This window comes from Dendrobium catenatum, unplaced genomic scaffold, assembly GCF_001605985.2.
Source record: "Dendrobium catenatum unplaced genomic scaffold, ASM160598v2 fragScaff_scaffold_1638, whole genome shotgun sequence".
In the NCBI taxonomy this organism is placed as follows: domain Eukaryota; kingdom Viridiplantae; phylum Streptophyta; class Magnoliopsida; order Asparagales; family Orchidaceae; genus Dendrobium; species Dendrobium catenatum.
Genome location: NW_021320100.1, coordinates 666,103 through 738,191, shown reverse-complemented (window position 1 = coordinate 738,191; position 72,089 = coordinate 666,103). Strand labels below are relative to the sequence as shown.

The 72,089-nt window shown below is 33.2% G+C and overlaps 1 protein-coding gene across 3 annotated transcripts; it reads right to left on the bottom strand.

The window, feature by feature from the left end:
- Positions 1-19,533: 19,533 nt before the first annotated feature.
- Positions 19,534-47,739, bottom strand: LOC110112015 (cell division protein FtsY homolog, chloroplastic). 3 transcript variants are annotated; one of them, XR_003703160.1, is made up of 12 exons: positions 47,361-47,739; positions 47,189-47,293; positions 47,026-47,099; positions 46,899-46,957; positions 46,139-46,176; positions 45,751-45,871; positions 45,564-45,632; positions 45,393-45,475; positions 30,888-30,956; positions 29,559-29,621; positions 21,048-21,301; positions 19,534-20,073 (listed from the first exon to the last, which is right to left on the bottom strand). XR_003703160.1 is itself a non-coding variant. In XM_020844091.2 (11 exons), the coding sequence occupies exons 1-11, from the start codon at positions 47,685-47,687 to the stop codon at positions 19,960-19,962; spliced, it is 1,122 nt and encodes a 373-aa protein (XP_020699750.1). In that variant the 5' UTR covers positions 47,688-47,736; the 3' UTR covers positions 19,534-19,959. The 3 variants fall into 3 exon arrangements, 2 of the variants coding, with proteins under 2 accessions (XP_020699750.1, XP_020699755.1); XM_020844091.2 differs by lacking the exon at positions 21,048-21,301 and having other exon boundaries at positions 47,361-47,736; XM_020844096.2 differs by lacking the exons at positions 21,048-21,301; positions 29,559-29,621 and having other exon boundaries at positions 47,361-47,737.
- Between the last annotated feature and the right edge of the window lie 24,350 nt (positions 47,740-72,089).

Genomic DNA, 72,089 nt, shown 5'->3' with positions numbered 1-72,089 from the left:
CTTTCTTTTATCTTTTAATAATGACAATAACCTACATAGTTTTCTATTCCAAAAATTATATATAATATCTAGGAGTCATATAAATACAACACCTGTCTTTCTGCTCTTGAGTGCAAAAGAATATATAAATAAGATAATAAAAAAAAAAACTTGGAGAATCCTATAACTTATCAGTCTCAAACTCTCGATCCTCTTTCCAGAGTTGAAATCATTTAAAATACATATTATGAGTTAAAAAACCAAACAAGTCACTAAATCCTACAATTGAACTCAAAGCATTATAAAGAAACAGTATGCATCTCGTTAGTCCATGAATTTGTGCAAAAATAGTAAATCATATACAGTATTAGTAAAATTATTAAAGCAATGGAACAATATAATACGGAGGCCAATAAAATAGTACATAACATAAATAGTGAAATTTATAAATCAGTAAACCAATAAATTTGTACATATGTCAAATCATAAAGCTGTTGTCGTAGCAATACTATCAAATTAATAAAAAAAAAAAGTTAAATAAATTAATAGAACTAAAATATCTATAAAGACTATCAAAATCTATAAAAATATAGTACACATAATATTCAATTATTTTATATCAGTATCAATTAATGTCTTATATCATGTGCTCAATAACAATGAATCAATCGTAGTAATATGCTAACAATAATAATGAATCAATAGTAGTATTAATAAAAACATCATAATCATCAGTAACAATATCAATATCCATAAAATTTGTGATAGTAATAGTAAATTGGTATAGTAATAATATCAGTATCATTAGTAATAATAGTAGTATCCATAAAATCGATGATAATAATAGTAAAATAGTATAATAATAAAAAATAGTAATAACTATAACATTAAAATAGTAAAGTAATAATAATGCAATAATAGTAAATCAGTACAGTAACATGCATTCTTGTAGTCATATTAAATAAGTAAGGAGTTCTTGTTATTATTGTATTTTTCTGGTAGTTAGTAAGTTAGTAACTGTTAGCTCAGTAAACAGAGTCTCCACTCTTTTCACATTAACACAGTAATTAACTTTTTATAACTTACAATCAGTGAATCATGTGAATTAATATATGATAACACCAAACCATAGTATTTAAAAAAAGTGCATCAGCCCACCATCCTGTACATGTCAGTCAGTCTCCAGCCAACGTCAGTAAAAATCAACATTTACTTGTCATCACACATACTATTATCAAAATATTATAACAGTAATAATAACTAACTACTATCCCTTCACATACTCATATTCATTCATAATGTTTGTATTACCAATATCCTTATATTAAAATACCATAATTAATATTCTATACAAATCATATAAACACGATAATTTCATTTTATTGTATAAAATTATGAAATCAACTAATTAAAATTTTAGAATAATCATTACTATAATATACAAATAGTTACATGGTGGAAGTTCACTAAATATGGAGAAAATGCAATAAAGTTACTAGGAAAGAAATCAAACAGCCGAAATAAAAATCTTTGAAAATAGGAATATGATAAAATTTGCATACCATTTTCTATGCAATTTTCATAAAAGTAGTGAAATGAATTGGAGATCAAAACTTAGATTTTATGTTCCTCTCAATACAAGAGAAGTGTCAATTACCAGCAGTAATTTTTGGCGATATAGATATTTTTTTTTATGTTTGTAAAATTTCTGGCAGTTTAAAAATCGGTGGAATAAACTACATAAGAAAGAAAAATTGACAACCATTTTTTAGCGGCAAACTTTTATGGTGGTTTTCTTATGGTGAAAATATTCGAAAATTAGCCAACCCAAAACCACAGGTTTTTGCGTCGGTAAATTCCGATGCAAAAATTGCTGGTGACTGCCAGTTTGTTACCGGTGGCTTAATGGCTGTAGAATTTGCTAGTATATCTGGAGGCCAAGTTGCTGGTTAGCCATTGGTAATAACAGATAGCTAAATAAAAAAAATTGACAACTAAAAGTAGTCGTCTGGTGTCGAAGTTTCTGGCGGCTAAACCGCCGATTAGTCACCAGAAACCTATAACATTTGTAAAAAATTTTGACAACCCCCTCTATTTATACAAATTTCCACAATACCTGCACAAAATATAAAACATTTATAAAACATAAAATTTAAGGGCAGCAACCCACAAAAATAGAGTCTAAAATCAATAAAATAGTTCATATAAAATAACAAAACATAATCAATAGATATATTTGCACAATCCATAATAAGTAGAAATAGTTCTTCAAAAATCAACATAATATATAAAATCCACAGTCAGATGTTCCAAATACACCAAAAAATTCTTCAAATAAATAATAACACTAATCATCCTCCATGTCCTCGGTGCCTTATGATTCAGGTGTAGACTCTTGCTTTTTCTTCTGATTTTCATCTCAATATGATCATAACTTTGTTTGTATCTTATTTTGAATCTTTCTCATCTCCTATATCTTTCTTATTAGGGCAGCAACCCTCTAGCTAATAGTTTTTTCAACTCAACTAATATTATAAAATATTGAAGTAGATATACTGTCCTCATAAGTATATCCTTATGTAAGCCATAAACCCTCCTCCTCTGCCTTCCTCTAATAATATCTGACTAAACGTCATACTCAGAATACTAAGTCGCTCCTAAAGAAGATCCCTCACTAATAGACTACTGACTTTCCTGAACTCATATAAAATCATACTGTAAGAATAAATCCATAAAATAAATTTCTATTTATTTATATTAATAGACAATATAAATAATATTAATACAAATAAAATCAAATATTTTAAGCAATGTCAAATAAATGTACCTAAAATTTTCTAAATCACATATCCCTAACTTTCTTTGGGATCTTCTTCCATGATAAGTAAGGAGCATCATATTTGCTCTGTATGATGCCACGAATCTTGTGGGTAGGCTGCCTTGAGGGATTGAAGCTGCAGGTTAAAATTTTTGTCAATAATACATAATAAATCAAATTATTATAACTTTATAAAATAAACTAAACTTATGTATCGCCCTTAGGCTAGATGTATATATGCTTATCTACTGTTACTACAAGATCCCTAGTACCAACCTCTACTTGTGTTGATGGCCCACTCTGTTCTAGTTGTACAAAAGATGGGTAAAAATAGAGGTAGGGTAAGGAGGGTAAGAGTAAGTGGATGGAGCTATTTTTTATATTAGTGGGGGATAATATGGATAAAATGGATCTGAATGTATTTGATCTAAAAAGGGAAATTGAGGACTCATAAACATTAGAGGAGGAAAGTATCCATAAAGGGGTGGTACTCCAACCACAATTACATCTGACTGTCCCTAACCTTGCTCAGTGGTGGACTACTGCTGACTCCCAGGTGGTGGTGGTGATGATATCACTGGTGGAATTAATCTCTGCCCCTGACCTTCATCGCCCTATCTAGACATACTTGGTTTAGTGCTCAAATATTTCTTACAAAAAAAACCTTGAAGTGAATGATCTATGAGGAGGATCAGCATCTGAAGCCATCTATGGTAAAATAAGTAATTAGTAAATTATTGTAACTTATAAAAAGTTAAGTTATAATAATTGTGAAGATTTGCATAAGTAAAAATAAAAAAATAGAATATAGAATATTTAGTTGTATCAAACATGAAAAATCACATAATGTATAATTATTTATATACAAATAGGATTTAATAAGAGGCATTTACCAAGATTTATTTACTAACTTAATTTCTAAAATTATAATATAATAAGTAAATTACAACAAATTTTGTCACTTAAATTATAAGAATTATTCAAAATTGGAAATATTTTTATTGCTCTCCAATATATCTTCAATTTCTTCCTAGTTCTCACTTGAAGAGGTTATCAAACTATTCACATATTCTAATTACATTTGAACATTATGTGATGTAGTTGACATCTCATTAATTTCAACAAACATATAATTTGACATCTCATTTTTTTATGTGCAGTTTATGCGATATATTATTAGTTAATTATCCCCCTGTGCTTTTATTTTTATGACAGCTAGCCAATCTTATTTATATCTATGGAGGCGGAAATATTTGCTGAAATAAACTTGGATAGCTTGATTTTCTAATATAAATGGATCAAACTTTCCATATCTTATATTATGTTTTACTTCTATTAAACTATATGCAAGATGAACCCTTATGCCTCTATTTAGTATTAGAACATATCATTAATAGTTGAATAAAGATTCAAGATTCTCATATTTTCCTAGATACTATAGCTCAAGAACCTTAATCAGAATATCATAATAATTACACTCATCTTCTTCATGAGTATTCCCTCTAACACAAACTCCATAATTTTCAGTTTTTCTTCATTTAATCTGCGGCTTAGAATGAAATATGAACCCATTAACTATATATATTGCCTAGGTATTTACATTTACATTGGGTCACATGCTAGTGCTTGTAGACATTTATCAAAAACCTTATTACCAAGGTTATGTACCTAAGAAAATTTTTAAATATTAATACTTCTAGTATTAAATAAAATATAAATCAATAAAAATTTTGAAATTTAAGGGCTCACAAAAGATTTAAACCAAGGTAAGAATTCATTTGCAATAAGTTTCTCAATATCTATAGTATCTGTTAGAGGAAATTACTTATAAAATACCTGGTGATAAATCATTCAAATAAGACTGCAGTAATTAAAATTATCATGATTCATTTTATTCATTATTAGAAAAACTTACTCTAAGAATGGTTGAACTTCTTAACAATTCAATAATATATACAAAGTCGTTATTTTGATTTCCAAATTATTGAGGAATTTTTCAACACAATTATTACTGGGCTTTCATGACTTCTAAAATAATAGTGTATATTTTAATTATTCTTCTATATTACTAATCTTTATTCATGTACTCCTTACATGGGGCTCAAAGTAGTGGGAGTAAAAGTGAGTGATTTTTTAAGACAAATATGCTTCACATATTAATCATTCTAGTCATACTTTATTCTTAACCTATTTTTTCAACTTGTTTAAATATTTGTTAAATGATTCGAATTATCAATTACAATTAAAAATATTTAAGATAATATATTAAAAATATCTTTCACCTCTCAAAAGGGTACATCCAATGATATTATACAAGCCCACCAACTCTAGCTTCATAAGGTAAATGGACCAGAAAATATTCCATAGAATCAAAGAATCCTATGGGAAAAAAATTTCTAACTTATATAGGATGATTGGTATATTCTCCTTGCTCCTCCGTAAAGCATCTCGCTTAGTTTAGATGAGCATAAGTCTTTGAAGAATATGCCAAGCTATATCAATAGATTCGATATATAATCTAGTAATAAACGTACTATAATTATAAGGAGAACCTCCATAATTATGTAGCAATTATGAATTTTTAGTCCAAATAGTCTCATAGATTTAAGGTCTACACAACGGCTTATGTTTGATCCATAGCCATCAAATATTTTTAAACATTTAAATTATTGACATATTGATCTTTTTTGCTCTAACATGAAAAAGTAAGGTACTTTGGACTTCATTATTTTTTCATTAATAGTTATTACTAACTCTAGATTTCTTTATGGGAAATACTCTTTAATGTCCATTCTAGCTTTGACATTATCCTTGCTCTTGTTAAATCTTTATTAGGTTGTTAAACCTAAGTTAATGTCCCAAGGCAAACCAAGAGGGGGGTGAATTGATAATTTTAAAAATTACTCTTTGATTTAAAAATTAAAATCCTTTAAAGATTCATAGCAAGTTAATTGATAATATTTAAAAACAAATTTTTCAATCACAGAATAAAAACTTATAGAAATTTGAATGACACAAAGATTTATAGTGGTTTGGTTAAATACGACCTATATCCAGTCCCTGAAGACTCTCTCTTCAGGTATTGCGCTATTACCAAAAGTGTCTCTCCTTTTGCTCCCACAGCAAGGCGGACAAGACTTTACAAAACTCTCTTTCACCAATCCCTGGTGCCGCAGAGAACTATCATCCTTTCACACTCTCCAAGTGTCGACAGAGAACCATCGACTATTCACACTCTCTAAGTGTCGACAGAGAAATGTCATCCTTTCACACCCTCCAAGTGTCGGTAGAGAACCAAATCTTCTTCAAAGATCTTCTCACGAGCAATCTAGAAAGATAAGAGGAAGAGTGAAAAATATAAATCACACAAAGATCCTTACCTTTGAGTAACCTTGTAAATCCTTCACACTCCACTAGTAAAAAATCTCTCTCACACACTCTCTCTTTCAATTTCCCTTGAAAAATCATGAAAACAACACTTTTTCACATTAATTTTAGTGGACTTTTTATACTCAAGACATAAAAAATCATCCAAAAAATTGAAATTTTTAATTTTGAACGTACATGATCATACAGTACGTTTGTATTTTGTATGTACAAATAGTTCAAAAATGTTGCGTACGAACCTGTTAAGAACCAATACAAAACCAATTTGTACACGATCATCATCCGGTACAAACCAAGTTCATCTAGGACGAATAGTTAGAAAATTTTTCATCTTCATCTAGATGAAGAGAGACCCCATAATTTTGTACTCTGATTGGTGTACCTACTATGACGACATCGTCTAGTACGACAAGTTATGAAAAATATCAAGTTTGTAGGGACGAAAGGTCAGGATGCATGAAAATGGACCTCATAATTTTGTACTCTATAATATATGTACGAACTATGTTCATACAATACGATCCATAGTTAGGAAAATTCTTTTTATGATACTTGGAACCCGTCTATTTCATATTCTGGAATGCATGTACGAACTATGTCATATAGTACGATCCATACTTCAAAAACTTCTTTTTACACAATCTGGAACCCATCTATTTCATACTCTATAATGCATCTACGGACTATATTTATACAATATGATCCATACTTAGAAAAAATTTTATTTCTGTTCATTTTACTGCTCGATGGAAAAAATAATTGAACAAATTGTCCCGTACGAAGTGAATTCATACAGAACAATTAGCTTTAAAATTTCAAGTTTTAATCTCTCCCATTGTGTGTGTGTGTGTACAGTTACTCAATTACAACCACACTTCTCAGACTCAATAAAATGAAAAATTATATACTTTGTTTATAATAGTCGCTAAATTGATCTGATTTGAAATCTTCAATAATCCAGAGTATGATTTTCGTGAAATGTTAGTACACACAAACAATAAAGTAATGCATCTAAAATATGTTAGGTGAAATAATAATTAAAATAATAATATTTGGAATCATTAAAAATAAATATGTTGCAAGAATATCAATAATAAAGAATTAAATTGCAACAATCTCAAACAGCTCTTACCTTTAACATCCATATTGGTATTAAAATTGTTATCTATAAAGTTCTTTTAAATGTACATAGCATTCAAATTATGTCTTATCAAATTTATTCTTCAATATGATAATATCCAAAAAATACTTGTTTTAATCTAATTATGTTGAACACCATATCCCAGAAATTTACACTCTGATAATGTTAGAAAATTAATAATTGATGAAAAGCTAGAAAGCCTCTACAGTATGTCATCACCACTTAATCTAGATGAAGGAGGTGACCTCTCAACTCTATCTTTAATAAATTCTTCTTTATTTCTCCTAAATGGATGATCAACATGTAGGAATATATAATGACAATCAAATCAAATATTTTTTTCCTCCATGTTTTAGTGTAAAGATTTAGAACTCTTCATGTAGTAAGGATAAGCTAATTTTTCTATTATATTCCAACTAGATAACATTCCATAAGCTAAAAAATTGCTAATGGTCCAAAGCAATGCAGCTTTAAGGAGAAAATTTTGTTTGATAGTGATGTCATATATGAGGACGCCTTCATCCCATAAGAACTTAAGATCATCAATTAATGATTTCAAAAAAAAAAATTTTAATTTGTCTTTTAGATTATGTGGTTTAGGTATTATAAGTGTTAAGAATATGTACGGTGTATTCATACAAATCTCTGGTGGAAGGTTGTATAGTGTTAGTATAACTACCAACAAGAGTACGATGAAACTACATGACTGTATAGAGTAAAATCATCATTACATAATCTTAATCTTATGTTATGTGGCTCAGCAGTAAATGAAGCATGTGTTTAATCAAAATAATTCTCCTTAAAATTATGCTTCAATATCTGATGGATGAGAAAGAACATTACTATTAGCTAATTTCTCATTATGTCATCTCATATGGCCTGCTGAACTCATTGATGTGTAGAGCCACTAAATTTTTTAAATAATTGATAAATAAAATAAACAGAAATATGAAACATCTTTTTTTTTAATGATGTTATTTTCTTGAGTTTGGTTTAAAACAAGGCACATTGTAGGTGCGATAATAAATATATATCGCATCATCCTTATAGTATAGAAAACATCCAACAATAAAATAATTAATTTTTATAGTAGTGAGACCCAACTTGAATACTAATTTCTTCATTCAATAAAAATCTATAGGGATTAAATTATTTTCTAAATTTATTTTTTTTTAGAAGACCAATGAAGTCATTGAAGCAATCATAAGAAATATTATATTCAATTTTGATACTTAGCATCCTCATAGTAATTGATAATTCTAAATGAGTTTTGTACCATCCCAAAATAATTTTTTGTACAACATGTAGTAATTCAAAGAATTTTTTGATTTCTGCATTTGGTGGCTCTTCACACTATCCCTTAAATTAGGATTTATTATATTAAAAATAAGTTCTTCATATAGTCTACTCATTTGATCTTCATCAACTATTTCAAAAGCTATGGATGGACTAGCATGTGTATCTCTGTATGGCACATACTCGCCATGTGAGGTCCAAATCTAGTAGTCTGGAATAAATTCCCTACGATAAAAATCAACCTTTACATCATTGGGCTTAAGGAATTCTTGATTTTTGTGCTTCAAACATGGACATCTAAACATTCCATCGAACTTAAACTAAGCAAGTTGAGATATAACTTCAATAGAAGTCTCAACTCCATTCATAAATTCATCTATCAATCCTCTTTGACTCGGTAACAATATATTATACATTCAATATCACTCTTCTTAGATTTTCATTTGGATGTTAAAGCAAATAATCCCTACATAAATGAATTATTAGAAAAGGTGCAGACTTAAATCATATTTAAATCTAATAAAGTAATATCATTTTTGAGATTTTTTTTTAGCCAGGTCTTCTTAGGTCTGCCTCTATTTTTCTTAATATAAGTAAAATCTTATACCTCTACTTTCTTAATCAAGTCATTTGAAGGCTTCCATTTTAATCGACCAAACCATGTAAGGTGACTTATCTCTGCAAAACTTAACTTAGTATTATGCTTCTCATTTAATAAAGCATTACAGGTCTCACAACCATCATATAAAATTTTCCTTAAGTTTGGGAGGGACTTTTCTATCACATAAAAACCCTAATGCATTCCTCCACTTCAACCATCCAACTTGATTTCTGTTGATAATATCTCCATTTTTTTCACCTTCACTCTGAACAAGAGATCCAATATATCTAAAATGTGTACTCTTAAAAATAATCTGATTACCAAAATTCATAACACCCTCACTAAGTGTATTACTACTAAAATTACACTCCATATATTCATGTTTTAGACCAACTCAAGCAAAAACCTTTACACTCTAAGGTATACATCCATAATTCAAGTTTACCTTCAACTCCCTGTCTAATCTTATCAACAAGAATAATATCATAAGCAAAAAAAAAAATATTAGGGTATAACCTCTTGCAAATGTCTATTAAGAACAACCACAAAAAAAGCAAAATGATATAGGCTTAAGGCTTTCTCAAAATCAACCTTTAGATTCAAAGGTTGATCTTCATAATTCAAGTTTACCTTCAACTCCCTCTCTAGACTTATCAATAAGAAGATTATTAACAATAAAAATAAAAATTAATCAAGGTAAGGTACATCCTGTTACAAATGTCGACTGAGAACATCCATGGCTAAAGAAAAAAAAAAGGAAATATATGGAGGAGATCACCTTCAAGGTGTTCGCAGGCCGAAGTGAGAGCGTAGTGGCCAGAGTCCTACAGGCACAGGTTAGAGGCAAGGCACTATAGCATTCGACGGCTGGAGTCTTACGGATGCACTTCAGCGAGGGTGAGAGCAAGGCTACGGGCGTCTAGACAAAAATGAATAAAATAAAGAAATGAGGAGGAATGGCTGAGGTGGCTAATTTTAAGGCCATTCCCGGTGGTCTAAACCATCGGAAAAAAATCACTTAAAATCGATGGTCAAACTGCCGATAACAGTTGACGCCTAAGAACAAATTAGCAGTATTTTTGGTGGTTTTATATTAAATAATGGTGGTTAAACTGCCAGTTAATAGTAGTGGTCAAACTGCCAGTTAATAGTGGAGATCAAACCGCCAGTAAACATCAAATTTCATGTAATGTCTCTCCTCCTTCCTTCCCCTTTCTCTTTCTTCCTTCCATGACAAGTCATGGTACTAGTAGAGTGAGTGGAGATAAATGGATATATATATATATATATATATATATATATATATTTGTGTGTGTGTATTTTAGTGTGTAACGTCACAGCACCACTACCTAACAACTCTATGTTGCAAGCTGAATTCAAAATTATTATAGAGCAAAGCCTTCAATGTCACGATAGTAACTTTTTGAGTTGTTGTGCTCACAGGTTCAATGCCACAAAATTCATAATCTCTGTGCCGCAATGCTTCTGTTCAAACAGAAATTTAAAATTTTTCATTTTAAATTTATTTTCAAAATATTACATTGTTACAAAAGGGATCAAATTTTGGGAACCAATTTAGCCTTATATCGGATAGATAATTTAACCTGTTCCCACTAGATCTTGGATTTTAAGGATGGAGAATTGAAAATTATAGAATACTATAATGAGAAAATAATAGTCATATGGGAAGAGTTGGGTGGCAACAGTCAGACAATGACAATTAGACAATAGTGATGGTGGGCGGTAATGCAACAGAGACTTCAAAGTTTATGATTTTGATAATAACAAATATTTTTTTATTACCACTTTATTTCTCATGGTATTTGTAGTGTATATTTATTTATGTGCTGACTAATATTTTAGGTACACCATATATTATTCTTTGAAGATTCAGGGCTCAAGATTAGGTGCAATAGGTTATGTTAAATGAGTTTATAGTTTTCATTTATTTGTTATTTTTTTTAATTTATTGAGTCAAGTCCCATGAAGAAGTATGTTAGCTTGGTGATCGTGCACATACATATAGGGAGCAAAAATGATTTTAAATATTTTAATTTTTATGTACATCATACTTTAAGATACGGTGTTATAGAAATTAGTTAAAATATTTTATTTTCTTGATAAAAATATTTTTGAGATATAATTAATCATACAGTATAAACATCACATTGTACTAGATGATATATTATAATTAGAAAGCCCGCCGACCATTAAATTAGGCAAAATTTTAAATTTGAAAAGTTGTTATAATCGTACTGTATGAATCTTATCATTATTATGATATTTAAAACTTTATCTAATTTAATCTTATGATTAGTCAATTTAAACTACTTAATTTTAATATTCTGATCATACTATACGATCAATAGAGATAATTTTTGTCGTCCCATATTTTATCCTAAATGAACTGCATTTTGATTGAACTTTTTTTACTCTACTAACTTGTGATTTTATAGTATAAACAGACAAATTAAATGATTCATACAGTACTAACTAGTGATTATACAGTACTAATAGGTCAAATTATGCACATTATGTTGGATTATCCTGCAATCATATTGTATAATATTTGATAGCTGAATTGATTTTTTAGGATTTTTTTGAAGCCCTCTATTTAAGTTTTCTCATAAGACTTTCTAAGAGTCTTTGGCAGCAATTATGTATTCGTTCTTTTAAAGAAAACTTGAAAAGAGAACTTGAAAGGGAGATAGAAAAGGGTGGAGTTTAAGAGAAAGAAGATCCTTGGAGGGAATTTTAAGGGAGTGTACGTGGAGGAGATTTTAAATGGTTGCTCCAGTGAGCTTGCACCTTAGTACCATCAGATTCTAGGTTTATCTTGAGAGAATTTTTGGGAAGAAGAAGATCTCTTGGTGTCAAAGGACCCGTCTCCTCCGCCGCACAGGGGAAGGTGAAAGAGATTTTATAATGACTTCTCCGTCTAGTTGTGGGGGCTAAAGGAGAGTCACTAAAATTTTAGTGCAATATTCGGAGGGTGCCTTTGGGAAGTGGACGTAGGTCAAGTTTGACCGAACAACTATAACTCTGGTATATTCTTTCATTTATAATTTTTGCACTTTATGTCCATATTTATTTTTGTTTTGATTAACTATGTTGATGAAATTAATAATTTATCTTTTTATTATAAATATAATTAATTTGCTTATGCAACAAGTAATAAAAAGATTTTTCTTTTCGTTAAAAAAGTTTTTAAATATCAAATTCACCCCACTTTTGGTGCATCTCATACTTTCAAGTAGTATCATAGCGGGATTAAAAATAGTGTTTTAGAAAACCTTGAAATGATCATGGTATAATTTAGAAATTATAATATTGTGAAAGGCTATTCAATCATGCAATCACCTATATTTAAAAATATTTCTTTTAATTTTTTAAAAATTTATATGTGTACTTTCTTATAATTAATTGATTGTCGAATGTGGCATATGATTTAAATTGGTTATTATGTATCATCACATATTATAGATTGAGCTAAAATTAATATTCATTTTACTGAATGGAGAAGAATATATTAAATAAATGCTCAATTGAATGTTAAATGCTTGAATTAATTTTTTGTGGTTTAAATTCTGAAGATTACATGAGAATCTCCACATATACTATTGACAAAGAAATTTGAGATAGATTATGCACTACATACGAAGGTACTAGCAAAGTCAAGCAATCTAAGTTGAATATTTTTTAATGCATAATTATAAACTTTTTAGCATGAAATCTTATGAGACGATCTTAGGCATGTATATTATGATTACTTAGATTATGATGTTATTTCATGCTTTAGGTAGAGAACTTTCAAACTTTAAAAAGGTTAAAAAAAATTTATATTCTCTACTTGATAAATTTGATGCAAAAGTCATGGCTATATGTGAATCAAAATATTTGAATATTTATTCTATAGACAATTTAATAGGCTCATTCATTTCTTACGAGCAAAGTGTGAGTCAAAGATTTTTAGATGCAGGTGATGAAAAGACTATAGTGATAAAAGCTAAAGACACTGATGAATGTAGCTTAGTAGATGATAAGAGTAAGGAGATAGCATTGATAATAAATAAATTTGAAAGTCTATTAAAGCACAAGCATAAGTATCAACAAAAGTGGAGAAATAGTAAAAATGGTAAAAATATTAAGCTTTCTTATGACGTTATTTTCTTCATATGTAAGAAATCCAAATATCTGAAATTTGAATACTTCAACTTAAGAACTCTTGCTGTAAGAGAAAAGAGTAAAAATTGTTAAGAGAGTTGCTAATTGCATGTTTTAAATTCTTACAACTTGTATTATTTTGATGATTTCAAATATTATTATTTTATGTATAGATATCTCCTAACACTTTTTGGAAGATTTATTTTTGCTCTAGTGTGTACTAATATTTCAGGAAAATCAACTCCAAACTATGAAGACTTCAAATCAAATTCAGCATTGAATCATTTATAAATTAAAAGCTTTAAAAATGTTTTTGAATTGAGAGGGAGTGATTGTAATTGAGTGAATATTCACAACACACACATATGGGGGAATTACTTTTGTGAACTGATCATACGGGACGAACATAGTTCGTGCGGGACGATCATGTCAATTAACCCCTCGGAAGAGTAATGGATCGAACAGGTAGTGAGAAAATTTTTCTAAGTCCTATTCGTCCTGACGAATTTAATATTCATCCTAGGACGAACGCCTTTGAATTCTCACTTTGTACTGTTCATCCAGACAAAATACATAGTTCATCCCTGGACGAAACTCTCTGTTTAAAATCGTACATGACGAAATTACTCTTCATCCCTGGACAAAACTCTCAGTTTAAAACCATACAGGATGAAATTACTCTTCGTCCCTGGATGAAACTCTCTGTTTAAAATCGTCCAGGATGAAACTTGTTCGTCCCAGGATGAACCGAACCGACTTACCTCGGTTGGTTACGTCCTGCAGGGATTTGGAAACCGACCTATGGAATAACAGTTTCGTACCGGATGAACCTAGTTCGTACGGGACCATGATCGTGTACGAACATAGTTTGTACCAATATATATTAGGATCGTTTCTGACACTTTAATTAAAATCATCCGGGACGATCCACTGCGTATAGAATTGAAAATTTACGGTTTTTGGGCAGTTTTTTTTTGTCTTTCCTATATATAGTCCAAATTAGACTACCACCAAATCTTTTTTGTCATTGATCTTCGTGCCTATTGAAAGAAGACTCATGGAGAGAGTGAGAGAGAGCATTCAAAGAAGGATTTCTTTCACTGGAGCGTGAAGGCTTTACTTTGTGTTCAAAGGTAAGATTTCTTATACTTGTGATTTGAGATTACTTCACTCTTTTCTTTCTTCTTTCTAGATTTCTTGTGAGGAGATCTATCAAGGAGATCGGGTTCTCTACCCACACTAGGAGAGTGTGAAAGGACGAAGGGTTCTCTACCCACACTAGGAGAGTGTGAAAGGACGAAGGGTTCTCTGCCCACACTAGGAGAGTGTGAAAGGACGAAGGGTTCTCTACCCACACTAGAAGAGTGTGAAAGGACTGACGGTTCTCTGCCAACACTGGGGATAGTGTAAAAGGACGACGGTTCTCTGCCGCACCGGGTAGTGATGAAAAGAGTGTTTGTAAAGGCTTCTCTGCCTTGCTATGGGTGCAAAAGGAGAGACATTATTGGTATTAGTGCAATACTCAGAGGGTGCCTCTTAAGGTTTGTTTGTGTGTTTTATTTATATGTTTTGTGTGTTTGTTTATTTATTTTGTGTGTTTGATTTTTATTATATTTTAAGCATAATGTCATATTTTCATATCTATATTATGTTGTTATTTTCTTTTATATGTATTTTAATTTTAGGTGATATTGTATCTCTTCTTTTTTAATAATATCAAAGGAGAAGAATATATTATAGTTTATTGTATTTATATTATATTTTTATTTTTTAAATTTTATTTTATGTAGCTTTAAAAATTTATGTCTTAAAAAATGATTTCTCCTATTTTTAATGTTATTCTTTTAGTGAGAGGGAATTTTGAAAAAATATTTCTAGTTTAAAAATTCAACCAATATTATTTATCATTATAAAAAATGGAGAGATTATTGTAACTCAGGCTTCTGTGTTTATGATTTTGATGATAACAAATATTATTGATTACCTCTTCGTTTCTCCTAGTATTTGCAGTACATATTAATTTGTGTATTGAGTAATATTTCAGGTATACCATGCACCGTTCTTTAAAGATTCAGGGCTTAAGATTGGGTAGAATAGGTTATGTTAAATGAGTTTATAATTTCATTTATTTATTTATTTTAATTTCTTGAGTCAAGTCTTGTAATGATGTATGTTATCTTAGTGACCGTGCACACACAAGGGGAGCAAAAATTATTTTAAATATTTTAATTTTTTTATATATCATACTATACGATATAGGTCATACTGTATGATCTGGTATTATAGAAATTAATTAAAAAATTTTATTTCATGAAAAAAATATTTTTGAAAAATAAATAATCGTACAGTATGAACACCACATCGCACTGAACGATTTGTTATAATTAGAAAGCCATATCCATTAAATTAGGAAAAATTTTGAATTTAAAAAGTTCTTATAATCATATTGTATGATTTTTATCATATTGTATGATATTTAAAACTTTGCCTATTTTAATCTTGTGATTAGTTAATCGAAACTATTTTATTTTGATATTCTAATCGTACTGTATAAACTGGATCATACAATCAATAGAGACAATTTTGGTCATCCCATGTTTCGTCCTGGACAAACTATGTTTCAATTGAATTGTTCGTACTGCACTAACTGGTGATCATACAATACAAACAGGTAAATTGAACTATTCATACAGTACGAACTAGTGATCGTATAATACTAACAGGTTAAATTCTACAAATCATACTGGATGATCATGCGATCGTACTGTCCAATCTTTGATAGCTGAAGTTTTTTTTTTTTTTTTTTTTTGAAGCCCTATATTTAAGCTATCCAATAAACCTTTGTAAGAGTCTTTGGAAGCTATTATGTCTTCATTCTTCTAGAGCAAACTTGATGAGAGAACTTGAAAGGGAGAGAGTAAATGGTGGAGTTTGAGAGGGAGAAGATCTTTAAAGGAGATTTCAAGGGAGTGTTGTGGGGATTTCATATGGTTGCTCCGGTGAGCTTGCACTTTAGTACCATCAGATTCAATATTCATCTTAAGGGAACTTTTGGGAAGAAGAAGATCTCTTTTGGTGTCAAAGGACCCAGCTTCTCCACCGCACCAAGAAAGTTAGAAGTTATTTTATAAAGGCTTCTCCACCTAGCTGTGGGGGTTAAATGAGAGTCACTAAAGGTTTAGTGCAATACTCGGAGGGTGCCTCCGATGAGTGGACGTAGGTTAAGGTTTGATCAAACCACTATAAATCTGGTGTGTTCTTTCAGTTATTATTTCTGCACTTTATTTCAGCATTTATTTTTGTTGTGATTAACCACATTGATGAAATTGATTATTTACATTTTTTTGTGAATGTAATTAGCTTCTCATCATGTTATATAGATTTTTATTTTAAATATCCAATTAACCCCCCCCCCCCTCCCTTTTGGCGCATCTCGTACTTTCATGCCGTGATAATCAACATCAAAAGTTGAGTAAAACTTTGAAGTTCTTTAGATCACTAAGGTCTCTCCAAACTTGAGTCTAAGCCCCTTCACGTGGATGATAGGGGTTTATTTATTTATTTGGAGTGATATTTTGATAAACTCAATCAAAGTTTTACAAAATTCCATTGAATGGCCTATATTGAATAATTTAATCATATAAAGTTTATTCACCATTGAAAATTTTACAAACCTCATAATTAAATAATCATGGGCTCTTTGGATTCATCTAATCATGCCACTCACTTTGACCATAAACATACAAAATTTGAAATCATTTGGTCCATCAATCAATGTCATGAAGTTTTCGAATATGTTTAAAATGTTTAATTTGAGTTTATTTGGATTCATGTCGGATCACCTTTGGTGTTATTGGGTTTGTCTTATGTAGATGTTTTGTTTGACTATAAATTTGTCTAGATCAGAGTTTGGATCGATGATCATGAATTTAATTTTTCAAAAAAAAAATTAATATAAATGAAGGCATTGAATTGTGCTAATTAAATAAAATTTCAACTTCCGAGCTTCTAATCTGAAATGATCAAAATGTTCAATAAGCACCAGATTCAATGAATGTAATGTAATAGAAATGAAGAACAAACTCATTAAATATAGTATAATTAACACATAACAAATTTAATGAAATGATTTAAACATTTGGAATCGAATAAATTTGCTAAGATGAATAAGATTAATTAAGATGTTCTGACCAACTTAACAGTTAGCAATTTTCCTAATTAAAGAATATTACAACTAATATAATTAAGCATAATTAGCAAATTTAATGAATATAATATAAAACTAAAGTCCAATTAAAATGTGCCAAAATATAAGCGAGCAATATCATAAGTATGACTAATTTTTATGCTCATGATCATTAAAAATAAAATAAAATAATTAATAATAAACAAAATCATTAATCAAATCAACAGAAAATAATATTAAATAAGTATTTAAAAACAAGGAAATATATTTTTGGAATGTTTAAAAGATATTATGAATAAAATAACTAAATTTAAATTTTCATTTAATTTATTTTACAATCATTAGTAAATCTAATTTAATTAGTTTTCATTGAAGTAATCTTGATGGCTAGTTGAAATGTCTGAGAAAAACTATTGACTAAATAATTAAATGATAATATAAAATGTATTATCATTAAATCAAACATAAATAACATGCTCATAAGATCAGAGAGAGTAAGAGAGACGCAGCCCATATTAACTTATTGATTATGAGTTTAAGGCTTAGTATGAGGCAACTTTCTCATTACTTTTTAAAATAATTTTTTAATACAAAATTTTATAATTCAAAAAAAAATTAACTAAAATGCTATTTTAAAAAGCATTAAGAAAGCTGTTCTAAACAAAACCTAAATTTTCAATCAAGAGTTTTCAAATTTGGTACCTTTGTTATTTTATTTACAATTGAATTCTCCTAAGATGAGATGAGAGAGAGAGAGAGAGAGAGAGAGAGAGAGTCAAGTCGACTCGTAAACCAACTTGGGCTTGGCTCAATAAATGGCTCGTGAGCCAAGCTTGAGTTAGCCCTGACTAGACTCGTAAAGCTCGTGAGCCAGCATGTTTAAAAAATACTAATATAAAATATATTTAAATTTTATATCACAATTTTTTATGTTAAGTAACTCTTAATTATTATGTTTCTTATAATATCATTCTTTTTATCATTTTATTATTGTCATTGTTTAAATCATAATAACTTTCTATTTTTAGTAACAAACAAGCAGGCTCATAAGCTAGATTGAACTTATAGAATAAAGCTCAAGCTCAAGCTCGAACTCGTTTACACCTTATGCACAAGAAATGTAGTGATAAGAGAATAAGCGCATTAGGCTTGAAAAAAATCCTAAAATCTTTAAACTGCCACTCATATTCTGTTTTAACTAATTCTCAGCCACCAACTAGTTTACAATTTTCTATTCAAAATTTTCAAAATATATAAGAATTTTCAATTTTAAAATGATAGATCCCAGTTGCAGTCGCTTTTTTTTCATAAAATAAAATGCTGACAGGCTATTAAAAGGAACCTGAAATGAAAAAGTAATAGAGAATCGAAATTCATGTAATAATAATAATAATAAAATAGAAGAAAAAGAATATGAGAATAATAAAAAAAAAAATATTTATTCAGTAATTAAATTTCTCAAAGACATTCTATAAGTAGTTAACATTCTGACATTCAGCATCAATTTGTTGCATTACAAGCAAGTTAATTTTTAGATTCCAATTTTAATTTAAAACATTTATATATCACATTTGTAAACAAATGTAATATAATCACTTCCAAACACATTTATAATAAAATTTTATTTGAAAGAATTTAAATTTTCCTATGTTTATTTTTTTTTAAAAAAAAAGCAAATTTCTAAACTATAGTTTCAAGAAAAAAATTTAAAAATATTTTCTTTAAGTCAAAATTTTAAAATAACAGCAAAAAAACTTTTTAAAATATACTATTTTCCATACCATGAAAACAGTCGGAAAAAAAAATGCTCCAAATAAATCCTAATAAAACAAATTAAGCCCTACATTGAGAAATTATTAGGTGCATGACAGGTGCACTGCACAAGGATATATATATCACCCGGGTACAAATCACCTAATTGTACCCAAATTAGGTGTGTAAAAATGCATATTTTTTGGGCATTTAGATCAATTAAGATAAACTCACACACATCACATACATCAGACTCAGACCCAACGCCTTTTGATTGATAGCTAAAGCTCCCAACCGACAGATCAAACTGAGCTCCATTACAAATGCATATTTAGTGTAAAATGTATGCCTCAAATACACAAAATGAATGCATAATACACAATAATATCCCTTACAAGACAGGCATGTCCTGATCCTGCGAACTGAAGCAGATGGAAGTACGTACTTGCAGACTAAACATTAGCAGACCAGCAGAATTTCATTCAAAAATAATCCCGCTCAGATCCACAAAGCCCTGAGGAACATCCAGATTGCAGTTGGATGAAATGGATATGATGAAGAACAGACAGCAATCAAAAACAGATTGACATTGCAGGTGGCAGAAATGCAAGTCTGATGGTTTTGTTTTCTCTCGCTCATGAGAAGATGGCATTGACAAATGCCTCCGCATCGAATGGTTGAAGATCATCAACGCCTTCGCCAACCCCGATAAATTTGACGGGGATTCCGAGCTCATCAACTACGCTGACCTGCAAATTGAAGAGTTCGTGTCGGTAAATTAGAAGGAGAAATAAGCTCAAGCGGGCTGACCAAGTATTCTGCTATGTATGGTTCAGTAAAATAAAGATTAAAAAAATAATGCTCTCTATAGATTAAAGAGACCAACTCCGTATTATTAATTTAGATCATGTTTGGCTTGTTTTGCATAAATCTGCTTTCCGTTATATTATATTTCCTTTTATTCTTATTTGCACCACTGAATATAGAAATTATCTATATTTAACATAAAATAATATTTTCTCCATTATTACTCTCGATATGACTTCAGAAAATCCACTTGATCAATATAAATCTCGAGATTATATTTAAATTGAAAACTTCTAAAATTAAATTCAATATCATCTAAACTCTAATTTCAACAAGCTTGGTCAAATTTATCAAAGCATCCTCTCTCAAAAAAAATTATAAATTATTTTCTACATGAAGGGTTTTGGGAGCTATTTCTTCAATGATCATCATTGACCACCATCAATAATCGTCACCACCATTATCTAACTTTAATCATCTAAATATTGTCGCTTAACTACTAACCTCTAACACCGTTATTACACTCCAACTATCAACCTGTGAACACCTGACTCAGTAATCCCTACAACTATTCTAAGTTGTGTAATATTATCTTCTTCAAAAAGAGCAAATTTTTGCATCTATAGCTATATATTGTACTATTGTAATTGACTTTGGATTTTCACATAAAAAGTTTCTCTTGTACCTTTTATCTGAATAAATATAGAATAGTTTTTTTTTTTTTTTTTAATATAGAATAGTTGTATAACCTAAAATATCAAATATTCTATGGCTAAAAATTTTCAAATATGTAACAATTTGATGTCATCTGTGAGAATCTTTCTTACCATATTACAAGCCCTTCTCCATTGACTAACAACCAATCTCTAAATCAAAAATACCATAATATAGTTGATGAAGGTTACCCATACTTAACTTTGATGGATTGCATATGCAGGACGAAGGAACTTCAAGCCAATATTCAACTTTTAGAGGTGGCGAGACAACAATTAGCACTATCACAACAAAATGGAGTTCTCCAACCATAAAATCAGGAGTGCCTACTCATCACCATGCTATAGCTCAACAATAACCATATCCTTCCCGTGCTGCTCAACTATAGGAAACACTTCTATATCCCAATTATTTCCTATCAATCTTCAGAAAACAGCGAGAGTTCTCCACAAAAATCTGCAGAAAATCACAAAAACAGTAGATAATTTGTATTTTTTATGAAAGGGAAATGGGAAATAGCAAGATACAATTGATCCTCTCTATTCGAGAGGATAAATCTCTCCCAAATCTCTAGACAGCACTACAGCCCAAAGAAAACCTAAATCTAAGAGATCTCAAATTTCAGCCAAATTCAAGATGTCCTAAACCTAGGAAAACAAAGTATTAATTGCATATAAATCAAAAGGAAATTCCTAAACAGTCCCTACATTCAAATTTCCCTCTTAATTCTCCCAAAAATCTTTCCTATTCGGCTCCCGCAAAGCTTGCAGTTCGTGCGGCTAGAGCAGGAGGAAGAGATGTTATGCCTCGTTCACGCCTGTGTCAGTCCCGCGTGGACCGACTAGACCGGTCCAATTGACGGGTCTCATAATACCCCCCTCCCAAAGATCCACCTTGTCCTCAAGGTGGAGATATGCTTATGTTCCCACAGAGGTGGTCATCCTTAAGGTGACTGAAAATCCTTACCAAATTGCTGAATCAAGGGTGGTTGTACTGAAAAAGAAACATCCCCTCCTTCCACCATCCTGCATCCTGATCACATCCAACTTGTGCAGTCCCACCATATAATCTTCCCTCACCTCTTGTAGGCTCCTAAATGGTCTTAAGTGATACCATGGCTTTGGATAGTCCTACATCTCCCCTTATAACCACCTTTCTCCCATCAACCATTAATTTCATCATGAGTGCTCCCCAATTGTCCTTAGTTTACCCCAAGGTTTGCAACCACTTCATCCCCAGGATGACATCAATACTTTCTAACTCTAGTGGGAGAAAATCCTCCCTTACCTGAATCCCCTGGATGGTCAACACCACTCTACAAATCTCCTGACCTTTCTCCACCTTCCTTGTACCCATCATCACCCCATAATAATCGGTGTCCACCAATTTCACTCTCAGTTGGTTGATGACCTGAGTGGAAATGAAATTATAGGTAGCCTCACTGTCAATCAATACAACCACCTCCATGCCTGCCATTTCCCCCTTCACCTTCATCGTATAATTCAAAGTGAATTGTACTACTGAATTCAGTGAGATCTCCGCCACATCCAGATGCAACTTATCATCCATCTCTCTCTCTCACCTACCTCCTCAGTTTCCTCATCATCACAGATAGTGAGAAGCTGAAGAGTTCAATCACTACACGTGCCCTGGAATATACTTCTCATCACACCGAAAACATAATCCTTTTGCCCTCTTCTCCTGCGTCTCCTTCTCTGTGAACCTCTTAAAATTTTCTCCACTTCCTCCTACTGGCTTCTCCTGGTGGTCTCATTAATGTTTCTTGATGCAGGCCCCTTGGGTGCTAGAAGAGTGGTCGTCATCCTATAAGAGCCTCCTGAGCTGCTTCTCCTGGCTCCCTTCTCTAGATTCTTCTAATTTTCCACCATATGTGCCAACTTCATGGCATCCCCCAAATCACGAGGCATCAGAACCTTCATTGTTGCTCGGATCTCATTCTTCAACCCCTTCATGAAATTTTCCGCCAGTACAGTATCTGATGATCGCTCCGCCCTACTGGCCAGGTGCTCAAACCGCTCCCGATAGTCTGCTACTGATCCCTCCTGTGTCAGAGCAAAGAACTGCTCATAAAAATCTCCTCCTCGATAGGTTTGGAAATGTTCTATTATGCAGTCCTTGAATTCCCTCCAGTTCCTGATAGGCCTCCTCTGGTCTCTCCACTAGTGCCATGACAAAGTCTTCCCTTCCAAGCACAAGCCTATTGTTGTCAGCTTCTACTCCTTCGTCTGCTCATTCCACCTAATAAATCCACCCATAAGCATCCTCCCCTTCAAAAATGGACATCTTCAACTTTCTCACCTTCTGATCTCCATCATTCCCCCTTTTTCTTCCATAACTTCCCCTCTCTCAAATGCTCGGCCCTCCCCACGTCTCCCAGTCTTCCCTTGCCCTGACATAACCCGAACCCCCTTTGAATTCTCCCCTTCTTTCTTCAAAATCAGCATCTCGATGGCCATAGTATCCCTCTTGGTATTCCACATATCCGCATCTTCTTTCTTCATTCTGGACAGGCTCCAGATGGGGCCTTCTTCTTTCTCCTTCCATGATTTCCATCTCATCTTCCTCCCTACAGATTTCAGAATTCATGCTTTTCCCTTCCACCCCTTTTGCCACGGAAGTCGTCGTTTGGTTGCGGATTTCCAACATTTTCTTCATCATGTCCCGGAGATCGGCTTATTCTTCCAAGGAGGAAATCCTTTCCTCCACCGTCATCTTGTTTTGATTCATCTCCCCTTCAAGTCTTTCTTCAAACACATCTACTTTCTTGACCACTATCTTGATCCGGATTTTGTAGATCAAAAAATTTTTTATTTGGATTATAAAAACAACAACTTTCTCCTTTCACGGCCAAAAATCAGTCGACGGAATTGGCCCAAATCAGCCCCCAAACGGTCCCAAGACTTGCACTAATACCAATTTGATAAGAAACACTTATAGATCTCAAGTATTTCCTATCAATCTTCGGAAAACAGCGAGAATTCTCCACAAAAATCCACGCAAAATCACAAAAATAGTAGATAATTTGTATCTTTTTAATGAAAGGGAAACGGAAAATAGCAAGATGTAATTGATCCTCTATTCGATAGGAGGATCGATCTCTCCCAAATCTCTAGACGTCACTAGAGCCCAAAGAAAACCTAAATCTAAGAGATCTCAAATTTCAGCCAAATTCAAAATGTCCTAACCCTAAGAAAACAAAGTATTTAATGCATACAAATTAAAGGGAAATCTCTAAACAGTCCCTACATTCAAATTTCCCTCTTAATTCCCCAAAAATCTTTCCTATTTGGCTCCCGCAAAGCTTGCAGTTCGCGCGGCTAGAGCAGGAGGCAGAGATGTTCTGCCTCGTTTGCGCCTAGGTCGGTCCCGCGTGGACCAGTTGGACAGATCTAACACTCAACTGACTAGTAATCTTCCGATAGCCTTAAAGGACTTAAATTGAATCTCGCCATATTTACGCCTCTCATGATTTTATAAAAGATGAGTTTCAATGTCATGTTCAAAAGTATCTTATTTTGAGAGAAAAAAAAAATTAAATCCTCACATCTCTACAGAGTTTTCACCACTGACTAAAACAATTCTCCTACATCATATTCAAATATAGTTTAAGTTGCTTGTAATTAATCCATACGATGAAACTTCTAACTCCTAGGAGCATATTGATCACTATAAAATCATCATGCATATTCAACAAACCTTTATCATAATCTTCTATTAGGTCTTTCTCACAACTCTTAAGAATAAACTCACATCTAATTCTATTCTCTTCCTAATAGAATTATTCATACTTTTAATGATCTAGTCAAATATTTCATCAAATAATTTATGTTCAATCAAAAAACCATTGACTCCTATAATATTTTAGAAATTTGTCAAAATGAGAGTGAGATCCTTAAAAAATATTTTAAATGCTTTTTTCCAAAGCTCATCAATTTTGAAGAATAAATATATAATTACTGCGAGATGTCTTTCTTAGAGGTCTTTACTCTAAACCATTCTACTCATTGATGCGAGAGATAATCCGCTCTTACATTGATCTTCTTCATCAAATAGAATCACGAATAACTTGACTTCTTAAAATTTATAAATAACTTATATCTGAACTCTAGGAAATAGAGATATATCCTACAAGTAAAAATTTATTTAAATATCAATTAAATCTTTCTTTTTTTTTAAGAACAATACTTCTAACAAAAACCACTACAAGGCATACTTATGAGGCAACTTTGATGGAAAGTTAATAGTGGACAGGGTCATCACTAAAAGACTCCATGAGAGCAAGTAACAGATAAGGTCTCCACTCAAAACTCATGTTAAGCACACCTATGAAGTAACATCGAGTAACCTCGATGGGAAGATAGTAATGGACATAATCCTCACAAAATTCCATGAGAGCAAATGGTTAGCATAATCTACACTTAGCCAAAATAACTTATAAGGCTATACGCCTAATAAAATATAGGTTTCACCGATTCTCCAAAAACCTCAAAGGAGAAAATTCCCAAAAGGTTTTTCTTTGATTCTTTAAAATTTCAAAATGCTAAATGCATCAAAAGATACAATTTTTTTCAACTCTCAAAACCCTTAAAAAGCTAAAAACTTCATAAAGTATTAGTTTCTTTAGTTTTCCAAAAACTTCAAAAGGCTATAAGTTATAAAAGGTGTAGGTTTCTCTAATTTTTTAAAAAACTCAAAAGACAAAATCTCATTAAATATATATTTCTTTGATTCTCCAAAAATCTCAAAAAGCTAAAAGATTTAGAAGGTACATTTCTTTATTTATGAAAAAATAATATCTTAAAATCCTAAAAGCCTCAAAAGATACAAAATTTTCAATGCAAAAAAAATCTTAGAAGGCTAAAAGACTCAAGCATTAGAAGGTATATATTTATCAAAATAACTCAAAAAATACAAACCCCATAAGGTCCTAAAAAATTAATCTCAATATTTTACAAGTGAGTAATATCTTATTACTAACAAAAAGATTCAACTATTATTTTATTAGTGAAGTATGTCTCAATGATATATAAAAGACAAATCTCTTCTAGGAGCAAGTTTTTATAAATTTGAAATGTTCTTGCACGAAGATGAAGACTTCATTATTTTTTACAAATTGATTATAAACATCATTAACACTTGAAATAAACATTTCAAAGCCATATACAAAACTTGAATTCACATAATGCTAAAACACAATCTTCTACAATATACTCCAAACTCCTACATGAACTCCAACAAGCACTCTCTTCCCACTTGAAGCTAGGAGCAACGATGCAAATTTTATCTCATCGTTAACACATCTCAAATGATTCTAATAGCTTTAACCCTAACGCTACTACTTGGTATAACCAATATTTGCATCAAATGTTATTATCAAACTGAAAGTCAAATTATATGAAGAGTGCTTTCTTAAAAATCATTTTCGTTTATCACTACTGAATCAACCCATATATTTTACATAAGTTATTTCAAATTTTAATAATAATTACTTCCCCACTGGAGAGAAAATTCGAAATAGGTTGAAATTTTATTTTTCAGATCCAGCCATTTCAAACAGACATAATCAAACCCCTCCGAGAAGAAAACTAAAGCTCCACCACAAAGACTAAGAACCTTGAATTTCAATCGCAACTCTGCCTGTAGGTTATTTAGTACTCCTGCTAAAGAAAGCATCAAAGTTTCTTAAGGGAGAATGTTTCTCCCATACAAGGTAACATCAAATCTCCCTTAAAAAGTTTGAACCAAAACCTACAAATAAAGTATTGATATATCTAAATTTTTTCCATAACTATAAAGAACAATTCCTTGAGCACTAAAGCATATCAAATGGATACACCACCTACTTAGGATAGTATTTTACTGAAGCATAGTTGGGGATTTACGCACTGCCTATATAAAATAGTGGAAAACTTCTCTTAAGAAAAAAAAATCAGAACCTATAAGACGAGGAGAATTGAATTTCCCACCCCCTGAAGAGGAATGATTGGAAGTTATAAATTAGTGATTTCAAAAAATGAAGGAAAAAAAAAAGAACAAAAAAAAATTTAAAAAGAGGAAAACTCTGTCAAAAAATAAGAGAGAAAATTCACCTAAATCTATATACAAAAGACTATTGACAGGTGCGAGTTGAGCCAAGTGGCACTGGCTGGGGCCAGCACCGCCTCCTAACCTAGTTCAATCAAGCCTGTATTCAAGCCCAAAAAAATCATTTCAAGTGTTTTTGGATCACCAAAATTATTTTTCAGCATCCTAAGATCAATTTTTTCATTTTTAGAGCCCAACAAAATCTCAACGATCAATTTCAAACAAATTTAAAGAATAAAGAACAAACTTTCTAACAATTTTCACTCCAATCAATGTGACAACTTCATAGAAAGCTAAATTTATAATTAAAGAGTTTTTACTAGATACACAAACCCCGATATAAGGTCAACGTTGCATCTAAGGAGCAATCACGCCTTGTAATTATTCCAAAATTATAATATTGAATTGTAAATTTTTTCAAATGCTTAATATATATTTTCAAATAATATAATATTTGGCATTCTAAAACAAGGAAACAAATGATGTCACTCGAAAATTCAATTAATTAGAATAATCTCAAGACAATATTTGAAATGGAAACTTTTAAAATTAAATTCATAACCATCTGAACTCTAATTTCAACAAGCTTATAATCAAATTATACATCTCAACTAAACAAACCCATCAATATTGTAAGTGACCCAATATGATTCTAAATGAAATCAAACCAAGCACATGAAACATAATTTAAACCTTTGGGACACTAATTGGAGAACCAAACAATCTCCAAATATTATGTTATTGTAATCAAATCAAGAAAATCAATAAAACAAATCCATCGAACTCAAAATCATTCAATTATGATATCATTAGGGTACTCAAATGCTCTAAATAAAAATATATAATCAAGGAGATTAATATGAGTCTTTCAATGGAGTGTTTTAGATTCTACCAAAATTTACTAAAGCACCCATCTACAAAAAAGCTATAAAAAAGACTCTATTTTGTACGCCAAAGGGGTTCAGGAGCTGGGAGAGCTGAATAACTCTATAGAATTTTCTAGTGATCATCATCAATGACAACCATCAACAATCGCCACCACCATGGCCTAACGCTTGTTGTCCAACTATTATCATCTGACTACTAACATCCAGCCACATTATTAGACTTCAACTGTTAGCCAGTGGACACTCGACTTATGTAATACTTAAACCAGGGATCAGGCAATTGTTCTCAATTATGTACTCCTATCTTCTTCAATTATGGAGAAAGGTATATTCTTATATCTATAACTATATAGTGGATTATTACAACTAGACAAGGCACCATAATTTTTTCAACTTTTTATGTTTTCCACACCAAAATTGTCATTCTTGCAACTTCTATCTGTATGCATGTTGAATATTTGTATAATTTAAAATATTAAACACTTTCTTGCCATAAATTTTATAGCACATAACTGTATTAAATAAATAATTATTATAATCAATTCTTTTTCAAGTGTTATATATCTAAGATAAAAATCATAATCACTAATAAATTATTCTTAAGTTAATCAACATTATAAATAATTAAAATATATTTAATTAGTGAAAATTAAATTAAATTAAATTTTTAAATCATTTTATCTTAATTAAAATTGTAATAAATTCATGATTAAGAATAATAAATACTTTGTCAAAATTTAAATGCTTAATTTTTTTACAATTTAACTATATGATGCAATCTAAGGATAAACTTTGGTCTAGGAATGCAAATAAAAACAAACTTCCTTTTTCATTCACATAAACCTTAAATAATGCAAACAAACACAACAATAAAACAGTACCAATACTACTTACAGCTTATATTAGAACAAAGACACAACACAACTTCCAACTTATAATAAAACAAGACACGACACAACTTAAAACTTACAATAGTTTTAGAGAAGAAAAATAAAGGTGGAACGAAAATCGCGAAGAGATTAATGGATAGAAGTCCAAGATGAAATATAAGATTGATAGGGAGAACAAGCTAGCTCGCAAGCTAGAAAAAAACCCGCAGGTTTTGAATTATCACATTTCAAAAATTCTTCAAAGTCTCCTTTTTCACAAAGGAAATCAATCACTATTTATAGGAGAAATAAGGGGAGAAATTGTATTAAATAGACCACATAAATGTGCCATCAAAATAGTCAATAGAAACCTTTCAAGACAGCCCTCATAATATGAAACTAATGCACTTAGCATAGGAAATCAGCAAGGGGAAAAACGAACAACCAGCAATTAGGAAACTAAACAGCCATAGGGAAAACCGAGAGCCAATAGCAGGAAAACTGAGAGAGCTAGGAAACCGAGGGGCCAACAGGGAAAATGAAGAGTCGAGAGGAAAAACTAAAAAGTCACTAGAGGAAAAAAAAAACTAGAAACACAAGTAAAAAATAAAGAAAACATAAAATGATAACTCTTGACTGCATTACTATATCAAGCAAAATTGCATAATTAAATATTATGGGCCTTTAATGATCTTAATCAAACATTAATTAATTAATAACTAATCTCATAATTCCTTTAGTTATTTAATAATAATTAATATTTTAAACCTTAATATACATTCAAATTGCATGTGGAGGGAGAACATTTTGCAGCAAGAAACTGAAAAATGGAAAAAGAAACGTTGGGCATACCACACAACCACCACGAGCTGAACCATCAAGCTTAGTCAGGATTAAACCAGTAACGCCAACAACCTGTTGAGAAGTTTGGATAAGCTCAAATGATAAAAAAAAATTGCGGAACGATATGCCAAAATGCAGAGTCCCATCCCAGTCACTGAACAGGAACTTACAGCTAATCTCCACCACAGATCGTAGAGTTCACAAATAGCAGTACTAGAATCTATAATCTAATTCAAAATTGCATTAGTGCTGGGAGTGGTCCTTTCACAAAAAGGTAGAGGAGCCACCTCAAGATGAATTTGCCAGTAGAAAACGTGTTCCCATGGCATTGCAAGTAATCAAGCTGGGCCCAACTTTTCTTGAAAGCTCCAATTTATTCCTATTTATGCTGATGCGAGTGATAACAAGAATCTCTTCAGGAGGCAGTCAATGCAATTGGAAACAGGGGAAACTAAAAAAAGTTGCGGGCTCTGACACCAATTTGCGCTGACTGGGATGTATCGGAATATGCAGAAAACAGGTATTTCGCATGGTAACCAAACTACAAGGGTGCATATGTTGTCAGGCATATCTGATATAGATGGATAAAAGCACAAACCTGAGAACTCGTCGTTTTAGAGTTAATAAGCTGGTTTGCAGAATAAAGTTCATCAAAGTCTTGAGTGTAAAATAATCTAATGTCATTAGGACATAATCACCTCTTGACATAAGCAATGGAGTTAATCCCAATGCTAATAGATCAGTTTGGCTTTGAAGTGGTATAACTTCAAGCTTCATTCATAGCCTGCTCATTGTAGATTTCGACTAAGAAAATGATCAAAATAATTCCTAGATTATTTGTTGGGGTCATTTTAAAGTGTCCAATTTAACCTCTTGATGGCTCAAATATGATATAAAATAGTCCCAAATTAGAATCATTGTCTAATTTGATAGAAATTTCATGTAAAGATCATAGATGAGGCGAGGAATGAGGGTATTTTCAAAAAAGGAGGTTCTTATAATTTTTTATTTATATATATAATACTATCACTCTACACATGCATGATGTGAAACTTTCATCAAATTAAATAACAATCCTAACGATGGGAATTATATTTGAGCAGTCGAGAGGTTATATAGACAATTTAAACAGTCTAGGACTAAAATGCCTCCCCCTAATATATTGTAAAACACTAGATTACATCCTCACACAGAATCAGCAAATACTAGAAGTTTTACATACTCCGAATGATTGAACTGATAACAAAAATTCAATAGCCATAAGAGACCGAATTGTAGGAAAACATAAGCAAGAAAAATATGAGAAAGACTCGGTAGCATTTCAGGTAAGAGGTTTACTTCATTAAACTCTCTAGCCTGTGGTAGCATATTCAAACCAGTTGTCCCATCCAGAACGAGCAAAATCTCCTGTGAATTTCACAATTAGTTTTGATTTGTAAGAACAAAAGCCAAAACCATAAGAATATTTGAATTCTTTTAAACAAAAAATAAATATGTACTAGTCCCTCTAAACATGAATAGTGGATGTTTTATTGAACAGTTGCTACTAGACATGTCCATCCAATTGAAGCAAAAAGATTATGGTTTACAAATTACAATCAATAATCCCCAACGAGTTCTTCAACCAGACCTCCAAACTGAAGGAATAAATCCAGCCATGGTCCCACGTTGCTCATCACATGTCCCTTAATAATCTCACAAGCAAATTATTAGATTATTGATTATCATAGCTAAAATTCTGGATTCTTTAAACTAGTCCAGGTCCCTCTTGTTTTGATCGTCTTACTTGTAGGCCCATGAGCTTTAATCTACAATTTACAGGTCTCCTAAAATATAGCAAAATCAACATTTCGATCATTGGTATGCGACTAATATTTTTATTTATATATATATACTTAAAATATATTTTCAACAAATGATAAAGAATAATAATTACTTGATACATAATTAAAATTTAAAAAAAAAATCTACAAATAAAAATTAACAGTTCATGAGATATAAATCTACGAGTTTATTTTCATTGGAAGCATCATATCAATCAATGATGTAAGCAAAATTTATTTGATTTTATTAGTTGGTTTCCATCAGGGTTGTGTGCTGTTACAATTATTCCTCGGCTGCATCTTCTATTTTTTTTTTCCCGAGTTAGTTGTTGCGTCCCTTATGTTACACTTGAGCATTATACAGGCCAGTTGTTACTATAATTCCTCCTCAATCCTCATATATGGTTCCACTTCTGCGTCATGAATTCCACCTATTTGTTGGAGATTGTATCCGTTGTTGTGATAGGAATATACAGGTTTCCCTCTCTTCCTACCGCAGATGTAAGTTGTGAAATAAAATTAAAATTGATCTTTAAGCCTATATGGAATTGATATGAGAGCAGTCTATAAATAGATAGAGCGGTAATGTAATTAATTAAGAAACATTAATATTAAAATATGTAGCTAATTTAAAATGTTATGAATAAATTTAAAACTTAATCGAGCCATCGGGATCAAATTTATTTTTGTGTGTAATCTAGAGGGAGAGAGATATAGAGATAGAGATGGGGGTGAGTGAGACAATGAGACCGAAAGAGAGCGGGAGATCAAAGAGAGAGAGCGAGTAAGAAAGAGAATGGTAGGCTGATTGAGCAAGGAAGCGAGGGGAAAATGAGGGCATCGTGCCAAGGCAAGGGAAACCATGTGTAGGCCTTAATGGGTTGATTTCAGTGTCAGCTAAGGCGCATTGAGCAAGGAGAGCAAATTGAAAAGGATAAGGAAAGAATTAGTTAAGGTTTTGCAATAATTTTCTATTAAATCAATCCAATGGACCGGTCCAGCCGGCCCTTTAACGGACAGAGACGGAAGAGTTCCACCTCTCACGTACGCACCGACCGAACCGTCATTCCAAGGGAGTTAGGAGGGAAATTTGAATGTATCGATTGTTTAGAAATTTCCTTTTGGACTGTGTGCATTAAATAGTTAGTTTTCCTAGGATTAGGGCATCTTGAATTTGGCTGAATTTGAGATCTCTTGGGATTTTTTGGGGCTCTAGTGGCGTCTAGAGACTTGGATGAGATAGATCCTCCTCTCGAATAGAGGATCAATTGTATCTTGGTATTTTCAATTTTTATTTCATCAAATAATACAAATCATATACTCTTTTCCTGGTTTTGTGTGGATTCCTGCAAAGATTTTTTGCTGTTTTCCAAAGATTGATGCGAAATTCTTAAGATCTTCAAGTGTTTTCTATCAAATTGGTATCAGAGCGGTGTCCGGGCCTGTTTGGGTGGCTGTTTGGGCTGATTCCTGCAGCAGCTTTTCTCATTCGAATAGTTGTTTTTGTTGTTTTTTGTGGTGGAAATCCGAATTTTCGAGTCTAACAAAGATTCGGGGACTTATGGCAAGAAGAAAAGTATAAGTATTGGAAGGGGAGATCGGACAAATGAAATTTGAAATTTCAGATCTTCAAAGTTAAGTTTCAGATTTAAAAAAAGATATTTCAGCCATCCATGATAAATTCGATTTGAAATTTTCCATCCTGGAGAAGATGTTGAAGAAAGTGCTTGAGGGTCATACCAAAATATCGCTGTCAGAAGTGAGGGAAGGCGCCAACAGCCAAGGAAGTGGGGAAAATCCTAAGCCGATCAAACGAATGGATGATCAAGGGTGGAGATTTTGGAGGGAACAGAAAAAATGCCTCCACTAGGGCTACCTAGGGAGGAGTCGGGTAAAGGGTATGTGGAGAGGCGTGAGGGGGTTGGGCATGAGTGGAGGGATGTTGAATTTGAAAGAAGAGGGGTTGAATTTGAAAAACGATGACTTGATTATGATCAAAGAGGTGTCGAATTCGAAAGGAAAGGGGTTGAATATGATCGAAGGTGTGCTGAATTTGAAGGGAAAAGGTGGGCTTGTGATGAAAGGTTTGGGTGTGAGAGAATGAGAGATGATTGGCACAATTAGGGAACCACCCACTAGGGGAATGGAAAATTTTGGAGGAAGCAAGGTTGACGGAAGAGATCTAAGAGTGAGGAAATTGAAGATGCCTATTTTTGAGGGAGATGATGCACATGGGTGGATCTACAGGGTGGAAATGTACTTTATTGTCAACAAGTTGACATAGGAGGAGAGACTGACGGCAGATGGCCTATGTTTGGTAGGGAAGGATTTGGATTGGTAATAGTGGAGGGACATGCGACGACCCATACGGAGTTGGAGGGAGTTCAAGGATTGTTTGCTAAAATGATTCTGAACCGGCAGGGGAGGAGACTTCTACGAGTAGTTCTTCGCCTTAACACAAGTTGAATTAGTGATAGAGTACCGGGAGATGATCAAGTACCTTGCTAGCCGATTGGACCGTCTTTCTAAGACCGTGCTAGAGGGGAACTTCATGAAAGGACTGAAACCAAAAATCTGGGCGACAGTTAAAGTGATGACGCCTGGTGACTTCGGAGAGGCTATGGAGCTAGCATCAATTGGTTGAGGATCAGAGGAACCTGGAGAGAGAAATGAGAGGCAGCAGCCCAGTAGGCTCGTACAAGAGACCATCACCTTATTGGCATCCAAGGAGCCAACACTTGATACTCTTCAAAGGAAAAGACTGCAAAAGAAAGACCTGGGGACAACCATCAAGAAGCTCACAGAAACAGAATTACAAGAGAAGAGGGGGCGAGGGGTTACCCCTTGCTTTGGTTTGGGTGTTTTACACTCGATTTTTTTTTCGGAAATAACACCCCAGTGGTCTGTACCTGAGCGCCCCTGCGCTGAACGACAGAGAGCAGAACGCCATAGCGAAATAAATATGGAGCTGCAATGGATCAAGAAAAAAGTTCAACCGCCGCAGCGCTTCAACCTGACGCCACAACGCTGCGAGACAGATTGGACAGTTTTCTTTCTCATTTTTACTGAAAGGTTACGTCCCTCAGGTTATTTACTTGGTTATCTCTTATATTTTGAGTGTTGGATATTGGAGAATGGTGCATGAGATAAGAAAAGCAAGAAGAAAGTGAGAGAGATGAGAAATCTATACTTATTTCTCCTAATTTTCAGTGGATTTCTTGGTGTAATGTTGTTTTGCGATTTTTTTCCCTTATGTTCGATTTTTTCTACATTAAATCCTAGTATCTTTTATATTTATGCTGCTTTTACTTTCCTGCTTGTTTCATCATTTAGGTGTTTATTACTCCTCATCCTAATGATGTACATAAGAGATGAAAATATAATTCATTTTGTTCCCCGGCAACAGTGCCAAAAACTTGATGAGGAGTTACTTTGGAGTATAATTTTGAATTATAAAAATGTTTAAGGCTATATCTCCCCTATACAATGCTTAGATTTTCTTTGATATAGAAAAATAACAAACTCCACTTAATATACCCTAGTATACATGTCAAATCAAGTAATAAAGTGATATAGTAAAATGTCGAATCCAAGAGGAAATATGATTTTCAACAAACTACTTTTGTTTACTCTAATTGCAAAATTATCCTACTTAAATAAAATTGTTGGATGTGAAGATTCAATCATTGAATAAAAATAATAAAATAATGGATACAATATTTAAATAAAGTGTTTTAGACTAATGAATGTAAATTGCATATTTTTCCTAATGAAATTCTTATTTTTAATGTGAGTCGGAGCATATGCATTCCTTGATCTTTGTCGAGTTTGTAAGGGTGAAAAGGATATCAGCTAACCTCCTACAGTTATATCATGTCCTTAAGAACATAATATATTATACATCCTATGTCGAAGTATGCAAATATATTATTTTAATATTCCTTGTTGTTTTTACACTCCTCCGTTGAAGCTATAGATCATACTAGGCTTTAACTATATATATGGTCATTATGTACATTCAATAAAGAGCAGAATAATATTGAAAATATCATGTAACTTTAGAGCACAAGAATTTTCATTAGTACTTAATATGTTCTACACGTCATCAATCTAAAACTAAAGAATTAGTCAGACATAGAAGAAAAGATAAGCAAACTATTTTTTATTGAAATCATTGAAGAATGAAAATACAAGAGAATGATACACCATGAATGATTAATATATCTCCTTCACACTCATTCCTTAACATACGGAGTTACTTAAACAAACTCTGACTAAACACTCAAATAATTGTATATAGTACTTCTCTAATCTCTCTTAGATTTGATTCTAAGAGAGATCTAAAAAATTACTCTAAAAAGTAATGAAATTATACAAGTAATTGAACTCTCTCACAAACATAATACAATGACTATTTATAGGAAAACACAAACTAAGTAATTGGCACAGCGGCGCTTGAAAGATCAGTGCTGCTGCGCCAAGAAAATGAACTAACGCCGTTGCGCTACTGTTTTAGCTCCGTCGTGGCGCTTGCTGATGTTTATGATGCACTGACACTCTGTCTAAAGAAGAAATGCAATGTCGGACATTTCATGGACACGGACGCGTGCTCGGCATGCCAATGACATGTGTCGGACATGTCTATGGCGTGTTATATTTAAATAAATAAATCGGACACGAGTGTCCAATTATTTAATAATTTAAAAAATAACATAAATATCATTGTATAACGCCCGAAGCCCTACCTTTTTGCAATCCAAATCGTGGTCTTTTTCATTTAGGGCGTGTGAGGTGAGCATCCAAGGCAACCGATTTCCCTTCCTTCGCTGTTTCCGCGCGAGCAGGTGTTTCCTTTGGCATTTCCACGAGCAAGGATCATTCCTTCATCATTTTAGCACGCAACCAATGATGGGGACATTAGATCAGCGTGGAAGTTTTATCAGAGAAGTGGTCGTCGATCTACGGCCACGATTGAGTCCTTGTATTTCAGAGTCATGATTGTATTTTATTTTATGTATGTATTTTCTTATTTGCTTAGATGTCATTATTATTTCCCTTTGTACCCCTTTCATGGGAGTGGTCGCATGTAAGCCCAAAGGGCAAGTTGGTCTTTTATTTTCTTGATTCTTTGTACCCGGCTATTTATAGCCTCATTTCCTTTGTTTTGGGGGATGAATGGATGATTATTAAGATTTTTTCCTACACTTGTGTTTGAGAGTTTTTTTTTTAGAGTTCTTGGAGAGCTTTGGAGAGATCCCTTGGAGAGGGAGATTGGCGTATCACCCACTAACCTTGGAGACGGCTGGGTTCGTGGTTTTATCTTCTTTACCTTACTTCTCCATCATCGTTCCCTTCCACCCACCAAAACACCACCTACACCTCCACCCATGCCGCCGGCTCCATCCACTTAGCCACCGCCCCCTCCCACTCCTTCCTTCCCTCAAAATATTACTTAATTTAGGTGGACGTATTTTGGGCTGATTTCAAATTCAAAATTATGTATTTTGAAATTCGAAATCTTTCCTAATTTATGAAAGCTATTTTTGGAAAGTTCCTAATTAAAACTTATTTGAATTTAAAATTCAAATAGGATTTTAAAACAGCTTTCCTAATATTTAAATCCAAATCAATCAACATTAATTGCTCCCCACAAATCCCTCATCCTTGGATGCCGCCGGCCATCATATGAGCAAAATCGGGATTTATTTCCTAATTACCTGTTAAGTACATTTAGAAATAATTCAACTTATTTCTGTTGCTCTTGGCCGAAATATTTCAAAATCAAACCTTCTTTATTTCTTTCCTATTCCATGTTTGGGTTTTGGAAAGAAATCCCCTGAGCTGATTTTTTTTCTTCAAGTCCACCTCTTTAATATTTCCTATATTCTCATTATGATTTAGGAAACAAATTTCTGGATTTCTCCTCTCACCCGTAACAGCCAACCTTCCTATTGGGATCTCCTTAGAAATTCCTCCATAGTGCTTGATCTCCTCGTGAGAAGAGTTGGAAGCCAATACCTGCTGCTGGCTGAATTTTCCCCGGACCCTCTTGGCTCTTCTCTACTAAATTTTCATAATCTACTTACAAGAATCTGAAACCAATTTCAGATTCCAGCATTTGGCCCTTTCCCTCCCACAAAGCAAGAGAATCTTCTTTCTTCACAAGACATATGAGTACATCATCAAGGAGAAAGAGATTGAACATACTATTGAAGAGGACGTGGATGGCATCTTGTGCGTTCTAACGGAAGCCATCAACGAGCATGTCGAAATCCTTGAGTGGAAGATCTCCACATCCCTTTGGCAAAGGTTTCTTATCTCACTTGTGTCTTATTTCTTGGAGGTCTAAATTCTCGTTGGCTTGATTGTAATCGCAAAGACTCATCCAAGTGCTCTTGCTAAGCCTAGTAAATTCATAGGAATTGAGCGTACTTTCTATGCATCCTAAATCTCGTTGTTAGATTAGGGATTAACTTGAAAACTACTATTCTGTATTGCTTTTATTTTCTCAATTATTTTGATAGCACAAACTCGAAGCATGTGATTTAGCCTACGCAATTGATCCACTCATTTGTTTTAATCGTCGTTTGAAAATAGCTTGTAATTTTGTTTCGAAATTGTTCTAATCTACTAGTTGTGCAATGCCCACATAAATCCATGAGCATGTCATCTAAGTAGTCATGCATCAACCAAGGCTTCACTATTCTTATTTCTTTCGTCGCACCACGAGCAGACTTCCTTCTTCGTCATTTCGACGCGCAACCGAGGCTTCTCGTTATTTCTTCTTAGTCGCACCGCTAGCAGGTATCCCTCTTAAGTTTTTTTTATTTTTTTATGAAAATATTTTGAATGTTTTGGGTTTTGGATGTTGAAAGTATTAACATGATTTTGATTTTTTTTTCGGAAAGTATTCTAATGAGAATATTTAAAAATGCCTAAATCATTTGTTGGAGTTTTCATTGATGATTTTTACTCTCTAATGGCATTTGTTGGAGACTCATTTGTTGCCCTAGTTTTATGAAATATGTATATTTTGTTCTCACTTTTAAGGTATAAAAGCTAATTTCATATATTATATTTGTTGTCATGATGTGTTAATAATAGTCTTTGAAAGTCAATAGAGTTTGAGTTTGTGGGCCATTGCAAGCTTATTATAGTTTTTCCCTATTATTGTTAGTAATTTTTTTAATGGATTTTGTTTAGATTGTTGCAAAATTGGTATTTTTCCCATTTTTGTACATTGGTATTATCTTTCCTATTGAGATTGAAGACTTTGGATTCATTAGGCGCGAAGATCTAAATCCAAGCCTCTACAAATGTAATTATTTTACTACAATGCATGTTGTCATTTAAAATTTTTAAGTTACAAATGTAATAATTTCACTACAATGTATGGTGCTTATATTTTCTATCATTTTTTAAGTTGTTCAGTCGTTCTTTACAAAAGTTAAGAGTCACAATAGATCTTGATTTTATTAAGCATTTATTTCTTCTATTTAAGCAGTACATTTAAAAGCAAAATGAGCTCTAATGCTGGTGGGAGTGGATTAGGCGAAGGTTCAAAAGAGCCATTTGTAGAAATTGATAAGTCATTATGAATTCATGTTACAAAGTTAGGAAAAACTTTTGAAGGAGGAGAAATGTTTCATTCAAATGCAATTATTGTGGTGGCATCTACAAAGGATCATATTCTAAGTTGAAAGCACATCTACTAAAGATTATTGGCCATGGAATTAAAATGTCTTAAGATTACTACGTCGCAGTTGATTGAATTGAACATACAAGTTGATGAACCTGAATCTAGGATCAAAAGAACACTCTCTAAAGAGATACATTTGTCATCTACTCATGGCTCATCCCACACTTCTTCCTCATCTGTGAGAGTTGATCATTTTTTATCATTTAGAAGTGAAGGATATGAAACAAAAAAAAGAAAATGAGTTGCCACTAGTAATTTAGAGAAAGCTTTTAACTTGCAGCAGCGAGAGGAATTAGATAGTGAAATAGCAAGGATGTTTTTTTCAGTGGGACTTCTTTTCAACCTTGAAAGAAATCCTTATTATAAAAATGCATTCGATTTTGCATATAATAACAACCTTGCAAGATATGTTCCACCTAGCTATAATGCATTAAGATCGAAATTATTGGAAAGAGTAAGAGCACATATTGAGACATTACTTGAACCAACAAAATGAGTGTGGAAAGAAAAAAGTTGTTAGTTTGGTGTGTGATGATTGGACAGATCCTCAAAGAAGACACTCATTAATTTCATGGTCGTTATAGAGAATTACACTAGTTTATTAAAGCTGTGGAAGGAGAATACAAGGATAAATATTTTATTGTCAATTTGATTAAAAAGGTGATGGTTATGATTGGGCTTCAAATATTATGCAGGTTATTATAGATAATGCACCGGTATGCAGAGCTGTAGGAATGTTAGTTGAGCAAACTTATCCTCATATGTTTTGGACACCCTATATGTGCACACTTTAAATCTCGCACTAAAAAATATTTATGCAACAAAGAATACAGAGGCTAATAAAATCATCTATGCTGATTTTGTCATTGGATAACAGTGATTGCAGATGATGTTGTTCTGATCAAAAATTTTATTATGAACCATTCAATGAGACTTTTAATGTTTAATAATTTCTCCCACTTGAGAATGTTAACTATTGTTAAAACTCGTTTTGCCTCTGTAATAATCATGTTGATAATATTCAAACAAATTAAAAATGCTCTTCAATCTATGATAATTAGTGAGAAGTGGTCTTGCTATCGAGAAAATGATGTTGGGAAGGTGTTGTATGTTAAAGAAAAGGTCTTGATGATTTAGGGTGGGATAATGTAGATTATATTTTGTCTTTCATTGATCCAATTTATGATATGTTGAGAGAGGTTGACATAGATAAACATGTCTACATTTGATTTATGAGATGTGGGATTCTATATTAGCAAAAGTGAAAGAAATTATATACAAACATGAAAGAAAGTCATATGAATAAGACTCAAATTTTTGGAACGTTGTCTATATCATTATTGAGAATAGGTGGAGCAAAAGTAACACACCTCTGCATTGTTTGGCTCATTCATTAAATCCAAGATACATTTGTATTCATCTTTTAAATTAATTTAATTTTTTTGATAAATGAACAGATAATTTTATATGTTTTGTATTATTTGAAGGTATTTAAGTAAATAATGACTTCAAGAAGACCCTCAAAGCATCTCATCACAAAAAGATTTAAAAATTTCAAATATGAGAAAGATATGCTTGAAACGATATTTTCCAAATGAGGAGAAGAAAAATTAATATAGAACTTATAAAGCTCTTTGGATATTTAGAGTTTGGTAATTAAGAATCTTTGGTTGAAATATGGAGGATGGATCCAAAAATGTGGTGATTGATTCATGGAGCTTCAACACCGCTTCTTCAAACAATAGCAATAAAACTTCCTGTTCAAGTATTATCATGTTCCTGTTGTGAGAGAAATTAGAGCACATACTCATTTATTTAATCAATGAAGAGAAATAAAATAACTCCATAACGAGCTGAAGATTTAGTTTATGTGCATACAAATATTCGTCTTCTATCAAAGAAAACCGTAGTTTATATGACAGGTGATAACAAGATGTGGGATGTTGCTGGAGATGAGTTTGAGTGCCTTGATGATATGGAATTATTGGAGGTTGCAAATCTTTCTCTAGATGAACCAGAGTTGGAAGCAATGATATTCAATGATGATGATATTAAAGGCCAAAGACCAATCTCTGAATCTAATTATATCATTCTCTCTATTGAGTAGTTGAACCTACTAAATGATTTTGCTTATATTTTTGTAGTTGTACTAGACATTTTGTACTAAGCATCTTTATCTTATAAGCTAAACAAGTTATCATGACATTAATTTATTATTACTTGTCATTTTTAATATAATTTCACCTTAATTTTTATATATTATATTAAAAAATTATTATGTTGTATCCACGCCGCACCCGTGTCCTATATTTTAAAAAATATCGTGTCGCGTGTCTGTGTCGGTGCATCATAGGCTGACGTGGATCAATTGCTTAGTGAACAATCGCATTGTTTGGCTAACATATAGTGTTATTTGAAAGTTACAACTGCTACAGCACAGTGCTGCTAACTTTCAAATGCTATGACATCATAATGACAATTTTGGTGCCAAGACGTGATAGATTGTGACGCTGCGACGCTTGAAGACAGCGAACATGGCACTGCAAAGTTGGCCATTTTGATGTTGTGGCACTGTCCAATAGAGAAGTTGGGGTTGCCATGTCAATGTTGTAGCGCTTCGATGGTGCCTTCGATGGCACTGAGGCATTAATTTATTCGACACCACGGCGCTAGATGAGACTTAAAATTTTGTGTATTTTTTGTATCTTTCCTGCACAACACAACTAAACAACACATTTTTGTTGAAAATAAAACACATAAAATAATACATTATTTATACTTATCAAATTCTCCTCAACTTAAACTTTTGTTTGTCCTTAAGCAATAAAAACATTACAATTTTGATTCAATAATTAACCAAAATAAAAAATTAACAATTTAAAATTACTAAAATATATGATAATACATCACAGTCTATAAGTAGTAAAAATAAATAAAATTATAATTCTAGTTTTACTTAATTTGAGTTTATGAGTTACAGATTTAATTATTAATTTTTAATTTTAAAATAAATAATGTAGCTTAATAATCTGTAACCCATAAACTTTCATTAGTTCACCATCACTCTGAACAATAGATCCAAGATATATAAAACATGTACTCTTATTAATGCCTTGATCGCCCAAAGTCATAATCCCCTCACTAGGTCTATTACTACTAAAATTACACTCCATATATTCCGTTTTAAACCTACTCAAGCGAAAACCTTTAGACTCTAAGGTTGACCTCCATAATTCAAGTTTACCTTCAACTCCCTCTCTAGTCTTATCAACAAGAAGAATATCATCAGCAAAAAGCATACACCAAGGTACATCCTCTTGCAAATGTCTAGTGAGAACATCCACGAATAAAGCAAAAAGATATGGGCTTAAGGCTGATCCTTGATGTAACCCAATCGAAATTGGGAAATACTTGGTCAATCCACCTTGTGTTTGAACACAAGTAATAGCTCCTGCATACATATCTTTAATGATTTGAATATAAGCATTATTAACTCCTTTCTTTTCAAGAACTCTCCATAGCACTTCTCTTGGAACTTTATCATTTGTTTTCTCTAAATCAATAAATATCATATGTAGATCCACCTTATTCTCTCTATATTTCTCCATCAAGACTCTCAATAAATGTATGGCTTTCATAGTAGACCTACCCGACATGAATCCAAATTGATTTTGAAAAACATTAGTATCACGCCACAAGCTATGCTCCATAACTCGCTCCCATAGTTTTAAAGTATGACACATTAACCTAATTCCTCTAATATTTTAGGAGCTCTAGCACTCCTACTACTGTTGTTGCTTCCTGGTCTACCAGATAATTTAAACTCACTGAAATCACCTTCCTCCTCATCTGTTCTTGCTTGCTTCAAACTTAAAATCTTTCTTTTTGTGAGAGCTTGAATAGGGAATAAGTGTTCTTCATTTGTTTCCCCCTAACACTTCCTGCTACATACAAAGCATATTCAAGAGAAGGGTGTCATAACCCAATAGATGTGGTACCCCTAATGATGTATGCAAGAGATGAAAATATAAGTTTCCTACATCAACATAATAGGGAGTTTTAAAAAATGGACCAACATGAAGCAACCTTTTAACCTCAAGAACTCAAATTTAATTTACCCTCTTTTTTTTTACTCAAAAGAATATTAATACTACTTCATGTTTACTCAATAAGTTAAGATTTATTCTGAGTATAAATGCTTTTAACAAAAATCATGAGTCTTTTCTTCCTTTCACTAATTCAAGCAACCTAGTTGTAATTTCAGTGGGATTCGTACATGGATTGATTCAATGACATCCACCATACTGCAGAAAATAATCCTCTTCTCCTTGAATTAAATTTCAGTAAGTTATCATGATATGTGATATACCAATTCAAATAGTACAATCTCTACAATGAGCTTTATAGTTAGACTATAAACTTTACAAGCACAATAGAGCAGAAATATAACTGGCATGCAATGGTATACTGTGATAAAGAAAAGAAAGAAAGCAAGCTAAGATGACCCATGATATCAAGCGTATCATTCTGGGAAAAAGCATTGTCCTGAATAAAAAGAGCCTATCCAAAGAATCTCAAATTTGACATTGATAACCAAAAGAAAATGAGGGAGATAGATCTTAATAGGGGTTTAAACAAGTCAAACTGAGCTCAAGTCACCTGTAGCTTGAGCTTGAATTAGATTAATTAATCATGTTTGAACTTGAGCTCGAGCTTCATTCTACGAGTTTTAGTCATCTAACAATCAACTCATTTATTATAAAAGAGATAAAATGATTATAATTCCAGCAATTATTATAATAAAATGATTAAAAAATGAGAAAATAGAAAAAAAAAATAATGAATCACTTGATCTAAGAAAATGAGGTATAATTTTTAAATATTTTAATAACTTTAAACTTAAAGTCTTGATGTTAATAGGTTATTTTATATTAATATTTTTAAAAGAGCAAGCTCATGAGCTAGCGAGTAGAGTCGAGGTTAGCTCAAATTTGACTCATTAGCTTGTTAAGCTTGGCTTATGAGCCATTAGTTATATCGAGTATGAGTCAACTCATGAGTCGGCATGACTCATACCCCTAGATCCTAGCAAGAAATGCCACTAAGAAACGGTGGATCAATCAAAACAAGAAAGCAATATAACAAAGCAAAAAAACAACTCAAAATGGTCAAAAGTAACTAGCACATGATTAAAATAATTTGAATAAGAGCATACATATTGCATGAAGCTTCGCAGTTACACTGGAGACAACAAACCATTACTTCAAACCCACCAACATTAAAATTAAAAAAATTTAACTAGGAAAAAAATAAGACGATGTGCAAATCAATGCAACAATATTATATGGTGTAAGTCATCATCACTAGCCTTATCCTAGTTATTTTTTATTAGCTTTATGAAACCTCAGTTTTCAATCTTTTTTTGGGGTATTGTAGGAGTAATAAACATATTCTTTGCAAATTATTATGAATAGCTTATATCTATGCTACATAGGCCTACCTGTTATCCATTTATTTCTCCTAAACAAATTTTATATGCCCATCTAATGAGTGCATTTTATATACTTCATTGTACATGTCTGACACTATTATTATGCAGTGTAAGAAAACAAACAAAAAGCATATTATTACAAAAACAAATAATCAGTAGAAAAGTAGTAACATATTTATAAATGCTAATGTAGCTAAAATGCAACTGACTCAGTTGAACATGAAATTTATGGCTCAAGAACCAGTGGTGTTTAGAAAAAAATTTACAGATAATTAAGAAAAATATTTACAATTAAACTTAAACATTCATCAACCCCAAATGAAAAATCAAAAGGTTAGAACTTTTTGAAGGTCAAACCTGCAGATTAGCTGAAAATATTACCATCAAAGTTCAAAGAAATATCTATCAGCCTACAACATTCCAACATATTTTAACTCCATATAGCGACAACCAAAAAAACACCACTTTTCCAACTTAAATAATTGTTGTCATCAAGATATCAATCCAATACATCGTTGTGGCATCCAAGGCTCAAAATTCAATGAGCAATGCTCATTGAAACCAATATTCCTTGGAATCGTTTCATATTTCAGGAAGTTTGATTTTGAATGTTTTGGAAAGTTCTCTAAATGTTGAAGAGAATCCTAGGTTACATCATCCAATTTGCATGCTATTAACTACAGACACACAGCACAAACTAGTGCCTTATGTTATATTCATATCTTTAAGATGTTACTTAAAGAAATGCAAGAAATGCTGTAACTAAGAGCCTTTTCCTACTAAGTATAAAATTGGAAAAGAAATAGAAAATAAGAAGAGAAAAATTATACATTAGGAGCACCCGGAATAACTTTAGCTACAGCTTTCTTGCATGATACCAACTCTTCCATGAGACTGTAATTGGTGTGCAGACCTGAAAATTTTATTGTCCGCATCAAAATTTACAATGTAAATTTATATAAATCAAATAAAACAATCTAAAATAAACAAGTGACACCCACGTCCAGATGTGTCGCACAGGACAACGCCATAACCTTGCTCCTTACCCTTCTTGACAGCCTGTGAAAGAACTATCCACAAACAGCTTCAAATAACAATGAAAATTTTGATTCATATATTTCAAAAAGAGCCTGCTTGTGAGAATATTTCCTCACTTATCAATTGGTGTTCTTTAATATGCATACACACCTAACGGAGCTTTAACCTTGTCACCCTCAGCCGTGACTATCTCCGATCCAGTCCTCTCAGCCCAAACTTCCAGCTGTTCACTAGCAGCTGCTCTAAACGTATCACCAGCAGCCATCAGTACCTGAAATTAAAAGAAAATTATGTAGGATATGATTTAGCATAAAATAAATAGTATACAATATTCAGGGGAGCTGTAAAGGTTTCAAATGATCGCTCTCTTTCCCCAAGTCAACCTGGTTTTTGTTTGTGTATTGAATGAATATCATATAAAGAAACTAAGTTTGCTTCATTAATGAAATAAATGTAAAGCTATTTTATACAAAAGACTGTGCAAAAATTTAGTTCGTTGGTACAATTGAAGTATAGAACAATAGAATTTCAACCTCACCTTTACTCCTTCATTCTTCAACCTCCGAGCAAGCTTTCCTATGCAAATAGATACGAATATATAAATTACTCATTACTTCATTTAAATATATCCATTAAAAAAAAACTTAAAGAGTTTGAAGAAATATCTGCAACCATTATTGCTGTTGGCGGTTTCAAGATAGCATCATAGGAGTTTAGACGAGTAATTTCTTAACCATTTAAAAAAACAACACTTCCAGCTAGAAAAACTAACTTCCTGCACTAAAAGTTCATCTGCTATGAGGCTTCAAGAAAAGGAAGCTATAAAAGGAAAGGGAAGCGGCACAGCAACAAAAGATGCTTGCTAAATAATGAAGTTCCAAGGATTTTAAGCAGATGTGCTCACTTTTTTAACTCAGTATAATACTTTTTCATTAATAGCAGGGACAACCATGCGCAGGAAAGGAAGAAACCTGGACAAGAAGTATGGTACGGCAGTTACCATTAAGATTAAATCATTTAATCAAAGGGTTTTTAACATCACAAACAACTGGTGCGTATATCAAGAATAAAAGGTAAAGTGGCGAAGTTGGGGCGGGGTCGATGCATATATCTCCTATCAAAGATACTAGATGATAAACATAGATATACTAAAACCATAATTTTTTTTTGTATCTCCATAATTAAAGAAGCTTCATCACCAATAAGTTTCACTAGATTGAATGGACGTACCCCGTGGAGTTCGCCAAAAAAATCTAAAAGAAAAACGGAGTAAAATTTGTGTTATCAGAATGCATTACCTAGAGAGGTAGTCTTTCCCCCTCCATTAACTCCAACAACCATGATTACAGCAGGCTTCCTGAAAAGACATTCCCCATCAAAAGACCAAATAATAACTGTTTTATCCATTAGAGAGAGACATGATACCTAAAGCCTAGCTGGAGCTCTGTCTTGCCACCTTTTCCTGTCAAAAGATTAAGAACGCTCTTCTTCAACGCTTCCTAAATAAAGACATACTTTCATTAGAGTACGCAGAAAATTCCAGAAAAATAAAGAAAATCATTTTGGAGAAAGAAGAAAAACTCACAACCTTTATTTCGTTTCCCGACTTGAGTTTTCCAGCCAGGATATCATCTCTGAGACTGTCGACAATCTTCATGGAAATCTTTGGCCCAAAATCAGATACCAGCAATGCCTACTAAAGAAACGGATAACCGCTTACCAAGCTTGTCATTTGCAAAAGAGGAGGAGAAGGGAGCAACCTCTTCGAGCTCGTCTAAAACGCGATCGGTGTCGGCGAGATTCCAGTAAAGGAGCAGCTCATCGATGACGGCAAGATTCTCTCTGGTCTTCGAAAATCCGGAGAATATCTTCTCGACGTCATTCTTAGCCTTTTCCCTTATCAGACGACCAAGCCTCGTAAAGAAGTCGGTCTGTCCGGCGAAACACCGAAATCGGGAGGCCGAGCCGCGGAAGGATCGGCTTAGGTTCAAGTCGGCAGTGATGCCAGAAGGAGGAAGTTGAACAGCTGGACGAGAAGAGGAAGGAGAGGAGACCAGCGGGACGAGCCGCATAGGAACAGCGGCCATTGTCCCCTAGCTTGGGTTTTGGATAGCAGTCGGGGTTATGTTTGATCAATAAAGTTTTACTCGCAGGATAAAATAAAGGTAAATCAAAACATAAACCCTTTATCCCACTGCGTGGGGTCGGCTACATGAATATTTTTTCATTGTGTTCTATTAAAAGTCAAATTCTCGTTTAAATCTAATAAAGAAAGGTCATTCCTAATATTTTCTAACCAAGTCTTTTTAGGTCTACCCCTACCTTTCTTAAAATAAGTCAAATCTAATATCTCTACTCTCCTAACCGGGTCATCGGAAGGCCGCCGTTTTATGTGACCAAACCATCTAATGAGACTCTCTCTAATCTTATCTTCTACTGGAGCTACTCCAACCTTTCGCGTATATGCTCATTTCGTATCCTATCTCTAAGGGTAAAACCACTCATCCACTTGAGCATCCTCATCTCTGCAACACTTAACTTAGTATTATGCTTCTCTTTTAATGGCCAACATTCAGCACCATAAAGCATTGCAGGCCTCACTACCATCTTATAGAATTTCCCCTTAAGTTTTTTGGGGTACATTTCTATCACATAACAAGCCCGATGCATTCCTCCACTTCAACCATCCAACTTGAATTCTGCTGATAATATCCCCATCTATTTCACCATCACTCTGAACAATAGATCCAAGATATCTAAAATGTGTACTCTTATTAATGACTTGATCACCCAAAGTCACAATCCCCTCACTAGGACTATTACTGCTAAAATTACACTCCATATATTCCGTTTTAGATCTAAAACTTGAATCAAACTCAAACTTGAACAAGATTTTGGCAAACAAGCTCAAGCTCGAGCAAGCTCGGACTTGGTTCGCTTTTGGTTTATTTGTAGCCCTAATATTAGTTTAATACAATTTATATAAATTATTATTAAAATTTTGAAATTAAACTCTATCTAAATTTTAAAAGATAAAAATATGAATATTTATGTGATTATTAAAGAGAATATAAATTAAGAAAATGCATTATGGAGCTATGGATGTTGAGGGTAGCATTAATCTAATGTTAGATAGTTGTGTGAGATTATGTTTCATATTTAGCATAGTTTACAACCAAAAACAATTAATTCTGGCATGTATCATAAGATTTTTTTAATTTTTATGTATGTGCGTATTGACATAATTATATAAGCACACATCTAAGAGAAATTTGATTTTATATATGTCTTAGAATAGTTATAATTGGAGAAATCTAGCTACTTGTTATTTATATTTTTGGATAAATAGATTTGAAACTTCATTTCAGACTAAAATACCTACTTTCTAAAAATAAGAGTTGAAGCCTTCATTGACTGGTTACGTGAACCTTCGATTATAGTAGCTCATCAACTCTTCCTATTCCTACCACATTCTCAATATTTGGCAATTTATAGAGTGTGCTTTAGAGTTGCATTATAATCTCTTGGTTGTGATCCCTTTATTCACCATATGTTCAATGTTAGTAATATGATACGTTTGGTTATTTAGATTCAAATATATTATTTGTATTCTAAACCCTAAACATCATTAAACATCACAATACCTAATATAAATTTATCAGATATGTAACTAAACCAACTTTAAACCATGATCGAATCATCTTTGAACCATGATTGAAATATATTTGAATAATGATCTAACTATCTTTGAAGCATCTTCAAACCATAATAGAACTATCTTTGAACTATGATCAAATCTTTGAACAAAATCTAGCCATCTGCAAGCTATCTTTGAACCTCATTCAAACTTTCAAATAAGGTTCAAATAATGTTAAAAAATAGTTTGTGCACATGATTTGAAGAGAGATGAAGATGATTCGATTATGTAGCAAGATTTTTCGATCATATGATTTGAAGATGTTTTGATCATGATTCAAAGATAGTTTCATCGTGTTTGAACATGGATCAATCATGATTCAATTATGGTTCAATCATAATTTGGTCATAGTTCGAAAATAGTTTGACCATAGTTTAATGATGGTTCATTTTATTTTTCCATTATTATCTCTTTTGGAATTGACTTATTTGTTTTTTTTTTTTTTTTTTTTTTTTTTTTTTTTTTTTTTTGTTATGTATGCAAATATGTATTCTAAGCATGCCTTTAAAGAGGTATTATAATGTGCAGGTTATATATAGTGCTCTGGGAATAATAGAGAAAGTTGTTAGATAGTTTGAAACCACTGATCTGATTGGTAAGGCTAAGAAATCTCTCTTTAATCAATTTTTCAAATGTCATAAACTGCAAATTTATTGATGCCTAATTTATCAGTTATTATTGAGGACAGTTGATGATTATGAGAATAATGATTATTATGTTATGTTAAATATTGGAGGCAAGGATATAATATTTGATATTATTGAATTTGTTCTGATCACTATAATGGAATTTGGAGAATACCCATGTGAGAAGGAATTCAATAGTATGATAAGGAGTAGAATAGTAGAGTTCATTGAAAAGGATGATGTATGGAAGCTGGGTTAATATTTCTTTATAAATAATTCTTTGTCAATCATGATTAACATAATGTTATTTTACTAAGAGATTGATTTTTCTTAGTTGAAGATAAGCAAGTATTTTTTTCAAAAAAAAAAATCATGGGGTAGGCAATCTTGTGAGAGGATGTAAAAAATGTTAAAGAGAGATATGATATATTATGAGGCAATTGTCTTAAAGAATAATGTCTTAACCTAGTATATTATAAGTTTGTAACTAGATATATCATATCACTATAATGTTAGGCTTATGAGCCATCCAAGAGTTGGAGAGCAGATGTGTTGAGTTCCTTAGAGAGCTATCATAAGGATGTTGTGTTGGAAGAGCAGTAAGGTGCTTATTGATAAAGATTTCTTGCAATATTAATGATGTAAGTGTGGACAATTAATTTAAATTAAGCAAAGTAATTTTATTTATTTGGTAGATTATTATTATAAATTAACTCCTAACTTCTTCCAAGCAAGTGATTACTCATCTTATGTTGATTAAAGTTTAGTTAATCAACAAATAGCTTATCATACCACAAACTTGAGAACATCATCTTTGTTGGTCCTCTCCACTTCCAAGGATATTTGTATAACAAAAGTTCTTTCATATTGTCAAATAACCCTACCATCTTAAGCAATCTAGGAAAGCACATTCAAATTGAAATTAACATCGCATGAAAGATATACATTGGATTGTAAGGGGTTAAATTCATATAACTTTATGCATGGTGGTGAGATGTCACGTATCATCCAATGTACTTTGTTCTAGTTCATTTTAAAATATACAAGTTCTACATCAGCCATGATTTAAAAAAAAATCTCCTTTCTAGTAACATACATGATAACATTTTCTTGCCACTTGAATCTATCATTCCTCTTTAGCACAAAAATTATTGATGTGTAGTAATGATCAAATAATTCATCCAACATAATGATGTCTAATTCATAAATCTTTAAGTAGCATCATACTCATTCTCTTATTAGGTAATATAAAGAATATACGTGTTATAGCAAAAAATAAAATTGAAGTGTATTCAACTATTTAAAAACTCATTCCATCAATAAACTAATAGATTTCTTATCATATTATCTTGCTAAGTAGTGGGCATATTTAACTATTGAAACAACACTATGCTCCCACTACTCACTCCTAGCTCCCTTTCGTTGGAGTTATTTATCGATATTAACATACAAGACTTAAAGATAGATAATTGCTCTTCATCAATTAGGCAAAGGAAATCAATTGATCTTGAATTCACAGGCATGTGTCTCTTCTCTAATGGATCTATGAAGTCTCCAATCAAGTCCATATTCTTCTTCTTCCTTCACATTTAATCCAATAACTTTGTCTTACTTCTACATATAATAGTAAGAGATGGACTAACATCTCTTGCCTTCTCCACCTTTTTATTTGTACATATAATAGAGGTGGATTTGTCTCTTATCTATGCCACCTCCTTCTCCATCTCCTTCTCTGACGCCGGAGCTTACTGGGGACACCGAAGAACTCTGTTCCCTCTGTCTTTGATTTGTCAAACTTCAGTTCTTAGTGATTGCTTAGTATTGTTTAGCTTTCTTAAATGTAGCCATTGTTTAGCATTCGTAAGTGTAGCCAAATATATGGCTGGTAATTGTATATAAATAACTGTGTTCTGAGATAATAAGACAGATTGGATTGATTGCATCAAAGTTTATCTTTCTTGTGAAAAGACTCTGTATCCTGACCCTGTCAGGTGGTGGTTCATTTTCTTTCTGTATCCGGAGCTTGTGCCGGTGGTGGTTCTTGGTTTTCAGTCGACGACGTGATCCTTGCACTTCTGGCCGCGACTCGTCTACAGGTCCGGTGTCAAGTGGTATCAGAGCCGGCATAATGCCGCCTCGCCGGAATCCCCAAAGACCGATGCAAGAAGTTTTAATCGAAGACTTGCAACGGGAGATTGCTCAACTACAACAACGATTGGCAAGATGCGAGCAGAGAGAGACACCAATACCGCCAACGGAAGAGGATGATGTCAATCCCTTCCATCAAGAAAACTCAAGCGACGAGGATGGAGGAAGAAGAGTACCTGGCCGAAATCTCAGGAAGTCTCCTCACGATTTTGGAATCAAGATGGAGTTACCAGAATTCGACGGAAGGATGGATCCGGATGAGTTCATCAGCTGGCTGCAAACGGTAGATCGAATCCTTGAGTTCAAAGAAGTTCCTGAGGACAAGATAGTCAAGCTTGTTGTGATAAAATTAAAGAAATCCGCCTCTCTTTGGTGGGAAAACTTGAAAAGATTGAGAAACCGTGAAGGCAGAAGTAAGATCGTTTCCTGGTCCAAAATGAAGAAAGAATTGCAACGTAAGTACATCCCTGATCAATATAAGCAGGACTTGTTCTTAAAGTTTACACAGTTACAACAACAACAGACGACCGTAGAAGAATACATTGGAGAATTTGAACAGGTATCCATTAAATGCGATGTGGTAGAACCAGAAGAACATACGGTGGCACGTTTCTTAGGCGGGTTGAACCCGACTATCTCCAATGTGGTACAATTACAACCTTATTGGACAGTCCAGGACGTTATGAGTTTGGCGTTAAAGGTAGAAAAGCAACAAGCAAGAAACAAGAAAACTTTCCAAAGGAATGTGATGCCTGAAAGTATTCCTGACAGGGAAAACAAGAACAGCAAAACTGGAGCTGGACCTAGCCGCGTGATCGAAGAACCTTCTCCTCGGGGACCTCCGCGGATGAATCAACCACAAACTCCCATGCCCGCACGAAAATGCTTCAAGTGTCAGGGATTTGGTCATATAGCTTCTAATTGCCCAAATCGTCGGGTAGTTGTTCTTTCGGAGGAGTCTGAAGCCGTCTGATATGACCACTCAATAATTGACGACACAACTGCCGATGAACCCGTCTATTTGCAAGGAGACGAAGGAAATTTGTTAGTCCTGAGACAGTCTTTGAACATGCAACGAGGTGATTCATGGTTACGCCATAGCATTTTCAGGACCCGTTGCACAGTGAAGGATCGAGTCTGCAACGTAATCATCGACAGCGGGAGTTGTGAAAATGTGGTGGCCGCGATGATGGTCGACAAGCTGCAGCTAACCACGATGGATCATCCTAAGCCCTACTCGCTTTCTTGGATCTAGAAGAATGCGGAAGTTCAGGTTAACAAACGGTGTGAGGTGGATTTCTCGATAGGGCATTTTCAAGATCGAGCCATGTGCGACGTGGTACCCATGGATGCTTGCCACCTGCTGCTGGGACGTCCGTGGCAATTTGATCGTGGTACTCTCCACAACGGAACTACTAACACCTATTCATTCTGGCACAAACAACAACAAATCGTGTTGTTACCCTCACAAGCGGCTAGCATGGATGACACTTCTCCAGCCCAAATGACCACTCCAGCCTTGTTTCTACAAGCTTTAAAAACGGTGCAGCAAGGATTACTTCTAGTCATAGTGGAGGAGAATTCCCAGGTGTTGGACATTCCTAAATTGATCCAGCCTCTACTGCAGCAATATGAAGATGTGTTGGTCCAGGATCTACCATCAGGGTTACCACCATTACGTGATGTCCAGCATCAAATGGACCTAGTACCAGGATCAGTGCTACCTAACCGGCCTGCGTATCGTCTCCGACCCGATGAACATCTGGAGTTGCAACACCAGGTGGATGAACTGCTGCTTAAAGGTTTTGTCCGCCCAAGTGCGAGTCCATGTGTTGTTCCAGCACTCTTAGTCCCTAAGAAGGATGGGACTTTCCGCATGTGTATTGATAGTAGGACAATTAACAAAATAACTATCAAATATCGGTTTCCTATACCACGTATAGATGACATTTTCGATCAACTACATGGGGCCAGTGTGTTCTCAAAAATCGATTTGCGGAGTGGATATCACCAAATTTGCATTCGCCCGGGAGACGAATGGAAGACCGCGTTTAAAACGCGGGAGGGTCTGTACGAGTGGATCGTTATGCCATTTGGTGTATCTAACGCACCCAGCACATTCATGCGACTTATGAATCAAGTATTTCGACCCCTCATGAACAAGTGTGTGGTCATCTACTTTGACGACATCTTGGTTTACAGCCCTTCAGTGGAACTTCACTTAGAACATTTGAAAAGTGTTCTGGATCTCCTCCGAGAACAGCAGCTGTTTGCAAATCCTAAGAAATGTCAGTATCTTTCCAATAAAATTTCTTTTCTAGGATTTTTCATTTCTTCTACAGGAATTGAGGCAGACCCGAGCAAGGTTGAAGCCATTTTACAATGGCCCACTCCTCAATCCATGACGGAGGTGCGACAATTCCATGGTCTCGCCTCCTTCTACCGGCGATTCATAAAGAATTTTAGCTCCTTGGCCGCGCCCCTGACCGAACTCCTGAAGAAAGAGCCATTCCAGTGGACCCCTTCGGCACAGGAAGGATTTGAACGGCTGAAAATGGCCGTCTCCACAGCACCGGTGTTAGCTCTTCCTGACTTTAACAGTGCATTCGAAGTGGATTGTGATGCGTCCAATGTGGGAATTGGAGCTGTTCTTAGCCAATGTGGACATCCAATCGCCTTTTTCAGTGAAAAACTGAACGAGACCAGACGAAAATACTCTATATATGACAAAGAATTATACGCTATCGTCAGAGCACTTCACCACTGGAGTCATTATTTGTTGCCTCATGAATTCATTTTATTCTCTGATCATGAAGCTTTATGTTTTCTTAACAGTCAAAAAAAGCTAAAAGGACGACACGCTTCGTGGGTGGAATATCTGGGTGCATTCCACTATGTCTGAAACATAAATCGGGTAAATGTAACCAAGTGGCGGACGCACTCAGTCGGCGAACAGCACTTGTCCAAGCACTGCAAGCTAAGGTCATTGGATTTGAGTTGTTAAAAGACTTATATCCCACTGACCCAGATTTGGGTGCAATCTGGAAGAAATGTCAAGACAGGCCTTATCAATTGTACCACTGTCAACAAGGTCACTTATTCCACGGCAACCGGTTGTGTATTCCACAAGGATCCACTCGTTTATCTATCATCAAAGAATGCCATGAATCTAACATTGCCGGCCACTTCGGGAGGGATAAAACTCTGGCGTTGATACAGGAGCATTTCTTTTGGCCTTTACTCTCCCGGGATGTTGACTGGTTCATACGGCGTTGCCGAATTTGTGTATTGGCAAAAACGCACAGTCATAAGTTGGGATTATACACTCCCTTGCCTGTGCCTGATGGACCGTGGCTTGAAGTTAGCCTAGATTTTGTATTAGGCTTGCCTCGGACTCAAAGAAGTAAGGATTCCATAATGGTTGTAGTGGATCGTTTTTCGAAAATGGTCCATTTTGTAGCATGCAACAAGACGTTGGATGCTTCACATGTTGCCGATTTATACTTCAAGGAGATAGTACGCTTACATGGGATCCCCAGGACTATCACATCGGACCGCGACGTTAAGTTTCTGAGCCACTTCTGGAGGACGTTATGGGCTAAATTGGGGACCAAGCTACTTTTCAGCTCAACGGCACATCCTCAAACAGATGGCCAGACGGAAACGGTCAACCGAAGCCTTGGCAATCTACTCCGCTGCTTTGTTGGGAAAAATTTGAAACAATGGGATCTTATACTACCTCAGATCGAGTTTGCTTTTAATAGATCTGTTAATCAAGCCACTGGACATAGTCCTTTTCAGGTAGTTTATGGCCACAATCCTTTATCTTCTTTGGATTTAATTCCTCAGTTGCCGATTCCCAGATATAGTATTGACGGAAGCCAACGAAGTCAAGAGATCCAGCGGCTTCATAAGAACGTGCATGATCTGATTCAAAAGCACAACTCCAAATGTCAGAAATTGGCTAACAAATCACGGCGAGCAGCACACTTTGAAATAGGCGATCAAGTATGGATCAGGTTACGCAAGGAACGTTTTCCTCCTAGTGCATTTAGCAAATTAAAGCCCAAGGCCGATGGACCGTTCAGAATTATAAAAAAATTCGGCGACAATGCTTACCAAATTGATCTTCTAGGTGACTATAATATATCCGCTACGTTTAATGTGGCTGATCTATCCCCTTATTACGAACCTGAAGTTCCTCCTACCCCGGCAGACTGACGTCGGAGCTTACTGGGGACACCGAAGAACTCTGTTCCCTCTGTCTTTGATTTGTCAAACTTCAGTTTTTAGTGATTGCTTAGTATTGTTTAGCTTTCTTAAATGTAGCCATTGTTTAGCATTCGTAAGTGTAGCCAGATATATGGCTGGTAATTGTATATAAATAACTGTGTTCTGAGATAATAAGACAGATTGGATTGATTGCATCAAAGTTTATCTTTCTTGTGAAAAGACTCTGTATCCTGACCCTGTCAGGTGGTGGTTCATTTTCTTTCTGTATCCGGAGCTTGTGCCGGTGGTGGTTCTTGGTTTTCAGTCGACGACGTGATCCTTGCACGTCTGGCCGCGACTCATCTACAGGTCCAGTGTCATTCTCCTTCTAAACCCCATCTCTAACCTCAAATAAATGTTTGGCTAAGTCAATAATAATTATCTAGTCAATGTCCTTCTTCTTCTCCTCCTATATATAAAAATATGAACAATTTTATTCAAAGCATATAATTTATGTTCCAATATTATTTGACTATTTTTGGGCTAAGTTAATTTCTTATTAACTCATGCACCATAATGATAAGTTGCTTTAACTCATTATAGAAGGGTATGGATTGATATGCAACTAATTGTGCTCTCTCTTCCTATTTTCTTCTTATAATTGTGGTACTCACTTTCTTATTTGTAACCCTAATTAAGATAGGCTGAGTAGGAGTACATATAATGAGCTAATAGATGTTCTCCATTTTAGGGTGATTATTCCTTGTCTATGTTCTTTTACTAAGGTATTTATCCAATAAATTTTAGTATGCCCATCTAGCTTCATCTTAACAAAGTTAACTCTTTGGTAATCATCATTTTTGTATCTATCAAAGAAGTCGTCCATTTGAGTTAACTGAACTAGGAATTTATTTGTGTTATGATTAATACCTTAATGAGGTGCCTCAACTTTAAAACTTCTCGATAGATCATTAAAGTTTTTAGCATTCATATAAGATTATTTCTTCTACTTCCATCCTTCTAGGTTGTCCTTCTATTGATTAGTTCAAACCCTAGGATTTGAGAACGAATCTTCTTCATTCTTTCTAATAGGTATGACATGCTTATTGTTATAAGTGTGATTGGAATTATATTATTTTACATTTGAGCCATGGGTTTTGAATTTTTTTTCCTTGAGTTTTTGTATTTACAAGTCATTCTTTTCTAATATTTCTTGGATCTTTGATTCATTTCAGGCAGCCTAAGATCTAAACTATTTACAAATTTATTTAAGTTTTTAAATTAGTCCATAGATGTTGATTTGTGTCCTAAGGCCTAAACCATTTATAACTTCTTTACTGAATCAAAAAGATGTTTGTATCTGCCCTATCTTCTATACACATTGAGGATATATTCATATTTTTCATATCTATCACATTTAGAAGATATTTAGATATTCTTGATCTCACATGAATGAGTTATATACTCTATCTCGTGTGTCGCCTCTTCCTTATGGAGAAGATACACTCCTTTCTTACTCATCAGCCTCAGATATTAGATAACCTTATCAATTTTGGCAAGTACCATCACACAAAACTTTAAGTCTAGTTTGGATTTTTTTTCTTCATATAATAGTAGAATGTAATTCCAATTTATTATCCTAGGACTAAGACCACACCCTAGTATATAAGATCTTCATGGATGAGGAAAGATGTCGTTATTAATAGCAATCTTCATATTACTACATCACTAAGTAGACTAAGGGTACCGACAAACCCAAAATAATGAAATCATGGGATCTTGAACGAGGCTGTCATGCCCATTTGATAGATTCATCCTCACTTTCTTATCATTTACTCATTCCTAACTTCACCTTATCTTAATTACTTTAACCATTATTGATTTTAACATAAGCATCAATTCCTTAATTAAGAGTGTTCTCAGACACAACCAGGGTATAATTAACCTAAGGAGTTCGTCCATTGAAATATCTTAGCCCCCTAAATCAAAATAAACCCTATTTGGATCCACATTCATCATATATAAAATATTTGAAATAATATATAATTAATATTCTTTCAATTGATCCTCATGGTCATATAGAGTGCAATAATCAACTATAACTAGTCATTTACTATAATGTCATGGGGGCCTTTTGAAGCCCATAGGTCCTCCAATCATTGTCGCCTGATTACATTCTTTCAACCACCCCCATCTATAGTTCTTTAACCACATTCTTTTGACTATACTCGCCTAACTATGATCTTCAAACTATTATTGCTTGTTAATATTCTCTGACTACCTTCATCCAACTACTTTAATTCCTTTGACTAATATTAGTTAATTACCATAATCTGACCATCGTTGCCTAACTTCCATCTTCTGACCCCCCATTGCCCAACTATAGCCATTCAACCATCATCCCCCAACTATGATACTCCAACCACCATAACCCAACTATAATCTTTCGACCACCTTTACCTGACTACAGACCTCTGACCACTATTGCTTGACTATATACTAGACCATCATTATCAAACTATGATCTCTTGATTATCATCATTTGACCACACTCTCTCAATCATTATCACCTTCCCTACATTCATGCCTATAGATTTTGTTACATATTACTACTAATAACATTAATGCATTTCATTATCTATAAATGCAATGCACGCCTCCACACCAACTCTAACTTCTAAAATCAACACTAAAATTTATTCTATAACTTTGTTCGCTGGTCTTCCCTCAAAGGAGAATGACTAAATAGATAGCAAATCATCTCTTAAAGATAGCTCCCACGCCACAAAGCTCTTTAAACTTTCATAACATAATTTGCTCTATACAACTTATGTCTATTATATTGTAGCTAAAAATTAACTAATCATGGGAAAGCGAATTATTTATAAAAGATGACAAACATCTATGGACACATCTTAATTTGGCAAAAAAACTATGTTTTTTTTTCTTTTTTTGTATTCTTCAAGTAAATTCACTAGACTCTCTTGAGACCTTTTATTTATATGTTGAATTTATATATAATATTAAGTCATTAAAGTTTTCTCTCTAATATTACAACATTAGGCATCCTTTTTGTAGCTACTGCTTATAAAATGGATCAGATTGGGCCAACATGAATACATTAAGTCCCTGATATTCACAAAGTCTGAGAGTGTAATAGCCTGATAATCATAAAAATAGTTTTAAAAATAAAAAAATAGAATTTAGGTTTAAACTGGAGAGTTGCAACGTTGTGCTTGAGAGCACAACATCACCAGAAATTATCATTGATTTTTAAGAATATACCTTTTTCAAGGAGTCCTTTTAGCTACCATAATCCTATAGACTATATTAAAATGCTCATTAATAGGAGCATTCATAAATCAATTAACCATATTAATATAGTAATATAAGTCTGAATGAATATAAGAGAGATATTTTTTTTAATCAAACACTAATGCCTTTCTTTATCAGCTTGGAGAGTGCCACTGTTTGATCCAATTTTATTGATAAGATCCATAGGAGTATTTTTGTGTTTGCATATCCCGTGTATATTTTTGTTGAGCAGTAGATATGAATTTCTTTATTCTTATAGTAGTGACTATGTACTCTCCTGAATCAAGCTCTTGTAGATTTCTTTAGGCCATTTAAGAATTTTTATGTTTACAAATTTTTTCTTCATTGTCAATGGTCTTTAATCCATAAGGAATATCCACATCTTCTTCAACATCTCCATTAAGAAAGGCATTTTATATGTCTAGTTAGTGAAGAGGTCGATTAAGATCCATATTTACTAAGAAGATGGCTAGAAAAAAGCTAATCTTAGCTACTAGTCAAAGATTTCTTGATATAAAATGTCATAAATTTAATCAAATATTTTTACAACCAGTCTAGCTTTATATATTTTAATGCTCCCATCAGCATTATATTTTGCATTAAAGATCCATTATATGTAAACAGATGAATTTGTTAACAATATAATAAGTTTTGGATTTATTTTTTTATTAAAAAGGACTAAGTAGTTATAATGTGATCATTTATAAATGATGTGAATCAGCTGTCCCAAAGATACCGATTGTATGAGAGAGTCCCGAAATGTTATTATGAATTATAGAGAAAGGTTAAGTGGTTTTATAAGAATGGTTAGGATAGTTCTTCTGAGTCTGTTTTAATAGTTGGCAAGTTTCACATTGAAATGACTTTGGAGTTTTATTATTGAAATAAGATAGGAATAATTAGGTTGCCAAGATGTAGGTGTCATAATATGATTGCACTGTGAAACCCCTTAAATGAAAATAAGTTAAAACTCTTAAAAATTAAAGCGACTTTTGGTGTAATGGTCAGAATTTCATTAAGAAACTCTGTAATTAAGCCTGCTCATCCCGATGAAATCCTGGGATGGGTGACCTCCTGAGAAGTTATAACAATATGACAAAATCATGAGGGCCTTAGACCAAATAAGACAATATCTCGATAGTTAAGAGTTTGGGCTGTTACAAATGATATCAGAACAATGCATCAGTTGGAAGATGGAAACTAAGTATCATACAAGACAAAGTGCTACATCATGGGAGCCACCTCTTGAACCCTGTATGAGACAAAGTGCTATGTAACGGGAGTCACCACTTGAACTTGTAAGGGCCGCCTCTAGAATCCTATCTATATGATGGATGATTATGGGATAAAGATAGTGATGAGGACGTCATTTACTTAATTGGGGGAGATTGTGAAATCTCTTAAGTAAAAAAAATCTAAACTCTTAAACAACGAGGTGCCTTTTGATTTAATGGTATGAATTCCATTATGAAACTCATTAGTTAAGTGTGCTCATCCCAGAGAAATCTTAGGATGGATGACTTTCTGGGAAGTTACACTAACATGACAAAACCGTGAGTGCATTAGGCCAATATGGACAATATCTCGATAGTTGAGAGTTTGGGTTGTTACATGCACTCCCTTTAGAAAAAGACATATAATTAGCATATTTTAATGTGGGACTTTCTTTGGCAATCATGAGGTAGAGATTACCATTCTCCTTAGAATTGCTAATCATCTTTCGCAAGATTGCATCCAAATTCACATTGACCAAGTGTACATTTAGCAAAAATTTATATCCTTAGTAAGTTTACTTATAGATATGAGATTATAAGAATGTTTAGAGACTTTAAATTTGAGTTTAAAGATATGACCTGAAATGTTAAATTTCTCAATACTTATAATTAAAGATAATGATTTTTCAACCATCCTTTTATGGTACTCCTTAGAATAAGGATTTTATGGTACTCCTTAGAATAAGGATTTAGTTTGTGAAGTAGAGATACATATCTCAATTCATATAATCTAATGCTCCTGAGTCCACAATCTAAGTTTGAGTCTTTTCAAACTTTGAATTAAAGGTATTTATGTTCATAACTTTTTAAGCAGCTTATCCAAGAGGATTGGTTGCACCTATGCATGAGATAATCATAATTTAATTCCACTTCTAAGCATCATACCTGATTGATCCCATATGAGATAGGTTTGCTCATTCAAGTTGTGCTTTATGAGTGGTTGATTTGATGAGAAGCTTTTATGACTGCTGATGTGGTCATGAATGATTAGTTCATGGATGGAGGTGGCATCAGAGGAGAAGCTTTTGTTGGAGGCTCTTTCATGTTTAACAACAGTTATAATTAAGAGAAAATAATCTAAGGGGCAAGCTGAACTCGAGGCAAGTTTAGTGATTTCAACGAGGTGAGCTAAGATGAGCTTAGGAATGGTTTTGCAGAAGCAAGTTCATGAGTTTGCTTGCCGAGCAAGCTCAAAGGCAAAGATCTCGGTGACTTGGCAAGTTCACAAGATCTAAAATCTCATGCACTCTCTCTTGTTATATAAGAAGTGTGAGATTTGGAAGGAATTTTTGAAGCGAATCCAAAGGTCGATATAACCAAGCTAAAGACAAAGCTTGCTGTGAAACTAAAACGAGTGGCTAAGGTAATAAAAGCCGATTAAAGCACGAAGAATGTAGATTATAAGAAATTGAAGCCATTTTGAATGTATGGGTTTGCAATTGCGATTCTATGTAAGATTGAGAAGTCAAACATAGCAGGAATTAGCTGGAAGCAACGATGCTGAGCAACAGTGCTCGATGTTAAAAATGGATGCACAAATCCTTTCAGATCTTCACAGAACCTTCTTGACAAAAGGAAAATGCCATGATGATTTTGACAAAAGAGATAAATATTTAGGCTTCCTTTGGGATGATTTTTTTATTTTTTCTTAAAGTAATTTTTTAGTACAAATTTTATAATTTTTTATTAAAAAACTGCTTTAAGAAACAGTCAAAAAGCCGTCCAAAACGAAGCCTTAGAATCTTGGCTCTAACACCATGTTAAACTATTCATATAAGAAATGAGAGAAAAAAAATTTATTCATCTAATGCAAAACAGTAAGAGAGGTGCGTATTTATAAGAGCTAAATAACCTATATTTTGGAACAATGAGCTATTAAGTCAAATTAACACATACAACACATAAGCACTTAGCATTGGCCTGAAACACGTAATTTCTTTCACATCTCTCTTCATTGTATAATGGCCAAATGATGGATAAAACATGTAAATACATATTTTCTCCCAATCACCTTAGCTTGATGACTCTGAAGACTCTGCTACTTCGAAACCCTCATCCATTACTTTGGTGGAGTGTGTCAACAAACGGTCTGATTTATGGTGAGACGAACACTCAGATTCACCTTCAGAAATCTCATCGATGTCATCAGAGCCGCCGCTGCCAGTTTCCGGCTGTAGCCGGCGGTTCAACTTCTCAACAAAGTTATGCTCCAACCAGCTGATGTACAAGTTGTGCCTCTCCTCTGTCCATGCCTCCCCCATCTTCTTCTTGGATTCCATCAACCGTTGCTTTCTTCCCAAACACAGCAAGTCCCATTTATACAAGCAATAAACGTAGATCTTTCACCATTGTTCCATTATGAAATTCTATTATGAAAGTAGATAAAATATCTCAGATATTTTTGTGCTGCAGGAAGGGAGCAGCAAAAAATCCATAGCAGGTTGATTAAAAAAGTTAGATTTTTTTTTGGCTGCCTGTTTGGTATCTTTATAAGTGCTTGAAGCGAAGATTCCTGGTAGGCCTTGAGTGTTTTTTAATTTTTTTGTTAGACTTTATGAAACTTGGTCAAAATTTTATAATGAAGAGATTTTTTTTTTTTTAAATGAGAGCAATTAGGTGATTCAATAGTTGTTGAACGTTGCTCCAGTTTGATTCATTGGGCCCTCAAGAATGACGATAATGCTGATTACTTCGAGATCTTTATTAAAAGGTTTGAATTTGTTGTAGTTGTCGTTATTAATAATTAGATTATTGGAGGCCACTTGAAAGCTGTAGACAGATTTTGCGAGAGTAACCAGCCATTACTCTTCTGCTGGGCTACAAGATTTTTTTTTTAGTGGCGCAAGGGTGGCTCTTGCATCTTCGCATGAGCTGGCAACTTTGATTTTACAAATATCTGTGGTGACAGAGAAAGGAAGAGTTTCAAGACCATGCATGAAAGAAAGGTCGGGCCCCTAAATTTGGAAAAAGATTTGAATTGTCGTGAATCTTAATAAAATAAATGTATATTACTCATTAAAAATATGATTATACATAGAATTAAATCTTACCAATTTTATTATCACACCATATATATTTAGAGACAAAATACGAAATGAGTACATACGGAAAAAGATTATAGTAACTCTAAGAACTTAAAGTATTAGAGAGAGTCATCTTCAAGCTGCTTAGTCACATAAAATGCCAGCTTTCTGATTTTAGATCCGGCCTATACTAAGAAAGATAGAGGCAGACTTAAACAGACTTTGATAGGAAGTATTTAAAATGACTTCTTTATTAGATCTAAATGAGAGAGTGATTCTTAATAAGGCATAATAGAGAAAAATGATTAATATAGCCAACCTCATGTAGTGAGATAAATATTTATTATTTTTTTAATAAACAAAAACCAAATTTTATTCAAATCATAAGGGAAGTACAACACAGATCGACCAACCAACAGCAAACACCCCAAGGAACAACAAATACGAAAAAAACAACCAAACAGGGGAAAACCAAGCTAGACTCAGGGGAAGCCCCCAGCACTAACACCGAGCCAGCCAGGGACCATTCATGGAAAGCAACTACAGAGCACCAACACAACCATAAGTAAAAAATAACCAGCTAAAGCATCCAGGTTGCCACCAAGCGATCCAACAAGCGGGAAGCTGGAGGCTTCATCATTATCATCCAGAAAGCTCACAAAAAGCCGAAGTCGCAACAGTAAAAAGAACAGTGAAAGCCTATTTCTTTTTGCCATTATTTCTAGACTTAACCACATGAGTCTTTAAATCATCATTATACATCAGATAGATAGGCACGTTAATAAAATTAAGAACACCCTCGAACTTAGAAGAAGGACAAGCTGGGGAATGTAAGTTAATAGGGGAAAATAAAAGATCACGAGCCACAGGACCAACATGAGAGGGAACACCACAACCCACCAGCTCCATGCAAGGAGAGGCAGGAACAGAATTCCTCGCCTCCCCAGAATTAACCTCGAAGGACAACATTTTACTCGGCTCAATGAATTCATCTACACCAGACATACTAGCTTTAAGATTAGTATCGCAATTTAAGTCACCCAATTCAGTAATAACCAACCGAGGAGCAGGGGACCCAACCATGATAGCCATAGTAGGGACAATATGAGAAAGGTCTACCTCCAGACCAACAGCATCCCCCACGACAGGTTCAGCAGGCACAACACACCCTGTAGACTAATAATAGAATTAATGTCCGCAAACGCGGGCAACACAGCTAAATCCTCAACATTGACAACAGCACGCAGAACCGTCAAGACAACCAACCCCTAGGGAAGCAGGAGACACAACAGGACTAGCAACCGAATGGACTAAACCAATGTTCGAACCAGGTTCCACAATAATTCTAGAATCCACATTTTTAATAGGCTTAGGAACATTATGCACCTTCGCCAAATGCGGATGCAAAACCAAACAATCCGCATTAGAGTGACCCATTAAAATAACCGACTGGACATACCCCATATTATCCAGGCCAACCCAAACTTTGTCCGAAAAATGTTTTGAAACATCCAATTCAATTAAAACGCTAGCAATAGAGGGCCTAGAACCATCAGAGATAGCCTGATCAATGTTGAGAGGGCAGCCAAAAATAGAACCGAGACCTTAAAGGATCCTAGGAGAGAACAGTTGATGTCTCAAATTTAGGAAAGAAAACCAAATAGGGACAATAGGGGATTCAACATCAACATCAAATAAAGGAGACCACTTGATCAATCGCATATAGCAATTGTTAATAAAATAGGAATGATGCACAAATACACGGCAGTAATCCAAATCATTTGCTAATTTAATCAAAACATTCTTAGAATTGAGCACTATAACAGAGAAATCTCCATTGAGTTTAAGATTGAAAAAAAAAATCCTAATAGCTTCAAGGGACGGCCGGTGGGTCGGAAACTTCCCAACCAACGCGAACTCAAATGGAACGGCAAGAGAAAGAACCTCAGCCTCAGAAATCCACAAGGAAGGCATCCCACGATGAATAGAAATCTTCAAATCAGGGAAGGAAGAAGTATTACTTGAAAGAGCATCTTGAAAAGACGAGATAAATATTTATTGTTGTTGTTATTGTACATCAATATATACTTACTTTTTTTTATTTTACATAATTTATATAGATAAATTTTAAATAGGTTGAAACAGTCTTTTTTTTTTACTTTTGAACTAATTAAGACAAACTCACATGCATATACATTATATCATTAATAGTATAAGAGTTGAATGTGATTATAAGAGTACTAATTGTTAATATTTTAAATTGTTAGGTGTCATCTAGCCTTCGAAGGGGCTACAACTTAAAAACAATAATGGTGAGGGATTGTTGTTTTTCCAGCGATATTGTTTATGCCATGAACCTTGGTGAATCATGTATGGTTTATCAGTAATTTAATAATAAAAAATATTTTGTGGTGATACTTGATTGCTTGATAAGTATTTCTTTTTGTTAAATTATTTATTGGCAACTATGGTGATGAGGATCTATTTCACTTGGCTAGTTAGGAGCTATTTCCTAATAGCAATTTAAGCTAATGGGCATTTGAAATTCTATAAACCTTTCATTTTTTTGTGGCATCCTACTTTATTTGAATATGGACAATCGTAAAACAAGCTTTTCTTTTAAGAGTGGGCAAATTTAATATATAAATAAATTAATGTTTAAAAAATGAGCCTCCTCCATCTTAACCTGTAGTAATTTATTCTTGAGGCTTCAACAAACAACAATATAGGCAAAATGCAACATATTTATGTATAATGTATAGGCTCCAACCATTTTATATTCTTCAAACTATTTTGATAAAATTATCATTAACTTAACCAAACTTTTTGTCCATGCAATGCATAGTAGAGTTATCTCTTTTTACCTTTAACTTAGTGCTTTCCTATTAGGAACCTTTTGAAAATTTCCATGCTTTTTTACTTATGTTTTGCCTTTACTTAGGTTTCATTTGGGACGGCTTTTTTACTACTTCTTAAAGTAGCTTTTTAGTATAAAGTTAAAAAAAAATGTATTAAAAAGCTGCTTTAAGAAGTAGTAAAAAAGCCGTCCCAAAGGAAGCCTTAATCATATACTTTTGATTGAGCCATTCAATTATTAAGTCACACCCTCTAATTAAACACTATTGGTTTTGGGTATAAACTTGTAACCATTCTCCTCCTTATAAGTAGATTGACTCAATTTGGATTCATCTTGCACTTTATATATTTAGAGCTCTTTCTAAAAGTTCAAAATATTTCCATCTTTCAAGTGTTTTACCACATTTAAACACAAGATTGGGCAGGTAGGTCGATCTTTACTTTTAAGACTTGACCTATGGTTATGATTGGTTTATAATAATAATTTGGTGATGGTTTGCTTTATAATAAGGACCATCCTATCATAATCATACTTGTAGGATTGTTTAAGATTATACTACAAGAAAGTTACTTTTTAGCGATGGAAAAATCGGCCGCAAAATAAGTAAAATCCGTCGCAAAATAAGATTTGCTCCGTTGCAAAAATTTGGCGTCGCAAAATTATTTGCGGCGAAAAAAATTTGCCATAAAAATTTTTGGTGGATTCGTGACAGATTTGGGGCGGAATTTAAGAAAAAAAAAAATCTAGGCGGGCTGCATGTTGCCCACATCTGATCAAACTATCGTCTACCCAAACTTGATCGGCTACCCACTGCCCTCTCCGCGCAATATCCCGCGTGACCAGCTAGCCTGGGATTCAAACCTACACCATTCTTAAATCAATACCCTTCTCCACTCGGCCGCACAGACAAAACAAATAAAAAGCATTTATTTTTAATTTATATTATAACTTTGATTGCAGCCACAATTTCCGCAATAAATTGGCGGCGGAAAATCTGATGCAAATCCTTCGCAAAAAAATCATCACAAATTCGTCGCTATTTTCTAGAAAAAATAATCCGCTATAAAGTCTGCCATAAATCCGTTGCAAAGTGCTGACTTTCTTGTAGTGTTACAAACAAAGAGCATGCCATTTTAATTAATTTTAAAATTATCTTAATTAGTTTAGGCCATACATAAGGCCAAAGCTTTTGAGAAATCTTCAATTCATACCTTTAAAATTTTATCAAAACATATTTAGTTTTAAACTTTTTAACATTATCGAATCAATTTTAAAATTTAATATTAGGGTAATATGCATTAGCTTGGTTGGATCCTTTTAGATAAACAAGCTTTGTAGCCCATCATAATTATATAGTTGATGCCTATTACATATATAAATGAATTTTGTACACACATTTATGTTATGATAGGTCACAACCTCTTAGCCGTTTATCTTAAGGGTAGCATGTAGTAAGAACTTGCATGGCCGGCCAGTTATGACATGATTTCCTATGGATGAAGCATTGAAAATAGACAGTTGAAACTCTTTCTTATTAATGACAATTACTTCCCTTTTCTCTTCCTTTTTTCGCTCCACTTTTTTCCTCCAAATATGATTGCTTAAAAGTCTTATAATACCTCTCTCTCTATCTCTCTCTCTCTCTCTCTCTCTCTCTCTCTCTCTATATATATATATATATATATATATATATATGAGCTAAAATAATTTATAAATTTTTATTGATGGGTGAAATATTTTAATGGAGAAGTGTTTCTCATTTACTTAGTACTTGATGACTTTAAGTAGTTTGTCTATCTTTTGTGAGTTAGATAGTTACATTTATATTTTCTTTCAAGTTACTTCTCACACCTTTTAAACTTGCTCCAATAAATTAGTAATCATAATCTTAAAAGCATTCTAAACACTTTTATACAAATATTGAAAAAATTAGGAAATATTGTTCCCTACACCTTAAAATCGCTTTAAACTCCTTCAAACTCCTCCAATCAACTCTATAACATAAGTTTACATCCTAAGCTAAATGGACTACTATTGAAAAAATTAGGAAATATTTGAAAGTCCTCATCAGTCTACTCTAAGTTCCAAAACTCTTATTCAAGTATAAAATTAAAAAAATATATATTCTTTATATCCATTAATCTTACCAAAAAGCCATCCACAACCATCATATTTGATAGCAGAGCATGTCTAGGAAGGAGCAAATCTAATCAAAACTTTCGGACAATTATATATTTTTTTATTTTTATGATCGACCTATTTTAAAAAATTTTTGAGTACAATAAGTTTAAGTTTAGTAAATATTTTTTAAAATAAATTATTCCATATTTATAGCTAGCAAGGATATCAAACATATTACTTGCAAGCATATGGTAATAATATCAAAATCCAACTAGTTAACTCTACATATAATTCGACCTATATCCCTTGTGTTAATATATCAAGTTTTTCTTAAAGTGAAAAAAAATATTGATAATGGAATGCTATACTTTAAAAGAACAAGTTTTTTTATGCAAATAAAATTTTAGGTAGCCTTCTTTATTTTTAATGTTAATTACTTGTGATTAATTAGTTTTTTATTTGCATGAATTTAAATAATTTAAATCTTAATGACTTAGGCTTATAGATCTAGGCATATTTTTTTCTTTAAAAATTGCATACATAATAATAAATGTGTATAAAATTTAGTGTGCTCGAAGTTAAAAATAATTTTACCAAGAAAATCTAAACTATTTAAGGAGAGTTAGAGACATAAGAGTTCTTTGTACCCCCTCCTCACTAGAAGTTATTTTAATTAGGAATTCATTATATATATATATATATATATATATATATATCCCTTTTTCTCTCATCTCTCTATTTATATTTATATATTTAAAAAATAATGTCATGAAATTCATATCAATTTCTCAAAATAAGATTAAACACTTGACATGAATAGTTGATTTCTTAAATCTTAGGATTCATGAAATTAACACTAAGACTAAAAAAATATTTGTGAATAATAAAACCCAATTGCAAGAAGTTGAATTATTTATAAAATAATAGAAATATTGTCATAGACTAACTTGATATAATCCACCAATAGAACAAGTTATATTGTGTTGGATTGAAACATGTTAGAACTCCTAAGACCTATTTGGAGAGAATCATATAATTTTCATTTACTTTCAGACTTCATAGCCACTAATTTATTTCAAATAAATGAATAAAATACTCATCTTTAAATAATTTTTTCATTCATCTAAAAAATGTTTACAATCAAAACAACTACTATAAAAAATACATGGCACAAACATCATAGAATAGAATATAAAAGTCATGACTATCAAAACCTAACAAAACATACCTATATGACACATATCTCAGATCTTGGAATCTTTCTCTAACTAGCATGCACTTCCCCCTTATATTGACTTAAAACAAATTCAGAAAGCATGAATGAGCAGCCACAACTCAGTAGGTCACATTCAACCTACCTAAAATTTAATAATAAATAGTAGTAATGAAGCAAAATAATAAAATAAATTCATTTGTACATAAGTTTAAGTAGACTACTTAGATCAAACATGAAGTAGGTATCTATAAAAATAAATACAAAAAGCATGCTTGAGCAACCATAGCTTAGTAGGTCACATTCCACCTACCTAACAATTTAATAATAAATAACAATGATGAAGCAAAACAATAAAATAAATTCATCCGTTCATAAGTCTAAGTAGACTACTAAGATCAAATAGGTACATAGTAGGTATCTACATAATAGTAAATAATAATTCTATCATGCTAAATCATAAGTGGCTGAAGAGTAAACACATCACACCAATTGTTCATAATAGAACACATTCATTTCCCTCAAGCCCTTATATCTTCCAACAAATACATAATTTAGATTTTAGGCCCTTATGACTCCCAATGCATAACACTTAGATGTTTAGAATTTTAGGCTCTTATAACTCCCTATGCATAGTATAATAGAATCTCCAACATATCATTATAACTTGACCAATTCACAAATTTTAGGTATATAAACATAAAAATAAAAATATTTTCAAATATAATAAATAACATCAGACTAATTATAGAATTTTCATAAATTGTGCACCATTCTATTGATATCTATGATTTGTAGAATATGATGATCGATGATGACCAAGCTTTATTATAATACATAAGGCATATTTTGAAGGCCATAAGTTGTAAGGCAAACTTATAGGATGATAGAGTGGGTTGTTCATGATGATTATTCCTTGAAGTTGAACTATGAATCTAATTAAATATAATTATTCGAACAATATAGAAAATATGTCTAATCAGGAGGGAGCCTTCCTTATTTCAATTGATTATGTTAAGGGTATAGCCTATTAAAGGACTTGAGAGAGGCTCTTACTTTGAAAGAGTTGGAGTAGGGTCATAAATAGCTTCAACCCTTTAATTTACATTTCTTCCTCTTTCTTCTATTTGTAAAAAAAGAAGAAGATGAATGTCATCTTTGGTATTCATATAAGTTGATATTTATGTGTGGTAAACATGTAGGTCTATTTCCACATCATCACCCCATGACGAAGGAAACTAAATTATCATTTGACCATAAAATTTGGATTTTGATAAGGTACATGGGACATATGTGTTTCAACCTTAGTCCTTAGGTCTCCACTTATGAGCACTATAAATAACTTAAATCTTGCATGCCCATGAGAAAAAACCCACTAGTTATATATAATGAGTTATTCTTTAATGAATTGATCAATTGTGGAAGATAAAGTTGTAATTGATTTTCCATTTGGTGGACTTATAAGAACCATATATCAATATGAGGGTCTCTAACGAGTATATAGTAGAGTAATTTACTTTAACAATGCTATTGATTTACAAACTTATGGGAGGGCCCACTAAATTGGCACATAATATGTCCATGACATCTTTAATATATCAATTTTCCATCAAAGATGGTTATTTAAAGATATTTTTACACACTAGTATAATGTGTTTCACTTTCATTTATCATTGAAAACTTAATAAGACTCCCAATTTTCTTCTTTCCACCTACAAAAAAATAAGTATGTGAAATAGATATTATTATTATAAAATTTTTAAATTTTAAGAAAATTTAATCATTAACATATTCATACATTTATATATGACATACCTTAAACCTATAATGATTTATCTAAGCTGTCATTTAATAAATCAAAATGGGTTGCATCAAAGCTGTAAAAAACTTGGCGCTCGTAAAAACCCTATCCCCAGGTGAGCCTTCTCCCCCACCCTTGGCATCTTCGAAGGCCTTTTTCCCTCCTTGTCTCCTTTTTTTTTTGCTTCCCTTCTTTCCCATTC

Bases quoted from the DNA above. Each gene is read 5' to 3' on its own strand.
- LOC110112015 (XM_020844091.2), bottom strand. From the start codon at position 47,687: ATGGCCGCTGTTCCTATGCGGCTCGTCCCGCTGGTCTCCTCTCCTTCC. The intron at 47,100-47,188 runs GTTGTGAGTTTT...GTCTTTATTTAG, and splicing joins AGTCGGGAAACGAAATAAAG to GAAGCGTTGAAGAAGAGCGT. The intron at 46,177-46,898 runs GTAATGCATTCT...CTATTTGCATAG, and splicing joins GGGAAAGACTACCTCTCTAG to GAAAGCTTGCTCGGAGGTTG.